At 40.5% G+C, this 72,089-nt stretch overlaps 3 protein-coding genes and 1 long non-coding RNA gene across 4 annotated transcripts in view; 1 reads left to right on the top strand and 3 right to left on the bottom strand.

Moving 5' to 3' along the window:
- Positions 1-2,404: 2,404 nt before the first annotated feature.
- Positions 2,405-18,713, bottom strand: LOC124282511 (arrestin domain-containing protein 3-like). Its single transcript, XM_046718523.1, has 7 exons — positions 18,555-18,713; positions 14,081-14,203; positions 11,226-11,233; positions 10,241-10,423; positions 6,994-7,176; positions 5,621-5,870; positions 2,405-2,790 (listed from the first exon to the last, which is right to left on the bottom strand). Exons 1-7 carry the CDS (start codon positions 18,670-18,672, stop codon positions 2,645-2,647), a joined length of 1,011 nt encoding a protein of 336 aa, XP_046574479.1. The 5' UTR covers positions 18,673-18,713; the 3' UTR covers positions 2,405-2,644.
- An 8,832-nt stretch (positions 18,714-27,545) lies between these two features.
- On the bottom strand, positions 27,546-28,537 carry LOC124282452 (solute carrier family 22 member 6-A-like). Its single transcript, XM_046718442.1, has 2 exons — positions 28,462-28,537; positions 27,546-27,800 (listed from the first exon to the last, which is right to left on the bottom strand). Exons 1-2 carry the CDS (start codon positions 28,507-28,509, stop codon positions 27,612-27,614), a joined length of 237 nt encoding a protein of 78 aa, XP_046574398.1. The 5' UTR covers positions 28,510-28,537; the 3' UTR covers positions 27,546-27,611.
- A 6,842-nt stretch (positions 28,538-35,379) lies between these two features.
- LOC124282512 (very long-chain acyl-CoA synthetase-like) lies at positions 35,380-53,674 on the top strand. Its single transcript, XM_046718524.1, has 11 exons — positions 35,380-35,392; positions 37,285-37,691; positions 40,024-40,134; positions 42,488-42,703; positions 43,156-43,314; positions 45,258-45,382; positions 48,627-48,818; positions 49,103-49,202; positions 50,790-50,979; positions 51,874-51,971; positions 53,232-53,674. The coding sequence occupies exons 2-11, from the start codon at positions 37,331-37,333 to the stop codon at positions 53,543-53,545; spliced, it is 1,866 nt and encodes a 621-aa protein (XP_046574480.1). The 5' UTR covers positions 35,380-35,392; positions 37,285-37,330; the 3' UTR covers positions 53,546-53,674.
- Positions 53,675-67,113: 13,439 nt separating this feature from the next.
- The window catches only part of LOC124282456, a 7,221-nt gene continuing 2,245 nt past the window's right edge, over positions 67,114-72,089 (bottom strand). Inside the window, exon 3 of the long non-coding RNA XR_006900159.1 lies at positions 67,114-67,124. This is a non-coding gene — a long non-coding RNA (uncharacterized LOC124282456). The remainder of the gene's footprint in view (positions 67,125-72,089) is intronic.

Genomic DNA, 72,089 nt, shown 5'->3' on the forward strand with positions numbered 1-72,089 from the left:
AGTCAGCCTGACAACCCGATCCTGTTAGTCGCCTCTTACGACAAGCATGGGTTACTGAAGATCAATTCTTATCCGGATCAAGTTGACTGAAGATCATCCTAACTTATACAGTGTGTTATATCTGCATCCTTTCACGATGAATACCTTGGACCTATCCGCCATCACGTGATCACACAACGAATAACTGTCCAAACAAATCACATTCAGATTCGCGATTGACATTTGACATGCACTTCCAGCATTAACAGCAGTCCCTTGACTCGATGCCATCTGTCGAACACCCACAGTCTGGCATTCTATCTCTATTCCTAACTCACTTTCAGACCCCCAAAAAAACAACAAGAACAAAAAGAAAACAAAAAACCCACAAAAAAAAAAAACAAAAGAAAACAAAAAACCCTAAATAATTCTAAATCATTGACCTGATGCCATATAGACTTGCATATTTATTCTCGATTTAAGTTGGGACTCCTTTTTATCATATTCTCCAGGGTTTGGTGGGCAAACTATTTTAAAAGAAACTTTGTGCGAAGTTAGTAATGAGATGGGAGTTGGTGACGCCACTTCCGAAGAGAACCTGTGGCAGTACTAGGCCCTGTGTTTATATTATGATATATAGATGACATGATATACTGGATAAGCGAGAATGGGCGTTATTTGGTATTTACGTCAGGCATGTTTGTGTCAAGTTATTAATTCACGTGACCCATTTTATCTCTAAATGCTCATTTAATGGAATGGAGATGATAACACAAGATAAAAAGTATTTATTAGTAATAGTAATAATACATTAATCAACCATGCTGCACCATACAAATGACAAGTTTACAGCACAGACGTATAGACAAAGGATTGGAAGCCTTAGGCGATGTGTATATACGTCTTTGATTACAGTAAGTAACAAGTAGTACTTACCTGTAGACAAAGCGCCATTTAAAATACGACGTACGTAATTCGACACTCATGCTTATATTGCACAATTTGATACCCAAGTTATACATTGGATAGAAACTGAAACGCGCACTAAGAATATGTGACATCGTATTTTTACAATGAGTTATACTTTGTATTTTAATACACCAAGATTACTCCAAAATGAATCGAACTCTCCATCAAGAAAGTCACCGAAACAGATTGCCTGTCCGAGCCCTTCTGTTATTCTGATATCAAGCATTGAGTCACTTATTTGACCTGTTATATTGTCTCACATGTATCGAATAATGTCTAGACATACACAAAACACATAGTGTTAACAGCTATGCATATGTAAAATCTATGCAATATAACACAGTACCTTTGGAACATATATGTGACCAATGTATGTAAAACGACGAGAATCGCATAAAATATAATGTCACCTTTACTTTCAGGCATATGATGCATGCAGAATGACATATTGCCTTGACAACCAGATATACTTTAGGTATGAATAACATTACAAATAGGGATATACTGCGCACACATTTGATAAGATTGTACATATATGGTATTAGTGTATTTTTATTGTTAAATCAACGATCCATTCATAAATATGGAGCCGGTAATATTCAAATATTGAGTTTCGACAAGTTAATAAAAGCTTTAACAACTTATATAACTATGCAGAATAAACAGTCAATATCTGCTAAATTGGCATTACAATTACAAGCCTAATTTCTGATTACTAGAATTTTGAGCTGTGAGAATGAAACATTTACACATATAAGCAGTTGGAGGAATATACATTCACAAGAAACTGTGTAAAGTAATATGGCGCTGACATTCAAAACCTTTTGCGTCTTCGGGTTTTGCAACATTTCAGATTTCAGAAGCCTTGATGACTATTAAAGGGTCGATTGTATGATTCCGAATATGTCAAGAGCAAGTGCATAGTAATCACTATCAATCATTGATGATACCGTGCTCTCGAATGGGTGAGTCAAATGCAGATAATAGTTACGTTTTTTGTGGTCTTATCAAACTGAACACCTTTCAGGTACATGAGATGAGTGTATTTGAGTTGTACCATTTTCCGTTAAAAAAGAATATAGTGCATTCTTCAAATGACACCGCCACAAAGTACTAGTGGCTTTACCAAAAAGTTCATCGTAACCTTCATCCAATAAAATACATGTACATACCTACCGAGACAGGGGTAACTATCGCATAGAACGCCATTAAGTAGTGCTAACTCAGCATTGGAAGTCTGCATATATGACTTCCCTTCTCACCACAAGAGGTGTATCCTTATCAAATAGATGTCAAGCTTGTTGATTAAATTAAAGGAGATGGACAGTGATCGATGTAGCCTTACGTGTAGGCGGATTGTATAAACCCATGTCCGTCTTCTGCAACAGACGTCTGCCATGATGGCTAAATGGATGAAGACGGGTTGTCGACCTGTCGTTGTAGATGTAGACAGCTTGTGAAAACCAGTGTCCGACCTCTGTTACTGACGTCTGCCATGATGACTAAATGGAAGAAGAAGACGGGTTGTCGACCTGTCGTAATGTATGTAGGCAGCTAGTGAAAACCAGTGTCCGACCTCTGTAACTGACGTCTGCCATGATGACTAAATGGAAGAAGACGGGTTGTCGATGTCTTGTATGTAGGCAGTTAGTGAAAACTAGGGCCTATCTTCTGTAACAGACGTCTGCCATGTTGTCTACACGGGGAGAGCACTGGGCTTGTGGCCCCAGTTATAGTACGTGTAGGCAGGAGCATATTCAGTATCACCCTTCACATACTTAGTGTCACCTTCCTCGGCGATGTTGACCTTGCCAAACACACACTCTGCATATGAAGGAGGGGCTGGAACATGAACCAGTATACTATATGAGTATTCTTCAAACATTTCATGACATAGATATTTACTAATTCTAAGTGACGTATATAGAGGATACTAAACGACCTAACGTGTAATACCATTTCTGCTGTAAACCATTATGGCGTCATACGTCTAGCGGTATTACATTAGTGTAATATTGCTGTAAAAATATTACACTGCAGTATCTTCCACGGGCGAGTAATAAATAGAGGATACTAAACGACCTTCCGTGTAATACCATGTTTATTAAACGGGTTAATGATTTGGTATCAAACGAGCCAAAGCGAGTTTGATACTTAATCTTTTCACGAATTCAATAAAAATGGTATTTCACAGAAGCGAGTTTAGTATTCTGTTTATTACTCTCCAACATAAATTGAAAAAAAAGAACTGCGGCGAAACTGCCTACAGTGTGATGACTCAGCTTTCCGCGAGTCAAGCAAGGTCTAACAGCATTGTTACAGAGATATTGCCGTAAACATATTACACTGCAGTATCTTCCACGGGCGAGTAATAAAACGTCTTATCACAACAACCAATCAACAATATCCTAGGCGTGGCGCCATATAACAAATATGGATTACAACTTGTTTGTTGTACGACCTTCGTCACCCGGGAGCAAAACACTTCATGCTGATGACAGGGGAAGAGGTAGCCCAGGATTATCGTTATGGACAATGAAGTGTTTGTACATGACATTTTATGCCTTTATGTTCTCCAATTTCTGAATGCCTATCTGGGACTTCATAATCTAAATCATCTACCCTAGCACTCCCACAGACGCCCATGCCTGTAAGTAATATAAGCCCTGTAGCGAGTATAATGACGTATATAGAAAGTCTGGGGAAATACTGCAATCACGGAGAGTCGTGGGCAACTTGTGACCAACTATACTAGCCACATAAAGAAACTGTGCACACAGAAAATTCCTTCAGAATTGGAATACAACACAGAAAAGACGAAATGATGTAGACACCTTATAAGCTGAAGTATTGGACCACAACAAAATGTCAGAAGAATCTGAACAATATCCGTAACGATGACGTCAGAAGTTCAAAGTCGAGTAGGGGGGGTCACACGACGAAGTCACAAGGTCAATAACGGGTATGACCACCAAGTGCCTGAAGCACAGAGGTGCATCGACGACGCATAGGGGCTACCAAATGAGCATTGAAGGCCTGAGGAATTGTCTGGGACGTGGTCACTGCCGTCTGGAACCTGTGTCTGAGATGAGTCACCCGAATCCATCTGCCCTGTCTTGGCGTTGTTACTCGGGGTCGCCCAGAACGTGGGTGGTCGGCGACGTCATAACTGTTTCGATAACGCCTGACCAATGCAGACATCGTGTTACGATGGCATTGGAAGTGTGCTGCCACTTGCTGTTGGCTCATTCCTGTTCGAACCATTCCAATGGTTTCATGACGTTGAACAGATGTTAATCTTGGCATGATGTGCATGTGACTTTTCATGTGAATTTGTGAACGTTTGAATGACCAAAGATCAAGCTTTGGACAGTGAGAGCCATTTCAGAGTTTCACACGTTGTGTGCAGCTGCACGGGCTGCACGTACAGTAACACATTGCATGTCCATAGGCCACCATCAATGACGTGACGTCGCCTTGCACGCGCATGAGCGTTTGATTGTCTCTATTACGTGCTATGTTCACACCTGTATTTATGTATAAAGACGAGTTGTGCCTATATTTATATTTTCTGTGTGCACAGGTTCTTTATGTGACCAGTATATATGAATCAATGCGTGAGGGACAATGCGTAATAAATACCATTTTGTCATAAAGGCTAAATTTGCATTAAATATGGAATGTGTTTGCGAGTAATTAGTCAATGTTATTATATGTGCCTCTTCTGACTATCATGCATATGGACACAAGCACGACACAAAAAGGACACAAGCATGACACAAAAATGACACAAGCACGACACAAAAATGACACAAGCACGACACAAAAATGACACAAGCACGACACAAAAATGACACAAGTACGACACAAAAAGGACAAAGCACGACACAGACACACAAAGGACACAAAATGGCACAACACGACACAAAGTACGACGCAAAAATGACACAAGCATGACACAAAAGGACACAAGCACGACACAAAAATGACACAAGTACGACACAAAAAGGACACAAGCACGACACAAAAAGGACACAAGCACGACACAAAGAGACCACAAGCACGACAAAAAGGCACAAGCACGACACAAATACGACGCAAAAATGACACAAGCATGACACAAAAGGACACAAGCACGACAAAAAGGACACAAGCACGACACAAAAAGGACACAAGCACGACACAAAAAGGACACAAGCACGACACAAAGAGACCACAAGCACGACACAAAAAGGACACAAGCACGACACAAGTACGAAGCAAAAATGACACAAGCACGAGACAAAAAGACACAAGTACGACACAAAAAGGACAAAGGCACGACACAAAAAGGACACAAGCACGACACAAAAAGGACACAAGTACGATACAAAAAGGACATAAGTACGACACAAAGAGGACACAAGCACGACACAAAAAGGAAGGGTTAATTCTGTATTCTCATGGTTAAAGCATCCGCTCGTCATGCTAAAGACCTGGATTCGACTACCAACAATGTGTGAAGCATATTTCTGGTGTCCCCACTCCCTAATATCGTTGGAATATTGCTAAAAGCTGTGTCAAACACATTTCTAAGAATGGAAAAACCTCTAACGCGTTTATGCGTATTTTACCACACAATCACATTATATTCCCTGTGTGGTAAATGCATAAAATCACAATGGCAACTTACGCAATGCTGATCGCTGTGGTGGGTTTACCGGTGATGCGTATCCCGCTCCTGAGGAAAATGTGTCTGTGGGTAGCGTTTCTCCCGGGGGATAGGCTGATGGTGTTGGGAAGGAAGATGAAGTCTCTCTGTACGCCGCAGGATGCATGATGGCAGGATGACTGTCGAAGACACTTTGCAAGGGGATGGTTCCAATTATGACCGGCAGATGGATGTTGAGATCAAATGTAAGTCCTGGAGGACGAACTGTCAGCTGGAACATAGTTTACAAGTTTGATGCCATGGCCACGTCACTCCAAAAACACGTATAAATATTGTTCTTGTTGCCCTTCTCTACGCTCGACAGTCAAGCAGTAAAATAAAGACTGGTCATCGCCGAGCCAGTATAATGTGCCTTAGCGGCTTTAATGGCAACATCTCAGTAGGCGAGCACTACAAAATGGTTTAAATCACAGCCACACACACGCACACATGTACGTCGCCATGAGTGTGAGTTTGAACGTTTAATTCCAGTTCACACTACATTGACCGTGTGATGCCAGTTGATACAGATAGCTCAGCTTTATGTTGGCGGTATGTAAATAATTGAGTCTGGACCAGACAGTCCAGTGATCAACACCATGAGAATCAATCTACGATGACATGTGTCAACCAAGTCAGCAAGCCTGACAACCCGATCCCGTTAGTCGCCTCTCACGACAAGCATGGGTTACTGAAGATCAATTATAAATCAGATCCTAGCGGGTATATGGGATATATCACCTAGGTGATTGCTACAAGGAAATTACAAGGGTTTTTGTTCCTTGAACCCACTGACATCTCCTTGCCTATTGAAGCTGGTAGACTGTACTTTGCCTACCCAAGGCATTGGCTATTTTGGTAGCGTTACAGCGTAGCGTTAGTAAAACGATCTCGCATGATACACATATTCTCACCATCGAGTTCTTTGCTGTTCAATACATCGATATTCATTCCCAAAATTTGAAAAATATTCGCCAAGCAAGTTCCATACTTTATTGTTATGTTATCTCACTATGAGAGTGATTCATTCAGCCATAAGCAATATCTCATCGCCTGTGTAAATTATTCGACCTTTAATAAATATATCACCATGATGATAACTCATTCAACCCCAATTAATATCTCAACACGAGTGCCAAGCATTCACTCCTGATAAATATCGCAGTACGAGAATAATTATTCTGGAAACGTTGGTAGGCCTGCGAACTTCTTAAGCCCATCCTTAACATATTGGCTACGATCAAAGGTAAGAATTCTTAGGGCTACGAACGTTTCGAGAATAAGGACCCTGATCACAGACCTAATCGAGATCTTACCGCGTGGATAAATCATTTAACCAATGATAAACATCTCACCATGAGAATGTACTTGACATCAATGATGGAGCAACACGCAAGATAAGATGGCGGCAGAGGTGGAATCACGAGTTTGTCTCCATTCCAGTAGTCATGCTCTCCCATAAGGATTGACCCATGTTTCAACTTGGCAACTTTGGTTTGTTTATGCTTTGTCTTGTGTTTTACTCGGAAAGTTGTCTCCTGAAAAGAAAAGTACAAAAACCAGTGAATTTGTTTTTTTGTTTGATAAATTCACTGCATCAGATTCGTAAATCATTCTTAACCTCCACCAGTCACTGAAATTGTTATAACATGGATACAATAACTGTCTGTGTCTTCTATATGAATGAGGACCAAAAACTTTATGACTGCCCTGTACTCAAGCTTATCCATTTCTTCCGTTTCACTAGGGGTACATGTGATTAGATGTCCACGTGACCGGAAACTAGCGACGTATGCATGCCAATATTACGTTTATGTGAATTATATAAACCATTCTTCAATATCGTACCATAAGTTTTATCATGCACATATCAGACGTATTTTAGGCCCCAAACCTTTTGATAGCACGTATGCACATCTGCGTGTATTTGGATACAGATACAGAAAGATGTGAAAGATACAGATGCTGTGTTATTGAGCGATCTGACATCGTTCGTCTCCGATATCATTATCTGCGAATCATCAAGCGAAAACGAAGAATAAACGAGGCAAGGGGAAAGAGTTATCGTTCACCATGTTGGCAGTGGTCGGGGTTTGCTCAAAGGCTATGACCTCGTCTTTCGAGCCAAGGCCGAGGATAACAAGGCCTGCCACACAGATATGAAAGGCAAGGTATTTCTTTAGAGGGTAAATATACAGTAGTCCCTGAGCTGCCAGCCAAGTCCCTTACTATCATGGACAATGCACCAATACACAGTGCGTTGTCTCCAGACAAGAAGGCCCCGACGTCTAACGTTCAGCCTTAAAGGACCTTAGGTGCCGTAGCTGCAACAGATGAATATGATCTTTCCCTCCAGGGCTTCTTTCAGATTGACGTCTAACGTTCTTTCCCTCCAGCCTTAAGAGGACATTAGGTGCCGTAGCTGCAACAGATGAATATGATCTTTCCCTCCAGGGCTTCTTTCAGATTGCGACCCCGACGTCTAACGTTCAGACGGTCCGTAATGTTCAGCCTTAAAGGACATTATAGTTTGGCATGAAATGCATGTGGACCCGTTTTTTTGTAAATATCTCTTCATCCAATGACCCAATCGATCTCAAACTGTGCAAGTGGATGTTTTGTCAGACAACCTAATCACATTGTAAATCACCAATTTTATGCATTTGTATTAAAGAATCTGTCTATGTCACTGTCAACAAAATAAACAGCGGAACGCAAACTGCTTGCAGAGGGAGGGAGCCAATGACCTGTAACAGCGGCAGTGTTGGGTCATAAAGGTCAACGTTCGTCAATATAGGTCAGCTATGCACGTGACAGGTATGAAGAGGTGTTCATTTCTAGCAAATAGCCGGCGAATGACATCTCTGATGACCCTGATGTCAAAAGAATCTAACTTTGGATGCCTACCTTTTTGTACACGGTTTTGTTTATTGGTTGCTGGTTTATTTTTCACAATTTTTAGCACGATGTTCTTTTTCATGCCAAGAGCAAAAGTAGTACGTTTCATGTAATCCGACACCTTATGAAACGGTTTGCTACGTTTGCTCTCTTTTAAAAAAAATTCAACACATTTCTAATTAAACGTTTAGCATCATCTGAATAAGCTTTCATGATGACAGCTAGAAGTAGTCAATGTGAATGATCCAAACGGTCTATCACTGTGCAGAGCACAGGTAACTATCATGAACTGCACGTGCATTTACCTTTATGACCCAACACTGCCGCTGTTACAGGTCATTGGCTCCCTCCCTCTGCAAGCAGTTTGCGTTCTGCTGTTTATTTTGTTGACAGTTACATAGACAGATTCTTTACTACAAATGCATAAAATCGGTGATTTACAATGTGATTAGGTTGTCTGACAAAACATCCACTTGCACAGTTTGAGATCGATTGGGTCATTGGATGAAGAGATATTTACAAGAAAAACGGGTCCACATGCATTTCATGCCAAACTATAGGTGCCGTAGCTGCAACAGATGAATATGATCTTTCCCTCCAGGGCTTCTTTCAGATTGCGACCCCGACGTCTAACGTTCAGCCTTAAAGGACATTAGGTGCCGTCGCTGCAACAGATGAATATGATCTTTCCCTCCAGGGCTTCTTTCAGATTGCGACCCCGACGTCTAACGTTCAGCCTTAAAGGACATTAGGTGCCGTAGCTGCAACAGATGAATATGATCTTTCCCTCCAGGGCTTCTTTCAGATTGCGACTACAACTATCATTAGACGACTTGTGTTGTCATTCCCTGTATCCTTGCGTGTTGGCGCTGCCCCTCCTATCTTTGTAAAACCCCATAAAATATTTCATCTTGGACACTCAACAACATCAAACAATTTTACCAGTAATTGGTAAACAAACAACACATGGATGATATCATTGGGTACATGGTTATACTTGTCGTGTACGGCATTGGTATTTAATAAACTATTATCTATTTTGAGTTATTTTGCAATTCATTTGATCTCATTTGGTGACAAACGGGAGAGCACCAGATTAATATGGCACGAAAATGTCAGAGAGTCTGACCACCTAATCCCAACATTCGGGCTTTATGATACCTGGAGGTATTGTGGATCTATTCCGTACAACAAGAACCCCATACGGGATTGGATAATGAAGTAGCCATTATGCTGAATAAATCATAGTTCATTAATTTACACACAAGAGCAGGCATTGTACATACATACATACAAATACTTGTCAATGGAATCAAAAACCCAAAGTCTTGGATCATATTTGGTCTCTACACTACGGTGTTCCGACCAGCCAGAAATTATGTACGAACAATATCTTCCAAACAAAGTTTCTATATATGATTTTGTTTCTCACATTTGATTTTAATTTTGATTAAAAAACACAGACACTCTCATGATGCCTTGACTTTTGATCAGGAAGAAGGATCAGTTTTCTGTTTGAACCGACTAATTTATTGAATAAACATTGCATTAGACGTCTGCCGTCATTTACAAAAAGCGACACTTCAGATTTTTGTCTCGTTCACATTTACATATTTTAAATTGAAATTATACCACTCCTCTTTTCAAGGAGACAGTTTCCATCAATGAAATTGCATCCCCCAGTATTTATAGATTTCAACTCACCATAGTAAGAGTGACCGATGATGACTCTATTTGGCCATCTGACATGTTGTCTATTTCAGCCTTTAGAATAATGGCCTCCCCTGGGACATACCCCTGTCGGTCGATGGTGAAGTTGGCATTGATTGGCCCAGATTCACAGCACAGGCAGCCGACGGTCTTCGAGTTGGTCTCCGTTACAGGCATCTACAAGAATTCAATCGGTTCTCTAGGTTCCAGTACACTAGGGTGGGGAGTGCCTAGTCTAGAGGGAATAGCTTAGCGGATTTAACCTAGGAGATATAACGGTGAATAACCCAGCAAATATAACGTTGAATAAACTAGCAGATATAACGGTGAATAGCCTAGCAGACACAACGGTGAATAACCCAGCAAATATAACGTTGAATAAACTAGCAGATATAACGGTGAATAGCCTAGCAGATATAACGGTGAATAAACTAACAGATATAACGGTGAATAAACTAGCAGATATAACGGTGAATAAACTAGCAGATATAACGGTGAATAGCCTAGCAGATATAACGGTGAATAAACTAGCAGATATAACGGTGAATAAACTAGCACATATAACGGTGAATAGCCTAGCAGACATGACGACAAATAGCCGAGCAGACATAGCGACGAATATCCTAGCGGATATAACGGTGAATAGCCTAGCAGACACAACGGTGAATAGCCTAGCAGGAATAATGGTGAATTTCTCAGTAGAAATAACGGTGAATAACCAGATAAAACTGGATGATACTGATTAAGATTTGAATTCCTGTACATCCATCATGTAATTCAAAATGGACATCTTGTTCCATATGTGGTCCTGTATCGTGCTTATTATAGCAGTGGTATTGAAGGCCCAAGTCATATCAAGTACGAGCCACAGAGTAGAGCTGTGGTTTGTGAATAGCTTAGTGAATAGTGAATAGTTATGGGGCTGGGAAGCCAGCCATATTGTTAGAGACCTATGCAGCAATAACGCCATACAGTCTACGTCAGCACCTTCAAGTGCCAATGAAAACTTTATTGTAAGAAGACAGAAAACTCACTATGAGTAAGTGAGTGAGTATGGTTTTACACCGCTTTTAGCAATATTCCAGCTATATCACGGCGGGGGACATCAGATATGGGTTTCACACATTGTGCCCATGTGGGGAATCGAACCCGGGTCTTCAGCGTGACGATTGAACGCTCAACCACTAGGCTACCCCACCGCCCAAGAACTGACTCTGAAAACATTTGGTTTTACATAGAAAGGAAAACATGATGTTACTTGATCCAACTGGAGAACCATCTCCCACTAATTTAAACACGTTTGATTGATATCTCCAGAAAGGAAACTTAACCCAAAATATCAAAATAGAACTATGAGCAAAGTAATCCGTAAACTGTCTTATTGTGATACACATTTGAGATTCAGTTAGATTATACCCGGACGAAGGATTAAGTCACTGTCAGATAAGTATCAGATCACTGTCAAATATGTATAAAAAAAACTGTGAAATAAGTATCAAGTCACTGTCAAATAAGTATCAAGTCACTGTCAAATAAGTATCAAGTCACTGTCAAATAAGTATCAAGTCACTGTCAAATAAGTATCAAGTCACTGTCAAATAAGTATCAAGTCACTGTCAAATAAGTATCAAGCAATTGTCAAATAAGAATCAAGTCACTGTCAAATAAGTATCAAGTCACTGTCAAATAAGTATCAAGCCACTGTCAAATAAGTATCAAGCCACTGTCAAATAAGTATCAAGTCACTGTCAAATAAGTATCAAGCCACTGTCAAATAAGTATCAAGCCACTGTCAAATAAGTATCAAATCACTGTGAAATAAATATCAAGCCACTGTAAAATAAGTATCAAGCCAGTCAAACAAGTATCAAGTCACTGTCAAATAAGTATAAAGCCACTGTCAAATAAGTATCAAGTCACTGTCAAATAAGTATCAAATCACTGTGAAATAAATATCAAGCCACTGTAAAATAAGTATCAAGCCAGTCAAACAAGTATCAAGTCACTGTCAAATAAGTATAAAGCCACTGTCAAATAAATATCAAGTCACTGTCAAATAAGTCGCTATATGCTTTTGCTGTGTGAAAACGAACGCGGAAGAACCAATCACTCAATAAACTCATAATCCAAAAAGAAACGATACCAAATATTTTTTCATTATTTTTAAATTAATGATACTTTTGGAGAAAAACATATTTCTGTGTATCCCACGTTCCTAACCAAACGTATTCGATCGAAAAACCGGTAACATTTATTCACTTAAGAAGCAATCGCACGAATACTCAAAATGACGTTAAGTCGTGTAGCACGAAATGCACGTGCAGATGAACTGTATAAAACCGCTGGTCCGACACGTTGTGCCCACAGCAGTAAAAAGCACACAAAAGAAATTGCACGTTTGACAGCGATCGAGAGAGAAAGAGCCGTTGGAATGGTCCGACAGGGAGCATCACACGCCGCTGTAGCAAGAACGTTTGGATGCGCGCGCATAACCGTTACCAGGTTAATGCGACGGTTGCGTCAAACAGGCCGAACAACAGACAGGCCGAGAAGCGGGAGACCCCGGGTGACCACGCCTATTCAAGACAACCACATCCGGTTACTTCACCTACGTAACCGCTTCGTTCCTGCGACGTTAACGGCGGCGAGGGGATTGGGACACCGGATCAGTCGACAAACCGTCTACAGGAGACTGCAGGCACATGGTATCCGTGCACGTCGCCCCTACCGCGGAGTCTACCTGGCACGTCAAAACAGAGTCAACCGATTGATATGGGCCAGGCGTGTTCGGCGGTGGCAACGTCGAAACTGGGCACGTGTCTTGTTTTAGGACGAAAGCCGGTTTTGCCTTTACAAGAACGAAGGTCGGCAGCGAGTATACCGAAGAGTTCCTGAACGTTTGGCGCCGAACTGCATCCAGCAAGTCCATGCATTTGGAGGCGGAGGTGTAATGGTGTGGGGAAGTATCTGCGGTGATGTGAAAACGAGGCTCGTCATTATTCGGGGGAACCTGAATGTACAGCGTTACCAGGATGAGGTTTTACGACCAGTCGTGCAGCCATTCGCCCAACAGCATCCAGGAGGAATCGTGTTCCAGCACGATAACGCTAGGCCTCATACGGCAAGATTGACCCAGAACTTCCTTGCCAACGCCAACATACAGGTTTTGCCATGGCCAGCGTGTTCACCGGATTTGAATCCCATTGAGCACATATGGGATCACCTCAATCGGAAAATCAGAAAACGCCCTGCGCCCCCAGCCAACCTCCAACAATTGGAACATTGTCTCCAGGATGAGTGGCAGCGAATCACCCCTAACGTCATCCGACGTTTGACGTCATCAGCTCGGAGGCGTGTCATGGCATGTATCGCAGCTGCTGGAGGACATACCCGGTACTAAAGTGGCGTTAAGACTGTTTTCAGAGACTACCCTCACTAGCCTCCTCCACTGTGCTAAAATGAATTTTCAATTTTGGGCACCACACTTCGTTTGTGTTAAAGCCCTGTGTTAATGATTGTAAATCTTTTGTTTTGTTTTATTCAGTGATCTTTGAAACATGGTATCGTTTTTGTACACATGCCGTAAAAACATTTATCTAATGAAGAGATATCAATTTAAAATGTCTATGTTGTTTTGTTTTTGCTTCAAATTCAGTGATCTTTATGGAGAAACACGTGGTATCGTTTCTTTGTGGACACTAGTTTATGTCAAGTCAAATGTTTTTTAACTATTATTTAGGACATTGATGGCAATATAAGATGGTAAATTTGTCATGACTCGTTACATCATATTATACAGAACTGTGCAGGTAGGCAAGGTGCATGTGTCCTTACCTCTCCCATCAAGTAAGATATCATCTTTAAAGTATTTCTCCTTCGCTGAATAATCCTTTTCATTGTCGCCCGAGCCTTCTGTCCATTCCACCTTTGCCTTGCCTTCAAACCGCAGTCGTATTCCTGAAATTTTAAGCCGCTTTTAGCAACATTCCAGCAATATCGATATCACTGCAGGAGACACCAGAAATGGGCTTTACACATTGTACCCATGTGGGGCATCGAACCAGGGTCTTCGGAGTGACAAGCAAACGCTTTAACCACTAGGCTACCCCACCGACCCTCGTTAAACAGAGCAGAACCGGTTATGGCACCTAATGAACAATATTATTGTTCAACATTAGCATCTATTCAAAATTGTGTCAGTACAAGATATTTAAATATCACCATATGGTACTCACATGTATCCAAATCTGTGATACTATGGAAAATATAATCATAAGATTTCAGGCGATGGATGATTCAAGAATTTGAATGACAGAAGCAGTTTGTCTCTCGGGACAGAATGTCATGCGATGAAAACATCACGCGGAACAATATGGTTTTCAAAGAAAAAGAAGATTTGTACGAAATGACCTAACACACACACACACACACACACACACACACACACACACACACACACACACACACACACACGCGCACACACACACACACACACACACACACACTAAATAGAACATGGGTCGTTTCTTGTAAGCATGTTTATCTCGTCTTATTATTTGTTTATTATTATTATCAAATTGCGAGGTCACGTGATTGAACTTTGAAACTTAAAACACTCAGGTGCAAACCGGAAACGTCCACTCGACTGAAAGGTGTAGTCCATTGAAAGTAAACATATAAACTCGATGGCACTACCAGTGAAAATGCAAAGTTTGCCTTACAACAAAATCTGCCCATTATTGAAATGTTAAGTCGATTGAATATACAGTGTTATCTAGAAAGTGGTCAAATGTAACACATGTATAATTTGGGATAACAGTAAAAAAATACAGATTTTAGTACTTTTGATGGTTTAGCCCCATCCGGGATTCGAACCAACAATCTTAAAGCCAGGCACCTAATCGCCAGCACATAAAGTCAGCTATTCAACCCACTCGATTGCCGAAAGGATGAGAACATCAACTCGATGGTGCGACAAGTGAAAATGCCACATTAACTCTATTGGCCGATGTTTGGAAGAAGCCACTGCGCCACGGGTGAATATGTCAACTCGACCACGCATTACAGTACAGATTTTAGTACCTTTGTTGGGTTGAGTCCCATACGGGATTCGAACCCACGCTCTCAGTGTCAGGCACATTATAACTCTGTCGGACCATGTTTGGAAGAGTTCACCGGGTTAATATGTCAACTCGTCTGTCTGAGTTTGGTTTTACGCCGCTTGTAGCAATATTCGCTCGTCACGCCGAAGACCCGGGTTCGATTCCCCACATGGGCAAATGTGTGAAGCCCATTTCTGGTGTCCCCCGCCGTGATATTGCCGGAATATTGCTAAAAGCGGCGTAAAACCAAACTCACTCACTCATCTGTAGCAGCCACTTCGACAGCCACCAAACAAATAAAATAAACGGTCGATAACAGTAGAAAAGTTTTGACCCCTCCCAAGCTTCACAGCTTCACAAAATACATGTACAACCGGAATCATTTGAATACATAAAAATAGTTATAGAACATTTTGGGAACTGGGGGTATAGCAAGTCCACGGTATTTTGTACCATGCACTCGTGCGAGATTGTGGTGTGAAAAACAGAGACGTATAAAGCTATGTTTACCAGTCTAACCTGAACCAATAGTCATGACGGTGTAGCAGATTATATGTTGTTCTCTGCCTGTAGACCCGTGAAGATCCGGGTTAGAACTGGCCTTCAGTAACCCATGCTTGTCGTAAGAGGCGACTAACGGGATCGGGTGACACATGTCATCGTATCCCAATTGTGTAGATCGATGCTCATGCTGTTGATCACTGGATTGTCTGATTGAGACTCGATTATTTACAGACCGCCGCCATGTAGCTGGAATACTGCTGACTACGGCGTAAAACCAACTCAATCACTTACTCACTCTTGTCTGCAGTTGAATGTCAGCCAACTAACATTTTTAACCCTTATACCCATAACAGCCCCTTTTTTGTCCAGCTTCACCTGGACCTCCGCCTTTTATTTTGTAGATACTTCCAACACTTTATGTAAAGGTCTTGCATCTGGCTTTATTTGAAACCTGTGAGATGCTACCTGTCTTCTGTTTTGTGTGTTGTCCTGTACTGTAAGCTTCATGTCTCACCTGCCCTCCTCCTGCATTCTGCATTAACTCTTTAGATAATGGAGGGAGGTTAATTCATTTCAGGTGAGAAACATTACAATATCATGTCATGAAAAGAAACATACTTATATAAAGGATATCGCTTACTTATCATAATAGTAAAATATACTTAGTTCCAAAAGAAACGCGACAAGTCCATTTGAAATGAGAACTGTTATCTCACATACGTGCTTCCAGCCACTATATGCTTTACACAGAACGCACCAAAGAAAGATAAAAGGCAACAGCAATGGCAGTGGATTTAAGATTTGATGAATTTTTTATTGTGTCCAACCTGAAGAGTCTGCATTAGACACGTTTAGAAGCTTCAGTTGATATTTGATGTTATCAGTACCTGGTATGACCACCATTATTGTTTATCACATGAGTACACCGTCTTCCCATGGACATGAACAAACGTCAAATGAAAGAACCGGGAATGTTGTACTCATTCAACACTGATTTCTCCAACTGCCGCCGATTTTGTCTTTGACGAAGGCTTCGGTCCAACTCGTCCCAGAGATGCTCCACTGGATTCAAATCAGGACTAAGAGGTGGCCAAACCATTGTCTGGATGTGGTGACAGGCCAGGAATTGTCCTGTGATAATGGCCGAGTTGGCGCGGGCATTATCGTGTTGGAACTGCAACTGTGGTCTGGGTCTAAAGAACGGGACGACAACAGGCCTTACGACTTCGTCAATGTAGCGTCGTGCAGTTACGCCCCTTCCACGACCTTGACCGTTGTCTTGGAAAATTACAGGTGGTACATGCCTTCCCCAGCTTATTCCACCCCACATCATAAGGGATGGCCCACCCCAGCGGTCACTTTCCAGAACACATGGGTGTCTGAAACGTTCATTTCGTCGACGCCATACTCTCACTCTCCCATCTGCAATGTGGACACAGATACAACCCTCATCTGAGAAAACAACGTTCTGCCACTGTGCATATCTCCAATGCGCAGACGACGGTGCCCTGGCGTCAAAATCGGTCCAACATAGGGTCTCCTACAGTGTGCTCTCAAACGTCGACGCACAGTGTTTCCTGAAATTGGTCTGTTGTGAATCCCAACTGTCTGACGGGCTGTAACAGTAGCTGGAAGAAAACGGTTGCGAAGATGTGACGTTACGATGTAACGGTCTTGCCTGTGTGACGTCACTCGTGGCCTGCATCTCTAGGTCGATCTCTCACTGAATTCGTTTGATTTGGCGTACATTCAGTCGGTAAATTGTCGTCCGATGTACTCCCATATGTTGTGCAACGTTGACAACACTGGAACTAGCATCAATCATCCCAAGAGTACGTAGCCGTGCTTCATTGCTCAGACGTGGCATATTGTTCTCTGAACCATTCAGAAAAGGAACACAACAGAAACTGCCCTCGCATCTTTTAAAGGGTTCTTTCTCTCATTTTTCTTGAAGAAAGCGTCGTATCAATAAATTCAAGTGCACAACGCGTCAGGGCATGCGTTTATGCGATGCGTTTCTGTTGTTTTCCCCCGTAAAAATGTTCAATAATTAGATACAGTTTTCACGTCTAATCTGACGTTAAAAGTCTTGTTTCAGAAGTTTAATTTCGAAATTGGTTTAAAATAACATTTAACATGCACAATCGTTCTGATTGTAAAGTTGATAAGACAATTATGGAAATTTCAAAAACAAACATGAATGTCGCGTTTCTTTTGGAACTAAGTATATATTTAATTACAATGCTATTTAATGTATTCCCTAAATATTTACTAGCTTCACACGTTTTGCAACATTGATTGAGAAGATGACTCTTAACCACGTGCTACAGCTGTATGGTACAAATATAGATATAAACTGTTTATTTTTGGCTAATAATTACATTACATATACATGTTTATTTATTACAGCTTCCCTCTCATCTCTGACACTGGAATAAAATCATGTTCATCAAGAACTGCCTTGCCTTGACTAGCAGTCCCGTGGCTGGACAATCACCCACCACGCCCAGCTACAAAATGCACCCGCCCCCCTTCCCACTCCCCATATTAACGTTCATATTAAATTCCATATGCAGGATAGATTTGCACAACCATATTACTTCGCAGATGAAGCATAACATTTTGTCAAGACAACACAGCACTGAGAGGGTTAACGTGATTCGAAGATTGGCCTCGTTAATGATGCCAATGACGCTGCTTACCTCTCATTTTCATTGTGTCGTTCAGGTCCACGGTGACATGACCTTGGAGAGTCTGGCCTGGGTAGTATATATTCTGTGTTTGGCTGAACACGATCACAAAGCTGTTCAACTTCCCCATTATGGCTACAATATAGACGGGTATCTGTCAGCAAGAAGGAAGCGTAATCTGCCACCAATGAGCCAATGGTCATGCGCAATACATGCCAACAGAGGCGGTGTCCTCCAACCCAATCACACAAACAGAACACATGGCCATGTGCTGTGCAGAATAGCAGCTGAATACGCTCTCTTCTACCCAGAGTTCTGTGCGACCAGCACAGTACCTGCTCCACGGGCGGCCTACTTGCGGCCTATTTGCTTACGTTTTTCATCTGTTTCATTTTTTGACAAGTCTTCGTATCTGGATAAACAAATGTGATGTAACGCTCAACTTAAGTTAAGAACTTAAACCTGAAACGTGAAAAACTGTTTGCGTTGTTATCCTGTGTTTACATGTGTTGTACAGCTCCAAGTGCGGTCACCGAGACATAATGGAGAACTAGCGTTAGGGAAACCATATATATATGTATATATATATGTATAAACATGTATTTATATCTTGTCATACACCCCACGTTCGCAAGTGTCGTAGCATATATATATATATATATATATTGTGTATGTATGTGTGTGTGTGTGTGTCTGTATATATATATATATCACAACATACATCCCTATATATATATATAAGTTTGCAATACTGTATAGTGTGCACCGAAAGGTTTACACTAGGGATGTACGTTCTGATTTCAGAATAAGCTCGTTTACATGAAGGAGAGAAAAGTCCAGTCACGCGATATGCAAAGTTGACCAGGACTGTGATGTTACGTCATGACTGCGCCTGGGTTTCCTACATACAAACACCATCGGGCACTATAGCAATCGTCACCACTCGCATCTGTTTGTGACCTACGAGGCAGAGGATGGCCACAATGGACAGTGCTCTGAGTACTCCGATGCACACCACATAGACAACTCAGTCCTCTCATAGGCATACAGCCAACTCGCTGTCGTATCCATTATTGATTTCAATGTGGGCTTCTCTGACGGGTGCCTGACTGACTGCGTATTATGCTACTGAATAACACTGGAGGAAATATTCTGCCGAGGAATGCTCTGAATATTTGTGCTGTCTAACATGTTTCATTTCATCTCAATTCCCTTGTCATTAGTTTCATCAGTTTTTGTGATATTTTCTGTGTTTCTATTAGCCTGCTATGATAAACGCGTGCACACATTCACATTCTATCATGTTGATATGCTGTACAAGGAGAGACAAGTATAAACCTTTACATGCTATGACTTTACTGCACCGTTAGTGCATGCAACTTGACAATTGTAAGAGCAATCCTTTCACTATAGCCTTATAAATCTTCAACACACAATACCCGTGAAGGTCCGGGTTAGAATGACCTTCAGTAACCCATGCTTGTCATCAGAGGCGACTAACGGGATCGGGTGGTCAGGCTCGCTGGTTTGGTTGACACATGTCATCGGTTCCCAATTGCACAGATCGATGTTCATGCTGTTGATCACTGGATTGTCTGGTCTAGACTCGATTATTTACAGACCGCCGCCATATAGCTGGAATATTGCTGAGTGCGGCGTAAAACTCACTCAGTCACTCAACACACAAAGTTCTTTGTTCTTTGAGGGGCATTTTATAGTCTGTTTGCAGTGAAAACGTACCGATGAATATCACTTTAAACCAAAAAGTAAAACAAATAAAGTGAAATTAAGACTGCAAATCCTCATGATTTTACCTTGCCAATTGAACATATAAATCTCAGAATTTTATTCAACTCAGGATACAAGTTGTTTAACGATGACAGTTTCACATCGCTAGTATCGGTTTGTATTACAAGGGGTATGCACATCAAATGAAACACCGGGTTGTTCTAAGTAAACGCTCTTCACGTACCAGCGTGCATTTGTTTCACTGTTCCAACTACTGCGCTTACCCCATTGTGGCTACCTAATCGTCGTCTTTCCGACAGAACCGTCAGAAATCGCTTAAGAACTGTAGGCCTGAGGTCCAGAAGAGTAATCAAACGCACTCTACTAGCAGATCACCATCAGAGGCACCATTGGCATGGTGTCTGGCTCGACGTGCGAGGACATGGCGAAAAATTCACTGGTCAGGTGAAAGTCGTTTTCTGCTGCATGTCACAGATGGACGAGCAAGGGTTTGGAGGCTCAGAAATACGGCCTAAACACCAAGGAACATCAGACCAACTGTCCCATATGGAGGAAGTTCCGTTATGATATGTGGGTGTCACTCCCATGATTGCAAGTTGGACCTGGTTACCATACGAGGCAACCTTACAGGTGAACTGTACATCCGAAAGGTCCCGGTTCCAGTTGTTGTCGCCCATTTTTTACCTCAGTTCATGGCTGACAATGCCAGACCCCATTATTCAAGGGCAGTGGGTGCTTACCTCCAGAACAACGCAGTTACAACACTGCCTTGGCTTGCAATGAGTCCAGATCGGAATCCGTTGGAGCGACATGCACGTGTAAAACACCATCGTCGCTTCACTACAAACTCTAAGGACATACGTGTGGAAAACACTACAATCACTTCACTATATGCTATAAGGACATACTTGTGTAATCACGACTTACAATCACTTACTACACCCTCTAGGGGCATACGTGCGTAAAACACAAATACAATCACTTTACTACACCCCTAAGATCATACGAGTATAAAACACTACAATCACTTTACTACACCCTTTAATATCATACGTGTGTAAAACACTACAAATCACTTTACTACACCCTTAAGATCATACGTGTGTACAACACTACAATCACTTTACTACACCCTCTAGGGGCATACGTGTGTAAAACACAAATACAATCACTTTACTACACCCTCTAGGGGCATACGTGTGTAAAACACAAAGACAATCACTTTACTACACCCTTTCTAGCGACAAACACGTGTAAAACGCAATTTACAATAACTTCACTACACATTCTGAGACCAAACACGTGTAAAACAGTATTTATAACCACTTTACTACATATTCTGACGATATACATGTGTAAACCACGACAATCACTTTACTATACGCAGTAATCACATATTTTTATATGTTTACAATGAATTAAAATGAATAGATACTGACCCAGGCTTAGGAAACATTTTCTGATTGAAATGTGGTATTGAGCCTTTCAGTCCCTGGTTTGTCGACATACACGTGTAAACACTACTTACAATCGCTTAAAAACAAAGTATAATGAGATACACGTGTAAAACATGTGTAATATAGTGTTAAGCCCATTTCTGGTGTCCCCCGCCGTGATATTGCTGGAATATTGCTAAAAGCGGCGTAAAACTAAACTCAGTCAGTCAGTCAGTCAGTGTAATATAGAACCTTGCAGTCCCTGTTTATCGACATACACGTGTACACACTACTTACAATCGCTTAAAAACAAACTATGAGGAGATACACGTGTAGAACATGTGTAATATAGAACCTTTCAGTCCCTGTTTATCGACATACACGTGTAAACACTACTTACAATCACTTTACAACACACTATGAGGAGATACACGTGTAGAACATGTGTAATATAGAACCTTTCAGTCTCTGTTTATCGACATACACGTGTAAACACTACTTACAATCACTTTACAACACACTATGAGGAGATACACGTATAGAACATGTGTAATATAGAACCTTTCAGTCTCTGTTTATCGACATACACGTGTAAACACTACTTACAATCACTTTACAACACACTATGAGGAGATACACGTATAGAACATGTGTAATATAGAACCTTTCAGTCTCTGTTTATCGACATACACGTGTAAACACTACTTACAATCACTTTACAACATACTATAATGAGATTCACGTGTAATATAGAACCTTTCAGTCTCTGTTTATCGACATACACGTGTAAACACTACTTACAATCACTTTACAACGACATGAGGAGATACACGTGTAGAACATGTGTAATATAGAACCTTTCAGTCCCTGTTTATCGACATACACGTGTAAAACACTTTACAATCACTTTACAACACACTATGAGATACACGTGTAGAACATGTGTAATATAGAACCTTTCAGTCCCTGTTTATCGACATACACGTGTAAACACTACTTACAATCACTTTACAACACACTATGAGGAGATACACGTGTTGTAATATAGAACCTTTCAGTCTCTGTTTATCGACATACACGTGTAAACACTACTTACAATCACTTTACAACATACTTTAATGAGATTCACGTGTAATATAGAACCTTTCAGTCTCTGTTTATCGACATACACGTGTAAACACTACTTACAATCACTTTACAACATACTTTAATGAGATACACGTGTAGAACATGTGTAATATAGAACCTTTCAGTCTCTGTTTATCGACATACACGTGTAAACACTACTTACAATCACTTTACAACATACTTTAATGAGATTCACGTGTAATATAGAACCTTTCAGTCTCTGTTTATCGACATACACGTGTAAACACTACTTACAATCACTTTACAACATACTTTAATGACATACACGTATAGAACATGTGTAATATAGAACCTTTCAGTCCCTGTTTATCGACATACACGTGTAAACACTACTTACAATCACTTTACAACATACTTTAATGAAATTCACGTGTAACATAGAACCTTTCCGTCCCTGTTTTGTCCCCGTAAAGCTGATCATCTTATCATATTACAGTACTTACAGTTAGCACAGTGTGTGTGTGAGGAAACAGTGGTAGAGGTGTCAACATAGTCTATCATTATGGATTTCTAGTTTTAAGGAACAACCTGAAAATGGGTTGAATGGTGGCAGAGATGCATGTGATTGAGCCATATTATGCAATGCACTAGACCCGCAATGAACGCAGTGATTGTAATTTCGTTTTGCTAGCTCATGTGCCGCGTGGGATGTTCCTGTCGGGGCATCATGTTTTGGAGAGGGTCGATTGTCCGTTGATTCTGGCGATTCTATGGCTGGAAAGTGTTGACTGACTTTCTATACAAATAATATTGTTATATTAAATTAAAGCAGAATGCTTTCATGGGTGAATGTTTTCAGTTACGTTCGAAAGGAACGCATCTGCATGCAGATATGTCACTGTTTGAGTCATCACCGTCCACACTGAAAGTATTCTGTTGATGAGGTGCATGTATTATAAGCCTGTGATAGCGCATACATAGAAGTACAATAGTTATAATCAATATACTACGAGGGAGACCGGATTATAATATGCCACCAACCTAGGCTGGTCGGAGGAGGCAAGTTAATGGTTTATGCGACCAGGCTCAGCTCCATGATTCATATATGTCACAATACCCAGCTTGTCTAAATCGTTGCTCATTATATTAATCGCTGGATTGTCTTTTCCACAATCTATTCTTACAAGCTTCCATCATACAGAAGGAATCTTGCTAAGTTTGTCGTCAAACAACGATCGTGAATAAGGAAAAGATGTGAAAAGAGGAGCGAGTGAGTGAATTTAGTTTTACGCCGCCTTTAGCAATATTCCAGCGGGGGACACCAGAAATGGGCTTCACACATTATGCCCATGTGGGGAATCGAACCCGGGTCTTCGGCGTGAAGAGCGAACGCTTTAACCACTAGGCTACCCCATCGCCCCGAACAAAAGAGAAGCTCTTTGAGAGTGAAGAGGTATCTTCGTTCTGTTAGTTTTACGCCGCTTTTAGCAATATTCCAGCAATATCACGTCGGGGGATACCAGAAATGAGGAATCGAATCCGGGTCTCAGTTCCGATGAAGATACATGTTAATCAATAATATTGACATAGTTCGTGCAAAATGCATGTAGGGTTCTTAGATCATCCAAAAGGAACATATCTGTAGGTACGGGATAAACGCGTGAAGAGTCCAGTATGCTTGTTATAAGGGTTATATCTATCAGTCTATTACCAAATCATCTGAAGTCAGTGAGTTTGGTTTAGCAATATTCCAGAAAGAGTATTACAGTAGAGTTCAGAAATGGGCTTTACAAATTCGCAGTTTAACAGCGTTTAAACTGGACTGATTTCATAGTATGGTGAACTATGATTTTTGCCGACAGTTTAATACAGCTCTAGGTTTTCATACAAAGTGTAACACTATTATTCGTTGCCCTATCAAACAAGGTTTCTATAATACACGGATCTTAACGTGTGAGCGTGTTCCTGCATTACACACAATGCACAAAGTGTCGCGTAATCTTGTAGTTCCAACCATTATGCTCCTTTAAAACAATTGGAAAAAATTTCGTGTTCATGGTGGCAGAGAAACTGGTAGTGTCATACAGGATTCCTTTCTGGTGACTTTATCCTGTGTTTCGGCTGATCTGAGGAAACTGGAATGTAACAAAGGGTTTACTGATAACTTCAGAACTGCGTAATTGTAATAGTGATATCTTTGTTGTGTAAATGATGTGATCCTTAAACACTTGAGTCAGTTTACCGAATGACTGAGTGTCACGTTTCACGTTGCTAGTTCAGTGCACATTCTATCATTATAGGAGGCTTGATCATCTAGATTCTGTTTGAAGCTTTCCCAGAAAGGTTCTTGCAACGAGTTTTGAGTATGAGTGAAACATGGGTTCACCATATCAAAGCAACATGTCCCTGATGCTCAGTCACTGCGCCCTTTGGATGACAGCATGCTGGGACAGACGAGGCTTATTCCAAATCTGTCCTTATTTGAAGTTAGTATACTGAACCAAATTAAAAACTTGACACTTGTTAAAATGAATACCTGACTGGAATTAGTATAGTGGTAGTTAAATAGATATGCATCATACTGGTATAATCCAGGCAACAATACACACTATGGGAAGTTGATTGCGGGATCATTTTATCAGAAACGTAACGCATGACCTTAAATGATCCCACACGCGAACTTAACACAGATAAAACTGTTAGCAACAGAAGAAGTCAATCACGAGTGTGACCTCCTAGGTTCCACTACACTAAATCAGAATCACATGCTCCCTGAGCGAGAGACGTATGTAAACAACTGTGTGTCACAATACCCAGCTTGTCTAAATTAGGGTGACAGCTGTGATTGGATGAAATAGTGTGAGATGTTTATGCTTTTTAAAAGCACATCCATCCAGTAATTAAAACTGACCACAATTTTGAGTATTTAGTGCTGTCATTTTTATCACCATCACTTATTCTTATTGTGTGTACAGATATTTTCCAGCAGGTAACATTTGGTGCGGAACTGGAGTTTATGTGTTCCGCTTCCTGTGCTGGGAATTGAGCCGGGCAAGTTGGGCAGAAATTGTGTTTTATTGTAGTTTGAAGGCCTGACTGTACCCATGTGTACCTGGAATGGCTGTTGATAACCTGGATAATTTTAAAAAATAAAAGGTTACTATAGAAGTCCATGGGAAAACATTTGGTGTTGTGTAACCCCTAGGGCGGCCTTGACAGCAACACAACGTCTTCCTCATCGACTAGAGAAATTGTCGGAACACTCTAAAAGTAATTCCTTGTCACTGCTGCTTGCTTAAGTTCTTGCAAGCTCTGGGCATGATTAATCAGATGTCGCATTCACATGTGTTCCGTCGGGTCCAAGTTGTGGCCTAAGATGTTGCACGTCAAAGTCATGTCTTGTATTCGTATGAAGGCCACTGGCCCAAATACAGAGAAAATGCATACTCACATATTACATTAATACATGACTTCGTACATACATTACATTAAATTGTTCCAGTATTCATGTTTTGTTCATTTCATTACTTTGAGATGGACATATACATACTTTTCTCACATCGATATCGTTCGAAGACAGAAGCATACTAAATTTATACATAATCGGATTATAACAATACAGTTGAGACTGATATATGAGCGGCAAATCGTGAATCAAACTCTCGAACTTATATCTGACCCAACTCGATAACTACTTAAATTCGGAATATAACCTCCTCCTTTCATGGCCGCCACTACAAAGTCCAATTGTGAAAACTAAGAGAGTACCATATCTCTTTTAAACAAATGTGAAGATACTTAAATTCATGAATTTATGCAAATATGTTACGCATGTGTATCTCTCTGATGTGTCAACAGCTATGTTAATGTAACACAAATTCCTGAAAAGGCAATAAATTACTATTCTATTCTTATCGGAATTACATATTACGATAAAAAGATTAATTCCCAGATTTCAAAGAGGATATAAACGTAAACTTAAATCTAACGCCAGCCATCTTTCTCAGACGCGGACCCAGAGTTGGGTGCGTGCGTGCGCACCCCACTTCTCCCCTTAAACATTTTCCCCTGAGGAGCATTTCCCCCTCACCTTTGGACTTTAAGTGATTATTGTTTCACTTTTTTTCACGCTTTATGGCCAAATCTTTCACGTCAGTCGCCAACACGCCATTGTCGTGTGTATGATACAACAGGAAACTAAAAAGAATCACCCACTCGCAATTATGACAAATAGTGTTTCTAAAATTGGTGAGTATACAATATTGCCTTTTAGACGCAGCATCGAATCTACAGTTGCAGTCCAACTATACGACCAGTTCTTGGTACTGCCCTTGATATAGAGAGTCAGGTAAGGTAAAAACCACCCCTACCATTTTTTGTAAATATGAGTGAGTTTAGTTTTACGCCGCTTATTAGCGATATTCCAGCAATATCGCGGCGGGGGACACCGGAAATGGGCTTCACGCATTGTACGTATGTGAGAATCGAACCCGGGACTTCAGCGTGACGAGCGAACGCTTTTACCCCGCCGTCCCTTGTAAATATGAAGCTAGGAAATCAAACCATCGACCTCCCACAGAAATATCCACGAATTATGCTGAAATACATTGACAGCAAAATATATTATCATAGATGGCCGGCGTTCCACAAAGCTTACAAAGTCAAACACTCGCTGAAGTGTTCGTGGGGCTGTGTGTTAAATAAAAAGCAAAACTTCAGAATATAACTTTATAATATCAATTCAGTGATATTTATTTACATTTTTCTTGTCTAAAATTACCAGTTTCTATTACTTTCAAGTGTAATTTTCGGGTATGTTGTTTTTCCCTGGAGTTTCTCTTTGTTTCCTGATCCACTGTTTCATCTCCTGGATTGTCTGTGGCAGTTCCTGGTTGTTAGTTTCCCGTAGGAAGCGAACCAGGAGAGTCACCACGACACAGAATGTGCCGAACACAGAGCCAGGGACCCACGGCAGGTAGCGGTACTGTTACACAAGAATCCTCATCATGTATTACATTAAAGTCAGGGAACTATAATTTTTATACCTTATATGGGAAATTACGCGGCAAGATAACCAACATTACCAACTGTTAATCCGGGACACGCCGAATATAAATTCCATTTGTAATTCTCAAACCTTGTTAAGATATCTTCATTTGGAAATATAAGTTAAACCGCTGGTCATTATTACGTTAGAATATGTTTTAAACAAATATGGAAAGGTTTAATTCTTCAAAAGAGTCAGCGTTGTACGTTTGATTAGAATTTGCCCTCGCCAACCCATGCTAATCTATGCTACTGTGGGCACTAGATAGATCGGTTGTGAACCTGGAGCGTGGAATGCTGCCCAGAATAGAAAACGCTGGTCTGGTACATAATTTCTACATGTCACCGCCATAGCTGGAATAATGCCTGTTGCGGCATCGTGCAACAAGCCAGGAGACACAACGCAAATGGCAAAACATGAATTGTCATTGGCCACTAATTTGCTGTATGAATGATATATTTTAATGCTATCTATGTTCCTCGAATTATTCAAGCCTGGTGCAGCTTCTCGTCAACCCACAGTCTTAATATGTGTGAAGTTCCGAATGAAGTAATGCGATATACCTCAGTTCTAGCACACTCTGTACAACCAGACTCACCACAGTCCGTGTAAATGGGGCAAACAGTCCACCAATCCTCGCAGACATTGATGCCAGACCAATTCCAACATTTCTGAAACACATTGGCATTGAGGATACAAGTTTACACATTGTGCTTTTGGTCTGTATATAATTGTATATTTGCACTAATATATAATGGATATTAATGCATGTAGCACACACACACACAATAATTCTCATCTTAATTCAGGATTCAAGGTGGTTACAAGGCCACACTAACCGTATTACTACGCATATATCACTGAAGACACATACTAGAGGGGGTGGGGGTCTAAGGGGTGGTGGTGGTGGTGTGTGTGTGTGTGTGTGTGTGGTGGTGGTGGTAGCCTATTGGTTAAAACGTTTGTCTCGAGTTCGATTCCTCACATAGGTACAATGTGTCAAGCCCATTTCTGGTGTCGCCGGGTGATAGAGCTGGAATATTGCTGAAAGCGGCGTAAAACCAAACTGACACACTGTAGGTGTTGCGTACGCTAAGGTGTAAAGGGATGTTTGTTTCGGTTGAGTTTTATGAATGTGTTCTTGTAAATGGCGTAAAAGTAAACTCACTCACTGACATACTAAAATGTGCATGAGGGATTTGTGCTAACATGTTATGTGCGTTTTAATGATCTTGCCAACATGCCAGGCACGTGACTTGCGATCTGTAATTGACCGAGTCTGGACCAGAATATTCGGTGATTGATGTCATGGGCATTAATCCACCCGGTTACCATGGCATGCAATCAACAATATCACCCAGCCTAACTCCCCTACCCATTTAGTCCTCCAGATTTCCTTCAGTTTTCAAATATAAGTTAAGAAAATATAAGTAAATGTTTATTCGCCCTGTGTGAGGTATACGTACGTTCTTGGACGGCAGGGTCGATGGGGTAGCCTAGTGGTTAAAGCGTTGGCTCGTCACGCCGAAGACCCGGGTTCGAATCCCCACATGGGTACAATGTGTGAAGCCCATTTCTGGTGCCCCCCGCCGTGATGTTGCTGGAATATTGCTAAAAGCGGCGTAAAACCAAACTCAGTCAGTCAGTCAGTCTTGGACGACATTGTTTTGTCGCGATCACTATAGTCGGCAGCTACCTTTACTTGGGTAAACGTGTATTGTGCTGAACAGTAACAGAGCCCGTTAAACACAATAACATGATTTCATTCGAGCATGTAAGAAACCTCCCAATGAAATGTAAAGATAAAATGCGAATTATTTTAAATGTCGCAATTCGTTGCGCTTACGATTTTTGTTCTGTGTAACATTATCAAAGCACATGTCATGGATTATATAGCCGTATTGGCTTACCATTATGTTTGTTGGGAAGATTTTCAGGGTATACAACCATATGATATTATATGAAGTCGCTATTGCAAATTTTCCTATCAAAGAAAATGCTGTCACCGCTACAGTGAAGGAAGGCACTGCACCTGAAACATCAGTAGGGAGGATACAGAATACTACGGTTATAACGAACTCAAAGGGACCATTAAGTTTAGTTCGTTATAACCGTAGTTCGTTCAAAACATGGTCAAAATACGTAGGAAATATATAGAAGTGATCAGGGCCCTGTTCCCCAAAGCGATCGTTAGCGCTAAGATGATCGTAACTCCCATACTCGCTTTGAGGAACGGGCCCTGCGCCTTTAACACAGTTCGTCATATCCGTCAGTTCGTTAAAACGGAGTTTACTGTATATGAAACGCATAATGAGTGGATCATACCTGTTCTGTTATCTTTCCTCACACTTTAATGTCGTTTTCTGATTGGCTCAGCGCTCTTCTATTATTTTCAATGTACCCCGCTATCAAGCGAGTAACATTATCTATGTACCCCGCTGGGAATGCCGAACTCATTTGGTACTTCGTAGTAGTAATTCTGTATCTCGAATAACATTGAATCACGTATGATGTGCGGAAATTACCAATGATTTGCGAATGCCAATTCGATGGAAGGGAGATAACTCTAAATTTGTTTTTCTTGTCTTGTCGCCTTTCACTCCATACTATGATCCGTGCTTCAAACAGTTCATAATTACAATTGAGGTGTTGGGTGAGATAAATACCTTGTTCACTGGTCCCTCGGGACCCATGAATTGATGTATCCTCGATAAACAAACATCGAGGGTACATCAGCCCATGTCCCCCTCGAGGACAGTGAACAACTTATAGGTGGTGTAGGTGTGGCTAGATGGGGAGGCGGAGGCCACTGTTTGGATAGGCTTGTAGTTTGTACACAGTGTACAAGATGTAATGTTAAAGTCATGGTTTATAAGTACAGGTGGTGTAGGTGTGGCTAGATGGGGAGGTGGAGGCCACAGTTTAGATAGGCTTGTAGTTTGTATACAGTGTACAAGATGTAATGTTAAAGTCATGGTTAGTACAGGTGGTGTAGGTGTGGCTAGATGGGGAGGTGGAGGCCACAGTTTAGATATGCTTGTAGTTTGTATACAGTGTACAAGATGTAATGTTAAAGTCATGGTTAGTACAGGTGGTGTAGGTGTGGCTAGATGGGGAGGTGGAGGCCACAGTTTGGATAGGCTTGTAGTTTGTACACAGTGTAATAGATGTAATGTTAAAGTCATGGTTAGTACAGGTGGTGTAGGTGTGGCTAGATGGGGAGGTGGAGGCCACTGTTTGGATAGGCTTGTAGTTTGTATACAGTGTATAAGATGTAATGTTAAAGTCATGGTTAGTACAGGTGGTGTAGGTGTGGCTAGATGGGGAGGTGGAGCCCATAGTTTAGATAGGCTTGTAGTTTGTACACAGTGTAATACATGTAATGTTAAGGTCATGGTAAGTACAGGTGTTGTAGGTGTGGCTAGATGGGGAGGTGGAGGCCACTGTTTGGATAGGCTTGTAGTTTGTATACAGTGTACAAGATGTAATGTTTTAAAGTCCTGGTTAGTACAGGTGGTGTAGGTGTGGCTAGATGGGGAGGTGGAGGCCAATGTTTAGATAGGCTTGTAGTTTGTATACAGTGTACAAGATGTAATGTTAAAGTCATGGTTAGTACAGGTGGAATAGGTGTGTCTAGATGGGGAGGTGGAGGCAACTATTTGGATAGGCTTGTAGTTTGTATACAGTGTACAAGATGTAATGTTAAAGTCATGGTTAGTACAGGTGGTGTAGGTGTGGCTAGATGGGGAGGTGGAGGCCACTGTTTAGATAGGCTTGTAGTTTGTATACAGTGTACAAGATGTAATGTTAAAGTCATGGTTAGTAGTACAGGTGGTGTAGGTGTGGCTAGATGGGGAGGTGGAGGCCACAGTTTGGATAGGCTTGTAGTTTGTATACAGTGTACAAGATGTAATGTTAAAGTCATGGTTAGTACAGGTGGTGTAGGTGTGGCTAGATGGGGAGGTGGAGGCCACTGTTTGGATAGGCTTGTAGTTTGTATACAGTGTACAAGATGTAATGTTAAAGTCATGGTTAGTACAGGTGGTGTAGGTGTGGCTAGATGGGGAGGTGGAGGCCAATGTTTAGATAGGCTTGTAGTTTGTATACAGTGTACAAGATGTAATGTTAAAGTCATGGTTAGTACAGGTGGTGTAGGTGTGGCTAGATGGGGAGGTGGAGGCCACAGTTTAGATAGGCTTGTAGTTTGTATACAGTGTACAAGATGTAATGTTAAAGTCATGGTTAGTACAGGTGGTGTAGGTGTGGCTAGATGGGGAGGTGGAGGCCATAGTTTAGATAGGCTTGTAGTTTGTATACAGTGTACAAGATGTAATGTTAAAGTCATGGTTAGTACAGGTGGTGTAGGTGTGGCTAGATGGGGAGGTGGAGGCCACAGTTTAGATAGGCTTGTAGTTTGTATACAGTGTACAGGATGTAATGTTAAAGTCATGGTTAGTACAGGTGGTGTAGGTGTGGCTAGATGGGGAGGTGGAGGCCACAGTTTAGATAGGCTTGTAGTTTGTATACAGTGTACAAGATGTAATGTTAAAGTCATGGTTAGTACAGGTGGTGTAGGTGTAGCTAGATGGGGAGGTGGAGGCCACAGTTTAGATAGGCTTGTATTTTGTATACAGTGTACAAGATGTAATGTTAAAGTCATGGTTAGTACAGGTGGTGTAGGTGTGGCTAGATGGGGAGGTGGAGGCCACAGTTTGGATAGGCTTGTAGTTTGTATACAGTGTACAAGATGTAATGTTAAAGTCATGGTTAGTACAGGTGGTGTAGGTGTGGCTAGATGGGGAGGTGGAGGCCACTGTTTAGATAGGCTTGTAGTTTGTATACAGTGTACAAGATGTAATGTTAAAGTCATGGTTAGTACAGGTGGTGTAGGTGTGGCTAGATGGGGAGGTGGAGGCCACAGTTTAGATAGGCTTGTAGTTTGTATACAGTGTACAAGATGTAATGTTAAAGTCATGGTTAGTACAGGTGGTGTAGGTGTAGCTAGACGGGGAGGCGGAGGCCACAGTTTGGATAGGCTTGTAGTTTGTATACAGTGTACAGTGTACACTTTTCTGTATTCCTATAAGTCACACACACTAACTCAACAGTTTTACAGATATATCAGCGCCCATGAAAGTATATATTTCTAAACGTTTCACGGATTATTTTTCAAGTTTTTTTTGGTACAATTGTAATGCTACAAGGGGATAAAAGATTTCCTTGTTCCGTTTGACCTATGACAAGGCACATTGAAACGTCTTCTGGATGGCAAAAGTGAATATTCAGAGTTAAACACATGTGATGAATCTGAAATGATTTTCCGAGCATGTGATAAATTATCATTTATGGACGCATGATGGGCTAAAGGCGTGCCGGTAATTTTCGAACTTATATTCACAATCTTGATAAGTTTGTTTTGGTTTTGAAGACTGAGAGAACCGTACGACAAGACCGTGCCAAAAGACAAGACACTTTGTACAAAGGATGTGTAGAAAAGTTTAAACAATTTCACATCAACATCAACAGATCGTAATGTTCTCATAACATATAGTCTACTGAAACCTCTGTCACTCCCAGCACATATCACAATACACAATTAATGCCATAAATCTTTAATGCAGGTATCATGATCAACCAACACAAGAACTCAGAAATAGAGCATATTGTACCTGACATAAACAACCAATAAACAATGATTTTGGCACAGTTGCTAAACGATATTAGGGACCATTCATAATTTATGGCTAGGTGTGTGTGTGTGTGTGTGTGTGTGTGTGTGTGTGTGTGTGTGTGTGTGTGTGTGTGTGTGTGTGTGTGTGTGTGTGTGTGTGTGTGTGTGTGTGTGTGTGTGTGTGTGTGATGATGATGATGATGATGATTTTAAGGGGGGTCACCCATTTGTTCCGGGGAGCTAGGGGGGTCATCAATTTTGTACACACGTACTTGGGGGTCGGCAATTTTGTACATAAAAATATCTTTCAATTTATGCTAGAAATTATGGGAAGGGTAGGGGGGGTCATTGATTTTGTACATGACATGCAGGGGGGTCACTTATTTTGTACATAAATTTTAGGGGTGGTCATTGACATTGTACATGCTTCTCCATAAAAATCATCATCATCCCCCCTAGCCATAAATTATGAACGGTCCCTTAGCTCTGACACCTTGCAAAAAGACAACTTGCGACACACGCGAGATGTGTCGCAAGGGAGATAACTCATGAGGTTTGTGTGCTGGGTGACTCCAGTCTCTGTGGCCATTTTTGTACAGAGCTTCAGTATTGCTATTCCTATTCTGTTTATCACCAATAATAGTATTAAACCCACACACAACACCTGAGTAAACAAAGGAGGAGTTTATTACACAGCAGTGACAGGATGATATATTACATAATCAGTCAATAATAGTATGGTTTACAATATATTATTAGAACATGTTAACAATACATATCAGCTATCAAAGTACATAAACATCACAAGAGGATTCGTTACACACGACACATACTTCATTAACCACGATACATATTCCAATGTACACAACAATAGTTCAGTACTCTAAACACCACCCCAGTGGGTGTTCATACAATGTACCTTCTATAACAGTCCAAAACGAAATACAATGATTAAGATACCCGACACTCTATACACTCTCTATACACTCACAAAACAGCGTAGTGTTAATCAGTATTAAATAAACAATCCTAAACAGTAATACATAAATACATGAAACATATCATAAAGGATGCCTCGTTCCACATAAACTAGTCTGTCTCACAGTCCCTGAACCACATTATTTTCCCTACTGCCAAGCCCTAAATAAAGCAAGTCTAGATTTCCTCAGGTTCTGAATCTCTGGTCTCCCTGGGGCTCCTTTTCAATTAAAATGGGCTTGTTTGTTACTATCAAAATTATATATATTCAGAGACTAAGCATTAGTCTACACATAAACCTGAAGGTAGTGCCAAGGGTGGTAACATATCGTTAAGGTATTTACAATAGATTAAAGTTAACATAGAACAGCAATGGTAACGATTTGTCAAAGTAGAAGAAAGTAAAGTTTCTTACCTAAGTGAATTTACTAGACAGCCACCCCCTGATTTCTGACTGTCATCCGTAGTATATACTTATTCTAGCTATCGCAGATAATCGTATTATACAGATAAAACTTACGATAACGTTGTTATTATGAACTTGAGATTATGTCATTTAGTTGGACCAAAGCATCGATGGCCAGTCGCGAGTATGCCATGTAGGTATATGTGGCACGGGATTTGACCATATGATATAAACATACAATACCGATAAACGTACTGCACCTTGGTTCTGTTAGCTTAAGAGATACTGGTCCCGGATTGTGTCCGATGCTCGTTATCAATGTGACCCTTGTCAGGATTAAGATTGAGGAACGTGGTCAGTTAGGGTTATTCCCAATAGGTGCCGGACAAGTGGGAAGACCCCAGTGACACGCGTCCGTCCGCCTCGAGAAGTTGTGGTATTCTAAAGGTACTCCACAGGGATTTTGCGAAGCAGGTAAGATACTTGTCATGTCAAAGAGTGGAATGTCGTACTTTTAGTGTGGTATTTTACATGCACACATAGCATATAGTGCTAACTGAAGACGTGCCCATATATATATATTTCTCATCAAAACATCGTGAATCACTGAGTGTGCATTATTCGGGGCATTGACTTATCACTGTACTGAGAAGGTCAGTCTGAAGCTCTTGATTTTGCTTGAAGTACTATACTAGATGTAGGCTAGCCTACTTCACAAAGTTTACTTTGTGATCATAACTGTTATTGTCGTGAGCGTTGTCATCAGCTGGTCAGGTACCGTCGATCAAAGCTACAGACACTTGCCAAAAGTATTCGTCACTTTGTATTTTGCGTCGCGGTCTTTGAAAATTAAGTCAGTTTATGGTTCTCATCGCGCACTGCATTCCACGCAACATAAACATCTGCCATAGTGTATATTATGCACGTGACTATCACGTGATAAGCTCAAATTGTCGTCTGCTCTCGCATTTCCGGTGTTTTTGCTGTTTGACAAGATAGGTTGCAAAAATTATGAACTCGACACTGACACCAAACATTTGATTGTCAGAATAAATCAGATACCTTTCGGTATGGACTTAAAGTAACAAATTATCAAAAACTGCAAATTCAACTTATAAAGTTGAAAAATAACGCGATGACAAAAAACCCGCGAAATCGGAGTTCAAACGATTCACTAATTATACCCCAGCGCTGGGGTGAAAAGTCGTTTCAACAGCTGTGCTGCGCTGCGCCATAGCGCATGCGCAGTGATCAGGTTCGCGCGGCTTGAACAGGGAAGGTGACTCGTAAAAACACAGCAAGTGATGCGTGCAAGGATTATCGCTGTGGTCGAAGTTTTTCTTGTGATTACAAGCGTCTTGGGTCTGCATTCATAAAAATACACTGCTCCCATACTTGGTTGCAGATTTGCAAACCAAGTTTTCAAGAAAGTGTAGCATTAGAAATACTAATTTCCTTGTTAAAAATTGATCAGCTTGAAAACTGATATGTTTTAATACATGTCTCAGGAAACATAGAAAAATATGTGGATTATGATAAGCAGTCTCTGTCACAGACAAAAAACGCAATGTCTGTTTTATGGACACCTATGTATCTGCCTGCCTGTCTGCTAATGACAATATGCAATACACAACTTCAATCATTGACCACATGCAATTTGAACTTAACACCTATCAGGCTATATACCATAAACAAAATACATTGATTTATGGATGGTGCAATAAGAGAAGTTGTTATCCATACAGAATCTTCCTTTCTTATTACTCACCATACTTCTAAAATGCCAATCAAACAGATCATCTCTATATACACACAATGGGCCCTCAGCGTATCGGCAAACGAACCAGCCAACGAAAGCCTTCGTTACACTTAAGTGCACACCCACCCGCTCTGACTGGGTTCGGTCTCCCGGGTGCTTCGTTTCGAGGGAAGTAAACCCAAGTACAAAATATTGCACTTTTGATTCGCGATTGTACGCTTATAATTTTGTTTATTTGTTTTTTCACAATCTGTAATGTATATTATATGTCATGAACAAGTGATAATTGTGTTTTAATTATGTTTGTTTTTTTCGGTTGCATGTGACCTTTAAATTGCCAGGTTGTTGGGGATTCCTAGTACTACTGTTCACAGTGTTGTTGAAAACTTTTGTGTGACTGCATGGAAGTGTGGAAAATCTTTCTTTTTCCAGGTGAGGTGTCAGTGGGGTAGCCCAGTGGTTAAAGCGTTCGCTCGTCACGCCGAAGGCCCGGGTTCGATTCCCCACATGGGTACAATGTGTGAAAACCATTTCTGTTGTCACCCATCGTGATATTGCTGGAATATTGCTAAAAGCGGCATAAAACCCAACTCACTCACTCTTCTAGGTGACCTGTTATGTGAGAGCAGACGTGAACTGATACAGTTGGCAACATGTTGGACAAGGTTGTGTACGGTGTTGCTGGAGCAGCAGGGGCGTCTGTTGTGGCCTGGAAAACCATGTTTCCTTGGATACATCATGACCTCAAGATCATCAAGGTCGGGAAGCGCGTCAAAACTGAAATGGACAAAGATTTTGAAAGTGGAGAGTTCCTGATAGACAGATTTGAGAAACATGTCTACAATCAACCAAGGAAGCCGTTTATTATTTTTGAAGGCAATGTTTTCACTTATGAATACATTGACCAGCAAGCCAATAGAGTAACAAATGTTGTGAGGACATGGGGGCTGTCGGTGGGGGACACAGTGGCCATGATGATCTACAATGAGCCAGCTTTTGTGTGGACATTTCTCGGTGAGATATTTTTTAGATTTTTCCTGTATTCTTTTGTGTTACTAATGTCTTGTACAGTGTTTAATTTCAAAAGGTATGATATGAACATTTACAATGTATGTATATCAAACTTTATGACGGAACATCTTGCTATGTTCATTATTTAGACTAATGTTTTTCAAGTATGTTCAGTGATAAAATATGCAAGTAATAGAGCATTTTGTTCATTTGCAATGTCAAATCATATTTGTCGTCTTATGTAAAAGTGAACATTTTTCTCATGGCTGAACTGTTGAGGAAAATATCAGACAGTCTAAGTATCGTGCTTTACCAGAAAAGCCACTTCCCAAACGGGAAGAGATGTGGGTTGAGTTTACTTTCCATTAATACAGCTGCCAGAGTAATCATTTACCGGAAATGTAGTTTCATGGTGAATAGTGTGTGAAGTTATTGTGGCACTTCTTTCAATTCTTGTACAAGTCTACCGCCAGCCACTGTTTGGTATCCATCCATAGCTATGACCAGGGACTACCACGTAACCTTGAAGTACCCATGGGGGTTAGTGAGTGTTAAGAGATCAGTTTTGTTCAAAAAGGTTAGGATTTTAGAAAAAACATTTAACTTTAGGTTTTGAGAAAAGCAAATGATATCATTCAGCACCTGTAACCACATTCTGTAGCATGGATTTCTGAATCTGAACTAGTCATTTGCTGCTTGTAGTGCTTTTAAATTGTGGAAATAAGCCAACCTTGATATTATTCTGTGATCAGGTTTAGCTGACACACAAAAGCCTCTCCGAATGAAAAAGACTAGGGACATTAAACCAGTTCGGGGTAAAGTATCTTGAAATATTTGGGCTTATGACCTGCTACAGCATCAGTGTCATGATAAGAGCATGCTAGTGTCTTCTGATATCAATTATATCAACACGAGTTGATAAAGTTACAAATATCGAGCTTGCCGAGGATATTTTACTTTATCAACATGATATCAGAAGCGAGGGTGAGATTCTATTTATCATCCAAAATCACTCTTCATTAATTTTCAATGAAAAATGTACATCTCTGAACATGTTACTGCCATTAGACTTGCAGTGCAGCGATGTCATAGCATTGTGACGTCATCAAGTACATGACGTCATAGCATTGTCAGGGCATTGTACAAAATCTACTTTCAAAACGATATCTCCTAGGAGATATCGTTTGATCTCACACAAGCGATATCTCCTGTGGAACACAGTTTTGGATGATAAACATTATTGTCTCTAGCAGCTAACATACAGATTATAGTTGGAAGTGAAATTAACACTAGTAAAGTTTCTGAGGACATATTCCTTGTACCTCACATGTTATTCTCTAAATGTCTTATATAGTATATACATTATTGTAACTTTCAGTTGACAATGTAACTGTATATTGATAAAACATACACGAATAACGGAAGTTTTGATTTGAATGTAGCTATTCTTTAGGTGTAAATTTACCCAACCATGGTGTTGCATCTGAAAACAGCATCTAATCATAATGAAATTTTGTATCATGCATGGGAGCCTGTCATGCATATTCACACAGAAGTCAGGTATGTGCTCCAAGAGCTGGACCCACAAACTATGATGCAGTTGAGCTGAGATAATATGCCTAAATATCCCAATATCCCATGGCACAGACAAAATGTATTCTAAGTTGAATGAATGTTGTGTAAAAAAGGGTTATGTCTAAACTGTTGTAAAATACCTTGCTATGAGACCCTGGCCTAGTAGACCTAAACACCTACACAAGATCATCACATTCTGGAAAGTGTGAGAAGCAATAGATTCACATCTGTCCATTAGCATTAGAACATTCTGTGCAATAACAGGAAGGTGAATTCCATGAGAACCCTGTGAATTCTGCTGTTACAAACTGTCTCTGTGTGACCCACCAGAAAGCAGGGTCGTTGGTCCTGTGATGGTTTTGACACTGAAAGCCTATAATTTGTAGCAAGATTGAGGTAATCATTAGAGGTAAATCCACATTTGCCATCTTTTCAAAATAAGCCTACTTTATTAGTATTTTTGTTGTCAATGATGACAGGATATTATTGGAAAGTGATAGATGATAAAAACATGAGAGTTTTTATGATAGGATGAGGTTTCCGCAATGCATCAGCCATTCCATACAGTCAGACATGCACATGCCCATTTTGGAAATAGAAGCTTTGATTGAATAGGTCTTCAACTGAACAAGCATTCATGTAAATAATATGTTAAGAATTTATCATTAATAATGTGTATAAAAAAATATATGTTTTGAATGATTACACTACCATAACAGAAGTGTGGTAACCTTGGTGACTTCCATATATTATGTTACAGGTCTCCAGAAAATGGGAATAGCAACAGCTCTGATCAACTTTAACCTGTGTCAGAAACAGCTGAGTCATTCTGTCAATGTCAGCGGAGCTAAGGCATTCATCGCTGGACAAGGTCATTTGATATTTTCAAGTATTTCCTGATTATGCTATATGTTTCTGTTTTTTCAAGGTTTTAACATTTGTTGCCCAATAATGGCTGCTTTCGTCATCTTGTTCAAGGGGTGTCAAGGTTGTCACTTGCAGCAACTAGAGTGAGTGAGTTTTCCGAGTTTTACTTATGGGAGACCTCGCTTAACAAGTGGGTCGGTGGGGTAGCCTAGTGTTTAAAGCGTTTTCTTGTCACTCCGAAGATTCAGGTTCGGTTCCCCACATGGGTGCGATGTGAGAAGCCTATTTCCGATGTCCCCCATCATGATATTACTGGAATATTGCTAAAAGCGGCGTACAAATAAACTAGATCACTCACTCACTCCCTTGCAAACCAAGTGCAAATACCCTGGACCGACAAAGCTGTGTTTCAAAAGAGGTATCACCATTGCCATTCCTCTTACAAAAGAATTACTGCCACTCTTGTGCTTTAAGTCAACAACCATTTCAAATGGACCTTCTGAACAAGACAAAATATATTAGACAAAATATCATGGATGTCAAATTCTTCTTTATTGTATACACTACATTTCTGGGCTTTTCTTTGCCCCTTCGTCTGGTGAATGACGAAGGGGCAAGGAAAAGCCCAGAAACGTTGTGTGGTAGATTATATTTCATATGAAAAAAAATATTTTGTGATCATGACTGTCACAGTTAGAAAGGTTTTTGAAGGGAAGTGTTCATACATTGCCTGCTGTATTTGAAGTACAGTAGATATCATAACTTGTTTGAATCAGGAATGAGCAGGATTATTTGAATAGACAGCATTTTATAACATATTTGTCTGTTGAACCTTACCAAAACCAAAGTTACTATTAATATTCTCTAGATGATCTTTAAAGGTCACATGCAATGTAAAACACAACTTTGCAGATTCTGATACCTTTCGGTATGGACTTACCGAAACAAATCATCAAAAATGCAAATTCAACTTATAAAGTTGAAAAATAATGCGATGAAAAAAACCGCGCGAAATCGGAGTTCAAACGATTCACTAATTTTCTCCCAGCGCTTGGGGGGAAAAGTGGTTTCAACAGCTGGGCTGCGCTGCGCTGGGATGCGCTCATAGCACATGCGCAGTGAAATAGGTTCGCGCAGCTTGTAAGCGGCTTGTCCGGTGAATACTCGGTGAAGGCTTTGGTGTGAGCTATTTTTCTAATGTTTTGTTGATATTTCACAGGCGCGAGCTTTTTATATGTTATGACAGTAAATAAACTGTTTATATAATTTCATTTGTCTATTTCACTGCACGTTCTTCTTACCGAGTCACTTTCTCAGTTCGATACTTAAAAGCAATGCCACTATTTAGCGTTGACAGAATTTCTAACTGTGATATAGATATGTCGTTGTCACAGACAAAACTCAATGTCTGTTTTATTGACACCTATATGTCTGCCTGCCTGTCTGCTAATGACAATATTCAATACACAACTGCGATCACTGACCACATGTAATTTGAACTTAACACCTATCAGGCTAAACACCATAAACAAAACGCATTGATTTATGGCCCGAGTTCGGTCTCTGTCACATTATGAAATTACACAGACAGGCAGGTGTGATACTTGTACACATGACATGTTATGATGTCTGTTGATTGCAAAATGTTATACACAAAAAATGAGCATGTATTTACAAAACCCAACATCTCTATATATACACACACAATGAGCCCTGAGGGCATCTGCAAATGAACCAGCCGTTACACTTGAGTGCACACCCACCCGCTCTGACTGGGTTCGGTATCCCGGCTGCTTCGTTTCTTGGGAAGTAAACCCAAGTACAAAATATTGCACTTTTGATTTGCGATTGTACGCTTATAATTTTGTTTATATGTTTTTTCATAAACAGCAATGTATATTATATGTCATGAATAAGTGATAATTGTGTTTTAATTATGTTTGATATTTTGGTTGCATGTGACCTTTAAAGAGGGATTTTGTCAATAGCCTGCCATTCCAATCTACCTCTAAACATTGTATTTTTTGCAGTGTGTAATACTGAAACTCTCGTCTTTGAAAAATGTTCTTTCTTTTTTTAGGGTACATGGCCAATCATCTCTGGCTCCTAAATTCCTTATGTAGAGTTATGTCCCTTGGTCATGCCAGAAACCCATGATTATGTTTCCAGGTGTTTCATCACCATACCTGAGGTCATTGATTTTACCATAATGGTCACGGCAGCACTGAATAGTTATAACTGGAATATAATGGATAAAACTGCTGTTAAAAACGCTAAAATCTAACTCACTTCATTTCTTGCAGCTTATTGAAATTGTTTCTTGAGTCATAAACACAATGTTATCTAAATTCCTGTAGGAGCGGAACTCTTTGATGCAGTCCATGCTGAGGAAGGAAAGTTTGGTGGCATGCCAATATATATCCAAGGATGTTCAGCCAATCAGGTGTCTACTGGCTACATCTCATTCGATGATCTTATGGCAGCATCGTCTCCAGCTGGAGTTGACGCCAGCGTCCGTGCAGGTTTAACACCAATGACCCCAGCTTGTTATATTTACACATCTGGCACTACAGGTACTACAGTCATGCCTTCAGAGTTTGTTTATGAATAGAGATGGATTCTCTATTGACAGGAGAGGGTCTGAATAATGTAATGTCCTGTTTGTTATGTTTTTGTCTTGTCACGGTAGATGTTTTATAAAATGAGATTTACCCGCGATATATCTCCAGCATGCCACACATCTGACAATCTGCCACTGATTTGAGTGCTATGCGGGTTAGTAAGGTAAAATCTAAATGTAATCTTATCATACACATTTGGCACCTATTTCTCACTGGAGGGAAATAAGCATCGGCCTCGGCCTTGCAATTGTCAGCTGCACCAGCAATGACATCGTGTACACCGTACTTGCTCTTTATCACAGATCAGGACTGGTGGGGACAATCAAAGCTGGTATGTCGAAGATGCAATTCATTTCTTATCCAAATTAAGCTTTTTTGCTTTTATGCTTTTATGCTTAATTCAGGGCTGTCCAAACCAGTGTTTATGAGGCAAATCAGTCTCATGAGAGTCAGTGGAGGTATCTTGTTTGTGGACCTAACGCAGGATGACGTGTTGTACATGACGTTGCCGCTGTACCACAGCGCAGGCGGTGGGCTGGGTCTCTACGGGTCTATACGTGCTGGTATGATGTCTTATCTATAAGGGCTCTCCTGATGTGTTTTATCAGTTCTAGAATGCAACAACTCAGTATTTTCTTTGCACATTAAAGTGCAAATAATCTATTGTAAAATATACACAAAAACTTCTCAGTTGAAAATCGAAATATTCTCCCTTAGTATTTAACTGATGAAGTAGCTTTGAAACTAGCTTTTTATCCTTTTTATCATCATTTTTCCCTTGGATAAGACATGCTTGCTCATACAATGTTTAACTTGAAAGTTTATGAAACTAAAGTTTGTATCCAAAGTTCTGAGAGCTTCCTTGATACTTGCAGTGACGTCATATGTGAATCGAACTGATCCCTTCATGAATTCAATTTGTCATTTGAGATCATTAGAATGGAATATTCATAAAAGTTTAAAAGGAGAGTTGTTACTTTAATTAGGGTGTTATTTATCAAAGTGAGATATGCAAAATAGAATATAACTAATCCAGGTAGGATAATAGTCAACTCTCTTATATGTTTAATTTGACAGTAAAGTTGTCACTAGTCTTTGTCGTGGTAAACATATGTTATATTTGGGATTACACTTTCTTAGTGAAGTACAGATTCTTTTGTTGGGTTGAGTCCCATCGGGGATTCGAACCCACACCCTCAGAGTCAGGCACCTAATCGCCAGCACACAAAACCAGCCGCCTAACCCGCTCAGCCCCCGCGACTTCCACAAAAATGGAAGTCGGACAACTGGTAGTCTAGACTTCGGACTTTGTGTAACCCTCTGATAAGTGTTAATTGTTGGAATTGATGACCCTAATTTGATTTCAGTGAGTAAATATTTCAGGGACGCGTTTGAAATATGAATGTAACATGTTTGTTAGGAATTCTTGAAATAGCAGTTGTGCCGTTTCAAGCGTGTTATCATTATCATGAGGATTTTGTCTGTGCAATCCATTTTCTACGTATTTTTACCCTGGTATGTGTATATATAGAGGATACTAAACGACTTTCCGTGTAATACCATTTTATTAAACGAAAGCGAGTTTGATGCTAAATCTTTCACGAGTTTAATAAAAATGCTATTTCACGGAAGCGAGTTTAGTATTCTGTTTTTTACTCTCGAACATAAACTGATAGAAACTGCCTACGAAGTGTGATGACTCTCAGCTTTCTACGAGGCCAAGCAAGGTCTCATACCATTCTGACAGAGGTATTAGCATTGTGACGTCATAACTGTAACAATGACGTCATACGTCTAGCGGTATTACACTAGTGTAATATTGCCGTAAAAATATTACACTGCAGTATCTTCCACGGGCGAGTAATAAAGATTGATATTTCATAGAAAGAAGTGCTAAACGTTTTCTATTAGAATATTAACATTTAAAAATCCGTATTGAATCAGTATTGCTATTTAAAATTATTGTATCCTTTTCTACTAATTGCATAAATGCTCTGGGTCAGTTATCTTTCGTTTCTAGTGTCCCCCGCCGTGCTGGAATATTGCTAAAAGCGACTTAAAACCAATCTCACTCACTCACTCACTCACTCACTGACTCACTGACTGGCTCACCGCAGCCAGCTTGTATCTCTGTGGAGGAGGCTTTGCACTGCATGCATCTTTCTTGTGTCTCTTTGTAGTGTATGTGACATATGGATGAACAATTAAACAATTACTTTACATGCTAGCTGAGAAAAACAGACTGAAGGATCTGCGATTGTCAGCTGTCATGTTGCTATGAGATATTAATCAGTTGGCTTCAAATGTGTCACTCTAAATATGTTTGTTTTATTGCATTCCCAATTTATGTTTTTTTATCTGCTGTTCTTTGAGAAACAACGTAAATATTCACGGATTTGAATGATCTAAAGAAACGCATATGGGTAGAAATTGTGCAGTAAGTAAATGCAAGGTAAATCAAACACATCAACAAAGATTTAAAGAATATGATTGTCCAACTTTTTAGGTGCAACTATGGTTCTGCGAAGGAAATTTTCAGCATCTCACTTCTGGGAGGACTGCTGTCGCTACAGGGTCACCATTATACAGTATATTGGTGAAATGTTCCGGTACCTACTTTCACGGCCAGAGGTGAGTTTACAGGGTGTTGTCTTACAGTATATTGGTGAACTGTTCCGGTACCTTCTTTCACGGCCAGAGGTGAGTTTACAGGGTGTTGTATTCCAGTATATTGGTGAACTGTTCCGGTACCTTCTTTCACGGCCAGAGGTGAGTTCACAGGGTGTCGTCCTTCAGTATATTGATGATCTGTTCTGGTACCTTCTTTCACGGCCAGAGGTGAGTTTACAGGGTGTTGTCCTACAGTATATTGGTGATCTGTTCTGGTACCTTCTTTCACGGCCAGAGGTGAGTTTACAGGGTGTTGTCCCACAGCATATTGGTTAACTGTTCCGGTACCTTCTTTCACGGCCAGAGGTGAGTTTACAGGGTGTTGTCCTACAGTATATTGGTGAATTGTTCTTGTACCTCCTTTCACGGCCAGAGGTGAGTTTACAGGATGTTGTCTTACAGTATATTGGTGAATTGTTCTGGTACCTCCTTTCACGGCCAGAGGTGAGTTTACAGGGTATTGTCCTACAGTATATTTGTGATCTGTTCCGGTACCTTCTTTTACGACCAGAGGTGAGTTTACAGGGTGTTGTCCTACAGTATATTGGTGAACTGTTCTGGCACCTTCTTTCACGGCCAGAGGTGAGCTTACAGGGTGTTGTCCTTCAGTATATTAGTGATCTGTTCTGGTACCTTCTTTCACGGCCAGAGGTGAGTTTACAGGATGTTGTCTTTCAGTATATTGGTGAACTGTTCCGGTACCTTCTTTCACGGCCAGAGGTGAGTTTACAGGGTGTTGTCCTTCAGTGTATTGGTGAACTGTTCCAGTACCTTCTTTCGCGGCCAGAGTCGAGTTTACAGGGTGTTGTCCTACAGTATATTGGTGAACTGTTCCGGTACCTTCTTTCACGGCCAGAGGTGAGTTTACAGGGTATTGTCCTACAGTATATTGGTGATCTGTTCCGGTACCTTCTTTCACGGCCAGAGGTGAGTTTACAGGATGTTGTCCTACAGTATATTGGTGAATTGTTCTGGTACCTTCTTTCATGGCCAGAGGTGAGTTTACAGGGTGTTGTCCTTCAGTATATTGCTGAACTGTTCCAGTACCTTCTTTCGCGGCCAGAGGTGAGTTTACAGGGTCACCATAATACAGTATATTGGTGATCTGTTCTGGTACCTTCTTTCACGGCCAGAGGTGAGTTTACAGGGTGTTGTCCTACAGTATATTGGTGATCTGTTCTGGTACCTTCTTTCACGGCCAGAGGTGAGTTTACAGGGTGTTGTCCTACAGTATATTGGTGAATTGTTCTGGTACCTCCTTTCACGGCCAGAGGTGAGTTTACAGGGTATTGTCCTACAGTATATTGGTGATCTGTTCTGGTACCTTCTTTCACGGCCAGAGGTGAGTTTACAGGGTGTTGTCCTACAGTATATTGGTGAACTGTTCCGGTACCTTCTTTCACGGCCAGAGGTGAGTTTACAGGGTGTTGTCCTACAGTATATTGGTGAACTGTTCTGGTACCTTCTTTCACGGCCAGAGGTGAGTTTACAGGGTGTTGTCCTTCAGTATATTAGTGATCTGTTCTGGTACCTTCTTTCACGGCCAGAGGTGAGTTTACAGGATGTTGTCCTACAGTATATTGGTGAACTGTTCTGGTACCTTCTTTCACGGCCAGAGGTGAGTTTACAGGGTGTTGTCCTACAGTATATTGGTGATCTGTTCTGGTACCTTCTTTCACGACCAGAGGTGAGTTTACAGGGTATTGTCCTACAGTATATTGGTGATCTGTTCCGGTACCTTCTTTCACGACCAGAGGTGAGTTTACAGGGTGTTGTCCTACAGTATATTGGTGAATTGTTCTGGTACCTTCTTTCACGGCCAGAGGTGAGTTTACAGGATGTTGTCCTACAGTATATTGGTGAATTGTTCTGGTACCTTCTTTCATGGCCAGAGGTGAGTTTACAGGATGTTGTCCTACAGTATATTGGTGAATTGTTCTGGTACCTTCTTTCACGGCCAGAGGTGAGTTTACAGGATGTTGTCCTACAGTATATTGGTGAATTATTCTGGTACCTTCTTTCACGGCCAGAGGTGAGTTTACAGGGTGTTGTCCTACAGTATATTGGTGAACTGTTCTGGTACCTTCTTTCACGGCCAGAGGTGAGTTTACAGGGTGTTGTCCCACAGCATATTGGTGAACTGTTCCGGTACCTTCTTTCACGGCCAGAGGTGAGTTTACAGGGTGTTGTCCTACAGTATATTTATGATCTGTTCTGGTACCTTCTTTCACGGCCAGAGGTGGGTTTACAGCGTGTTGTCCTACAGTATATTGATGATCTGTTCTGGTACCTTCTTTCACGGCCAGAGGTGAGTTTACAGGGTGTTGTCCTACAGTATATTTATGATCTGTTCCGGTACCTTCTTTCACGACCAGAGGTGAGTTTACAGGGTGTTGTCCTACAGTATATTGGTGATCTGTTCCGGTACCTTCTTTCACGACCAGAGGTGAGTTTACAGGATGTTGTCCTACAGTATATTGGTGAACTGTTCCGGTACCTTCTTTCACGGCCAGAGGTGAGTTTACAGGATGTTGTCCTACAGTATATTGGTGAACTGTTCTGGTACCTTCTTTCACGGCCAGAGGTGAGTTTACAGGGTGTTGTCCTACAGTATATTGGTGAACTGTTCTGGTACCTTCTTTCACGGCCAGAGGTGAGTTTACAGGGTGTTGTCCTTCAGTATATTGGTGAACTGTTCTGGTACCTTCTTTCACGGCCAGAGGTGAGTTTACAGGGTGTTGTCCTTCAGTATATTGGTGAACTGTTCCGGTACCTTCTTTCACGGCCAGAGGTGAGTTTACAGGGTGTTGTCCTACAGTATATTGGTGAACTGTTCCGGTACCTTCTTTCACGGCCAGAGGTGAGTTTACAGGGTGTTGTCCTACAGTATATTTGTGAACTGTTCTGGTACCTTCTTTCACGGCCAGAGGTGAGTTTACAGCGTGTTGTCCTTCAGTATATTGGTGAACTGTTCTGGTATCTTCTTTCACGGCCAGAGGTGAATTTACAGGGTGTTGTCCTTCAGCGTACTGGTGATCTGTTCTAGTTCCTTCATGTATACCTGCCAACATGCTCTTGTTTTGGCTACAGACTCTCTCTCCTAACTGTGAACAACTGATTGACCTCGTCCAATATTCAGAAATAGGACAGATGACTCTGGACTCATTGACTACTTCACTTTATGGTAGTACTGTTTTCCTTTCAGAGCCCTGAAGAGAAGAGTCATCAAATTCGAGCAGCATTTGGCAATGGTCTGCGTAGAGACATTTGGGAGCAGGTGCAGGCGAGATTCAGAATACCCCAAATAACTGAGTTCTTCGGGGCAACAGAAGGAAACACAATGTTGTTCAACCTCAGTAACAAACCTGGGGCTATTGGAAGACTCTCTCCATTGTTGGTGAGTTCAGTATGTGGACAGGTTTGATGGTCACAGTCCCACTTTCATAAATAACCTTAGAGTGAAGACAAGTGAACTACTAACGATGGAAACTGACAGCAGCATAACGCAACATACAGTCAATGTCCTTGACCATTTGTTTTTTACGATGATTGAAACATTATCCTGAAGAGGCAAACTTTTATGGCAGTGACTATGATTCTTGTAGTCATTAAATGATTATACAAATAATGTTGTTTCAAATTTTCATTTATCCTAATTATTTATTGATATTATTTCAACAGCAGAGGTTGAGTGCAAATTACCAAACCTTGGTCAAATATGACACTGCAACGGCGGAACCAATCAGAGACAGCAACGGACATTGTATAGAAGTTAAACCAGGTTAGCTTTACTTCCACATTCAATATACCGATATATGTCTATCCATGTCTTTTTGTTGGCATTCTGGTAATGGCATAAAAATGACCCTGAGAGACAAAGGAATCAGTTTTTTCCTTAGATTATAGGTTTCTGTTTGTATTATTTGCCATTTCCTACAAACAGCAGTGTTAAAATCCTGTGAGTGATAGGGTCTTTTTTCATTTCACCCAATTGTAAAATAATTGTGTTTATGCCTTTCTATTTGTATTTCTGCCTTCATTTGTTATCAGTCTTGTGAACTTGGTGGCAGTGGTCGTGAAAATAACTAACAAAAAATGAATATACTTAGAGTTCTTTGATGTTATGAAAAACATCAATCATTTTGAGTTAGCAGACACTGGGTGGCTGACACGTGCATGGATGCAAATGATAACAAAGACAAGGGGTTATTTCAGTACAAAAGGTATTACGAATATATGTGGATTTGCACAGTGTGTATACGTTTGTTCATGTTTATGACAGAGAAAGTTGGTTGTTATACTACCCATCAAAAGTTTAGACTCACTCAAAGCACTCAATATATGTTATGTATATGTATATGGTTACATCGAAGATGATTTCTCCCCTAATTTTGGGAAGCAAACTGCAAACTTATGCAGATGAATAGCATGAGGATCATGCATCAGATTGCTGAAAAGCATGTGCAAATATCGTACATGTGAACAGCTGCGTTTTGGTGTAAGGTTTTGTTAAGAATTCGCCAATTTTCACTGAGTTTCATCATTTATTGAACTCATGACCATAATCTTTTCAACTTTACGAACTTGTTTTACAAAACATCAGTTCATGTGTAAAAAAGTACATTTAAACAGTATGGAATATTTTGCAAAATCTAGTTTAGAACAGCTGACTAAAGTAAGTGGCTACATTTACACTACTTCCGCTTGGCCACCAACATGGCTGATGTCAACACTACTGACGTGATGGAAATGTTAATTTACAAAACATGTATTAATGCTCACAAAATACAATTTTGTGTCTGTTTAGAATGGTTTACACAACATGTAGGTTTGAAGTTTGAAGCACTTCCTAAAGAATTGTTGTCACACCTTCGATACTTTTATGTGGAACTTCGAGAGATAAGGGTCAGTCGAAACCGCAAATTTATGCCACTCATACTCCCTCAGTACATGTCAAAAATTGAACCACCAGAATTCTGCTTTCTGCCAGCTTCCCCACAACATTGTCACTGCTGGTAATCCATGTTTGTACACTTTCAAACCGCTTGGCCACAGTCCTGTCCCAAAAATGTCGAAGAAATGCCTAGTCCTAAATAAGTCATCAATAATAACTTCTCCCTATTCAAGAATAAAACAACAGCCCTGAAGACTACCAAATGAAAACTGTCTCACTGTGCAGTAATGCAACACAAACACCCCTCACACTCTCAGCTAATACAATTATATATCTAGCCAGTCAGTTTCCATTAAATCACTTGCAATTCCTTTATTGAGACTGACTACTGAAAACAAAATATATTCTTTTGATGAGAATGCCAACTGTGGTGATTTGAATATTTTTATTGAGTACTTTGTGTGTTTTATGTAGGAGAGAAGGGCCTGTTCATTTCGGCCTTTGCTCCAGTCAACTTCTATAAGGCATCACAGGAAGCCAATGAAAAGAAGCGTATCCGTAATGTTTTCAAGAAAGGCGACGCTTACTTCAACTTTGGTGACCTCTTCTACCTCGACCGAGACTACTTTGTGTACTTTGTTGATAGAATTGGTGACACTTTCAGGTTGGTAGCCAAATGTGATGAAATTAAGTTGAAGCATTTTCTTAAATATCAGATTGTTTCACCAGATGCAATACCTCTTTACATTGTAGGGGTCATGGCAGGTCAACTTTCGAATCAACCAATCACCATCAAGGCTTCTAACATTTACAATATTTAATCAAGGAAATTTGAATTTGAAAAAATAATAATAAGCAATGATATTGTTATGATATTTTGTACATACTGTTGTTTGTGAGTTTGTGACATTGACCAACTGAAAGGGTTTCCAGGATGGTATTTGTAGGGTGGTTTCTTTGGCAGAGATTGAAATGTTCAAAATCAAGGTGTTAAAGAATTTAAGCCATCTTGTTTTTGAAAGCTGCACCCACAGATCCATTATTTTGATTAGCTGGTAAATGTTTGTGGGCTTTCTATGGAGGTGGGGCAGTGGGGTAGCCCAGTGGTTAATGCACTCACTCATCACGCAGAAGACACAGGTTCGCTTCCCCACATGGGTACAATGTGTGAAGCCCATTTGTGGTGTCCCTCGCAGTGATATTGCTGGATTATTGCTTAAAGTGCTGTAAAACTAAGTCACTCGCTCATTTCTATGGAGGTGTTGCCAAATCTTGATGCAGACAACAGTTATGACACTGGAAGTTCTGATTCTTTAACGAGATTGTGTTTGATTTTTATAATAAACCCAAAAACATTTAACTAGTTTTAATTTAGTTACTGCAACATTTATCAGAGCATAAGATATCCTCTTTTCATCACTGGCTTGATGGCTTGTCCTGCAGCTATTACCATTCAGAATATTCAGTGTCTCAGAATAAATCTAAAAAGGTTTGTTGTCGTTCTCACTATTGTGTTATTACATCGACTAACAGTGTCAACTCTGCTGTTGGTTTCTAGATGGAAGGGTGAGAACGTATCAACAACGGAGGTGGCCAACATTTTGACTTCCCTGGATTTCATCCATGATGCCAATGTCTATGGCGTCACTATTCCAGGTGGGTGTTTTCATGTCGGTGGAAGACTTTTTGCTGTAAATTGGTGGGAAATCTGAGGTTGTTTTCCCAGTTAGCATGCTTGTATCATTTGTCCAATATGTAGTGTACCAGTTCTCTTTATTATAAGTCTGTCATCTGGATTCCAAGTATACCATAGTTGTAAAATAACACTCTTACCATTCGAGGTCAGACGCTTGGTGCATCCTGTCTGATGAAGACTTTTATTAAAAGTGAGTGAGTGTAGTGCCATTTTTAGCAATATTCCTGCAATATCACAACTGAGGACACTAGAGTCAGAACAAAGTATCAATATGCTAAGGTATGAAGATAAATAGAAAAATCCATTGTGTCCATTTTTATATGTATCGTTCTATCATTTTGTACCTTTCTGTGTATTACTTGTATCACTCTCACTCAAAAACGTCCCAATTAGCTATGATCACGAGTGTGTCTTCACACTGAAAGTACACTGTCGTCCATTGTTTTCTTGTATTATTGTTCATCTGCATGAGACTTGCCGTAGGCTCCTGCACTTTCATGAAGACCAGATCAGTTACGGTAGCATAACTCCCAGCATTATGATCTGACCTATCCTCCATCAGAGGTCTCGCTGACTTAGTTGACAAATGTCATCGTATCCCCATTGTGTAGATTGACGCTCATACTGTTGATCACTGGATTGTCTGGTCCAGACTCGATTATTTATATTATATACAGGCTGCCGCCATATAGGAATATTGCTGAGTGCAGCGTTAAACAACAAACAAACTACACCAAACCATCAGGGGTCAGAAGACCTGTACTAGCTGACCTGACCTGACCTGACCTGTCGAGATGAATGACTTGTTGAGCCAATCAAATGTTACCTTTGTAAAATAATGCAGTTGTGTACCATCTCAGTTCCGCTATTTTGATCCTAACAATTGAAACTCACAATGACACATATATTTCATTGTATTCCCTTTTGTACGTACATGCCATGGTGCCAAGTACTGCAACTTTTAAATGTTTAGATTCATAAGAACCATTTATTTTTTGAAAATTAGATATCTGCTATTCTGCTCAAATAATTCACTTGCTTGTACTAAAGTTTTTGACTGTTTTCACGAAACTGAACTTTCACACACAGTCATATATTGAGGAAAATGTGATTTAAAAAACAAATCTGTGTATTGTTATTGTTTTCTTCACAAAATGATGTTGATGTATGTCAGTTAGTTTTGTTATCAGCTGATTAGTTGAGCATCTTGTGTATTTCAGGGCAAGATGGTCGAGCCGGCATGGCAGCCTTGACACTGTACGATGATAAACCCTTGACCCCCGAGCTCCTGCGAAAATTCTGGAAACACTGTGAGGAAAATCTAGCTACATATGCCCGTCCAATGTTTCTGCGTCTTCAAAAGGAGGCTACGCTGACAGCTACATTCAAACAGAGGAAGGTTGAGCTGGTCAAGGAGGGATTTGACATCAACCTAGTGGACGATCCTCTCTATTTTGCTGACCAGGTCACTAAGTCCTACATTCCCATCAAACAGGACACATACTCCAGAATCTTGACCACATCCAAGTTGTAGCTGTGGCAGGGGTAGCCAGTCCTAATTGTAGGTGTCAGCACCTGTACCATGAACCACTGTTGCCTTGTAACTGACCAGGGGAACCTTATATCCCCAGTGTTATAACGTGAATGAACTCCAGGTGTAAAATGGCATGTAGATTGGTCTTCATGTCTGTCATAAGATGACTAACAGGATCTGGTGGTCAGACTGACAGCTGATGCATATCATCTTATCCCAGATCGATGCTCATGATGTCCATCACTTGGATTGTCTGGACCAGATTTCATTATTTTCTGTCCACTGTTATATCGGTGGAATATTGTCGAGGGTGGGGTTACACAACAAATATGATGTCCCAGTATTCCGGAGTGATGCATGAGACTTAATGTACTGAGGACGTCATAACAAAACGACAGATAGTGCGTGTGGGTCATTTTTCAGTGTCAATACATTTATGTGTTTTTAGGCTTGTGATGGTTTTGAATGGAATTTCTATGCATTTGATACTCACCCTCAAATCTAAAAACACATTGTATATGTTTTAGTTTCAGATGACAAGGTTATAATTTGTTCCTGTTCATTCAGCTTTTACTTCAGTGTTCATTTATTTGACATTATCATATCGGCTGTGTTAGTGTACACATTAATTGCTTGTTGTAATTTGGAATAAACCAGCATGCAGTGTTTGAAGTTATGCAGGAAAGCCTATGGGTACTCACATACGATTAAAAGTACAAACTAAGGCATGTTCCAGATTTAAAGACCACAAGACCAGCGAAGCAAACCTCTGTGACCAAAGGATCCCGATTTTTGAAACATTGCCTGGCTCCCATAGTCTGGTGCCAGTGTGGGTAAAACCGGTCCATAATCCCTACTTAAATTACTGACTGTAAAAGTGCATCTAAGAACGACCACAGTGGAAACCTTATTGTCAGTTATCTCCCTTGCTTATGGAAGACGTATCATAATGGCTTCCACCACATTCTGGCAAGGCCGCCACCCATGGCTCCTTAGTTTGCTTCACTATTTTTCCACAAAGGTTTCCTTATTTAGCTTTGGAAAAACTAAGAAAAATAAAAAGGGTAGGGTGCTGCACCCTGCTAAAAATGCCTTGGGGAAACTCTAAAAACTTACACATTTTGACCGAGCTTTTAGGTATCTGTTCAACTAGAACCTTATTATCAGTTATCTCCCTTGCTTATGGAGATGTATCATAATGGCTTCCACATTCTGGCCACGCTACACCAAATGGTTCCTTAGTTTGCACAAAGGTTTGCTTGGAAAACTTCTACATTTTGACCAATATCCAAATAAGAGATACCAATATCGTGTGTCCGATGCACATACCTGACCAGTGTTGTCTTAGAAATGTCCATGTTGTCTGTTTAGTGACTGCTTTTTATATTCAGATTTTCATTTTTTCCAGCCCTCATTTGACTTTTTGTCAGGTTATATTTGAAATTGTTGTTTCATTAGTTTTATCGATGTGTTTTTGTATCTGAAATCAACATCTTTGCTTGATCTTGTATCATCACTGTTACAGTGTTGCCATATATTTTGACTATTGGGTAACAAAAATTAACATAGTCTTTGCTACTGTCCTTCGCAGAACAGCTATTATGTTATAGCTGCACTGTTTTTAGCCTTTGACAACTGTGCTTCAAGAAACTAGTACATTATTCACCTTGAACTTGGAACATGTCAGTACTGATTCCTGGATAAACATGCCGTCCTGAGTTAATACTGTCAGTGGTCGATATATTCTCATAGACAAATAACACCAGAAGCAAGGTGCAATACTTCATGTAAAAACATAATCCAAGTAGTTGTTTGAAACGATGCTTTTTTAAAAATTGATTAAAATGACTATAATTAAATGTGCTTAAGGTTTAAAAAAGAGTCTTTGCAAGAGAATTTGATGATGACATTGTCCATATTTTATCATATTCCAGATGGAGATCTTTTACATAAGTTGGATCACAATAAGTCCATATTCAAGAATATGAACCTATCTTATACCCTGGAAAAAAATTACACAATCTCATCAAACCTTTGTAGAGTGGTCTGCTGAACCATACTAACACTTTGAACAGTGAAAACATGTCATGTCATTGTAGAACGTGTTAATTTTCAGTTGCCCTATTTAACCGTGAAAAATATTAGTAGTTCTAGCTAGTTTAACTCTTAACCAAATGCCAAACATACTTACCTGTCTTCCATTGCCCATTTGATAGAAATAGACTGTAGCTTGTGTTATACATAGAATATACATTTTCAGATGGTGCTGTTTGTATAACTAATAATCGAAGGATATAAGTATGATTACAGCATTTGATACCTGACCAAACGGGAATTGATTATCAGAAATCAGGGATATTTTTGTTTTAAGCTAGATGACTGATTTTAGAGCTGTGATACCTGTATAATATGTGAATTAATTCTACTCATTCAAAATGAAGTCCATTTTTGCAAATGATGGTGTTGTGTTTGCTGAAACATTTTCAACATGTAACTGTTTTCACGAGTTGGTTAATGTTTTTTATTACCCATATCAGGTTGGGATCTAAAATAAGCTAAACTGAAAACAGCAGTTCTGCGTGTAAAGCGACTTTATTGGCTGGAATCAGCCAATCAACGTACACCTAAAGGTGTAACCTCCCTAGGGACTTACAGGAAAAACACTACCCTGTGCCCTTCTTCCTATATGGGTAGTAAAGGAGTAAGAACATACCCCGAGTCGTTGTGTAACTAAAAAAAACTCAATTATGCCATCCATAAATTCTTGCCTTTATGTTGGAAGGATGAAATGCGAAGTTTGAAAGTGTTCATCTGAACCCAGATCAATACGGAAATCAATCATAGAGGAAAATAGATGTTGTGTAAGTCTTGGGTAAGTCATTTTGTCCAAGAAAGGGATAAATCCCAGGTCATACTTTCAGAACATGTTTGTGATGTGCTACCAGATTTTGAAATCTCTCATCTTGCATCTGCTTCAGTTATGAATGACAACAAAAGACAGGTAAACTTGAGAAATCAGAATTTATCCCTGTGAAACAAATTTCGTTTTAGAAGTATGAATGAAACAAAACAAAAAAGAGGTAAAAGTAAACTAAATCTAAACATTTATAATCCTATAATACCTTTATAATCTTTGACAGTTAGTGTTTTCAGTTCATATGCACACACTTTAAACAATTCAACAGCCGAATGAAACAGTGGCCTCCACCTCCCCATCTAGCCACACCTACACCACCTGTACTAACCATGACTTTAACATTACATCTTGTAGACTGTATACAAACTACAAGCCTATCCAAACAATGGCTTCCACCTCCCCATCTAGCCACACTTACACCACCTGTTCTACTTATATTTATATTGCATAGGTGTTGGATAGAAAAGACATCTGGTGTCCAACAGAAATTGGTATATAAACTTTAGTTAAATGAAGCATAAGCATTATTTCATAACAGGGATTGTATTCCATCCAGTCAGTTTCAGACAATATATTAGGTGTTAAATAACCTTACAATGTTGTATAACTAAGTTTTGCAGTATCAAAGTAGGACAAAGGTTCAGATATAAGACGCATCCATTCAGACCGAAGTATAGAAAACTGAAAAGATGTTATTAAAACAGATACTGACAGATATTCAGACATACATTCAGACAAACATTGTAAATCTTCCATACTTATAGCCTGATCCTCTTACAAACCTTCAGCTCCACCTCATTATCCTTATCTCTCTTTCTCTTCCTATCCACCATCTTGTTCAGGGATCCAGGTCTCCTGCTGGGAACTGGAAGTGACACTCCTTGGTGGCACAGGCTGGTCAGACTGCAGGACACATTGCACTCACTCAGGTTGGTGAAGCTGCTCACTGAGCTGACAGGAAGAGACATGCAGCTTGAGGTCAGAAGTGGTCAATCCTGAAAAAGGTCATAGGTGTTACAGAACCAGATGTCTTTGTAAACTGTGGCTGAGAGGTTCATGTCATCTGGCAAACCTGACGTATCTGATTCCAGAGATCTGCTAGGTATGAAGCCATAGTTCAAGCTGCTTGTGCTGGAAGATGGGGAGGGAAGAAGATCATCGAAAATTTCTTCAGAATTCTGGAAAAGGGTAGAAGAGCTGAGGAAGGGATCAGTAAGACTGGTGGAGCTCAGGCTGGAGCTGGTGCTGGCTGGGAGAGACTCATCACTGGGGCTGACAGACCAGATATCTGGAGTGACTGATAGAAATGTTGATGTTCGATCATTGGTGTCAAAGAATGAATTAAATCTGGGACATTCTGGAGAAAGGAAGGAGTCCTGGTTTTCTAGATACTTGCTGATGGGGCTGTCTGGTCTGTTACAATCAAACATCGTTGATCTAGGTGTGGGGATAGTGGGGGTGATGGGCCTAGTGTTGTTGGAGGGGATGGCTGCATCGGTCCAAGTTGTGTGGGGGTATAGACAGGTACAGCGAGGCTGAAAGTCATCCAGGCTAACCCAACTCTCGTTGGGACTCAGCATCTTGTAGTTCTGAAGTGTGTTAGGGATTAATGTGTAAATGTTATGCATACTTTACACATGATATTTGTTATCATATATTTTCTTTTAAAGAAACATCAGATGAATGCTATTGTCAGTTTTACAGGCGTACAGTGCCTAATACTAATGCCTAGTTTACTTCAGTTACCTTCACAGTTTAGCTCTCTTGGAACAACTCAAGATACTCCAGACTCAAGTCTCACAAGAGAAATCTGTAAAATATAATACATGGACGTATGAATTCCCTCACTCAGTCAGTGAATAGACCAGATGAACAAATTATAACCTAAATAAAGCCCAATGCTCAAAACCAACATTCACCTGGATGCACTGTGTTTGTGTATCATTATAACATGCATAATGTACACAGGAAACGCAACTCTAAACATTTGATTCTACCAACAACAACTGTTTCCACAACAGCAACATTAAACATTAAACCTAAATATCGCCTGTACTGCCTGGCAATTAAACTTACTATAAACCTTTTGAAAAGGGACTCACAACTGGTGAGAGTTGGTGTAAGTCTAAAACTACACCAACAAGGCTCTTATTAAATGGTTTTGAGACGCCCTTTATGCGCAGAGAGTAAACTGGACCCTGGACCATAAATAGTTATAAATTTATGATATTAACTTATGCCATGGCATGTGATATAAAGATGTATTTAAATGATCAAATTTGAACTCGAATATAGACTTTTATTAAACAGTCTCCAAACAAAAAGACCCCGTGACCATTCCAAGCTGCCCCAAACAGTCATATTCTGTGTACATCAATCTAAGGTCCTATGTAACTGGAAGCCCAAAGCACGTTATTTTTCTTTCATTATACAATTGGCAAAACGAACTTTTTCTGAATTCTGTTTTGGTCACAGATTCTGTGACGTAGATTCAAACACCCGGGTGTAGCGATACGTTCATAACTTGCGCTGTTTATTGGCCTATCCATTTCCGTACTTGTCGTACCCTACTTATCTGTGGACGTTTACAGTACATGGATATGTCGTCGTTACACCGTATAGTCCTGTTGGATCTGGAAAGGCGGATATTTTGGGGGTTGTCAAGGATGACCTCTCATGTTTAAATTGCTAACAAAAGTTCATCTGAGAATATTTCAGCAACAACAAGCTCTATCTGTACAGGAAAGAAGTTTAACTACCTTACTGCAGTAGGCAGAAGCAAAGGAGCTCAAATATGTCGAAGAAACTGTCAAAACAGCAGAACTGTGATAGCAGAGATACGCTTCGGTAAACGAAGATTCGTAATGGCCGGGCTTAAATTTGGCAACCGTTATCTTAGCATCCCCGGTAATCATGTTTATTGTAAAAAAGAATTGTTTGTCGACACGTACGTTGTTTGCCGTTATTAGACTAACGCTTAGTCTCTGAATATACATATCATATATTGCCTTGAGCATTTGATTCACTGCGCAATCACTGCTTCCTGATTATCTAGCGTGCAAGAGGATTAATTAGTGTATTGGATTGGACTGCCCACGCCCATGCAGGTTCAGACAGTGTTAATTACAGATAAAATTGCTTGTTGGGACCGGAAAGTCGTGCCGGAATACGGAATAGACAGGTGCTGGATTAGACAATGTTTTAATGATCATCATATCGTTATACTAGGGCGGGACCAAAATTTTATGCCGGTTTTGGCAGTATGCCGGATTAGACAGGTGCCGGTGTTGGCAGGTTTCACTGTATATGATTTCGATAGAAACAATCAAACCCATTTAAACTGAAAAGGAGCCCTAGTGAGATGGGAGAATTTGACCTTGAAACAGAGGAAATCTATATTTGCTTCATTGAGTCATTTAGCATTGCAGGGAGGAATGGGCAGTTGGGAAAATAATGTGGTCCAGGTACTGTGAGACAGACAAGGACGTGCCGTATAATTCTGGCTCTATGGGTGCCTGGCGTTGTCATTCTGATAAAGGGCACCACGTGGCAGTTGTAGAAATGGCTGGACAGTTGGACTAACGATGTCATCCAGGTAACGCTGAGTTGGCACATTTCCGTTATCGATGATCGCGGGTCTCCAGTCTACACTGTAACACCCCTTCCACCCACAGACCCTCGTGTCTTTGTGAAGATTAAAGATTAACAAAACAATTTTTTGAGATGACCCCCGACTCGAAATGCCTCACAGTACAATACATTATGACATTATGTATTGTACTGTACATACATTATGACATTATGTATTGTACTGTACATACATTATGACATTATGTATTGTACTGTGAGGCATTTCGAGTTGGGGGTCATCAGAAATTTAATACATATTTTTTCAAAATAATTAATCCTAGCAAAGACACGAGGGCCTGTGCTTCCACCATACGGCATGATCTCCTACACAAACGATGTCTAGTTCTTTATGTTCTACACAGCTATATTGTTAAGGGCGTTTTGTCAGTTTCACTGTGAATGTTTGAAGGCAGTATAATGCTGATTAAACCATGACTGTTTTGTTTCAGTTCGTAGTCTAACCAACCCAGAAATTAGTTAGACTACGACCGGGACTACTTTTTAAATGTTTGCTTTCATGTTCGAATCTGACCAGCTTTACTTCACATCAGCGTTTGCCAATTACAATCATCTAACCAAAACTAGGCGCAGATTGTTGAAAAGGTCTTATGGAACAATAGAAAAAATAACAGCATTGCATAATTGTTCCATAAGACCTTTTCAACAATCTGCGCCTAGTTTTTTGGATGATGATTGTAATTGGCAAACGCTGATGTGAAGTAAGGCTGGTCAGATTCGAACATGAAAGCAACATTTAAACAGTAGTCCCGGTCGTAGTCTTATATCTGGGTTGGTTAGACTACGAACTGAAACAAAACAGTCATGGTTTAATGGAACAATAAAAAAAATAAAAGCAATGCATACTACAGAATGTATTTATTCACAGAACATACTCAAAGTTTCATTTTGCGACCGTAACGTTGACAGAGATGTTGATACCATCGGTACTGGTCTTTTGTAAAGCCCTAGATTTCTCGCATGAACTGGATGACATGGATGCCGTTTCACTTCGTCGCTTTCTTGGTTTCCCTTGCACTATCCTGCTCATAGTCGCCTCTTGTTCAATACAGACACGCTTGTAGTTGCGAATGGCGTTACTCCTGTGACCGGTTGTTTTAGCAATCAACTGCTCATCTACACCTGAGCGAAACAGCCGCGTCGCACACGTTGCTCTCAACGAATGATTTGTGTAGAAACCTGAAAAGACAAATGTTAACCCAATCAAAACAAGTCAAGAGATGAATTGATGCTATATTTATGTAAAACACGCTTCGTCAGTTACATGTAACTAAATTACTGGTAAAGAAACACCTGGTTCAAGGAAGAAATGTATAAATGTTCTCATTGTGTTTTTTTGACACTGTAAAGTTGGTAATATATTTTGAGTAATGCAGTTTTTTTAGATAAATGAATTTGAAAATCTTACCACTGAATCCGGCTGCAGCGCACAATCTGGACACAGTTTTACTCAGTGTGTGTTCTCCTACTGGCGACACTGAATACCATCGATCAGTCCTGGGTTTACTCAGTGGACGTTAGTATAAAGCTGTAGGAGCATCAGCAGGACGAAGACCGAGGTACTTCCGGTACAGATGGACGATGCATTTATCAGATTCATCACTAGCATAGGCAGTAACACTTTTGGGTGCAACATGGTAGTCCTTCAAACCACGTTGATTACATTTACTGACCTTTTCATGGTAGCGTATGAACTCACCCTGGTCATTTTCTCCAATTTCAATTTGATCAACTGTCAAAATTCTGTGTTCAACGCCACTGCGTAAAGCAAAGTTGAGGCCAGTTAAGTATAGCATGGTATCAAGCAGCGTCTGAGGAGATGAATCGCCAAGAATACCTTTATCCCACAGTACTTGCTCCTGATTTACAGTAATGACATCTGCCTGTCTTGGATGCATTCCAAGGCCTTCGCTTGCCCTCACTTTCATGACATTGTCCAGTGTGGTTTGCAGTTCTGTGTTAACCGGGTCTGATAAGAACTGCACATTTCTACCCAAATTCACCAACCTCATGTGGATAAGCAAAACCAACTGTCGTAAAGTTTTTGGGGAATAGTTTTCGCCGTTCTCCTTTCTCACTTCCATAATAAATCTACACAGACAATAATTAAGTTCGTCATCATTCAGATCCTTTAGATCATGCGGAATCAAACTAAGTCGATTCCCGGATGTATCACCATTTAGTATCCTTCCATTCCTCGAAATTCGCCAAGATTCAAACAGACGACATGCCCATTCTATAGACTTCTGTGTTTTCTGTGGCACTATCTTCTTGCTCATTTCCGTAACTTCCCGATCAGATAAGGGTTCACCGAAGCGTGTATTAGTTGATTTCCTTGCATTTTGCCTTTCCATCTCTTGTGAAACTGCATATATCATGTCATCATCGCTCGAAGACAAAACAAGAAATTCACTTTTCTGTTTTTTTTTAACAACTCACTCTCAATCTGTTGAGAAGCTACATACATGGCATCATCTTCACTTGACGGTATGTCACAATGTTTATCTGCAGTCTGCATATTCCCGGCAACGCTGTCATCGTTGTCGCTAATATCACTGTATAGGGTAGCATAATTTGTCGGAGAAACTGCATTACTATTGTAATAGGCGCCCTCTAGTAGGCAACCCAGTGACAGGAGTTCAATGTGGAATGTACCTCGGTGTTTCCCCGTTCATAGTTTTATTATAGACTTTGCGTTGTGTACTTTTATTAAATGATGGAAAGCTTTAAAAAACCAGCGGAACAGTGTACAGTCTTCTTCGGTTCAGTGGCAGTTGTCAACTCTTGCAGCAAAATATGACACAAGGCAGAAATGTAGATAATACTAATTTATTCTGTTAAATAAAAATAAGGAAAACAAGCAAAACAAATGATAACAAAAACTGAACAAAATATCTCTCTTTCACTCGCTAAAAGAAACCTATTCCCTACACTAATTCCTAAGTTCTACATGACCTACTTAATTCCTAACACTAGTTTCTCCCCCAACCCACACTACCTACATGTTAAACCCCGAGAAAATAAACTATGTCATAATCTATGTTTTCTTACCTCACCCGACTACAGTATGAAACTACTTCTACAATAAGAGTCTTAAAAAAACCATAAACCAAAGCTAACGAGCCGTAGGGAACATCCCCCATATAGGCAGTGGACTTACTTGCTCGGAACACCGATACGCAAGACAACGATATCGGTGGCATCAGGCTCTTATATACCCCGTGAGCTAACCTCCGAAAGGTCACGACGAAGTGTTATGAACAACAGTAAACAACTTCTGCGCAGCACTGCGCACCTTCCGCTTCCGCTCCCAACACGGCGGACAGCGAAGGGATACGATAGATACCCAGCTACCTTACATGACCGACGAAGGAAATTCCAACGGAATTTTACTGCCAAACATGAGTAATAAGTAGAATAAATGACTACAAGATAACGACGTCAATACAGTACTTGCAAAAATAGGCAGAAACGTAATTATAAGGAACCCAACCTATTTTTTTGCATTAGCAAACCACCCAATCTGCCGATAAATAAATATAAACAACTCATAACACTATAACACTATTCTATTCCACCCAACAACCAATTTCTAAAGTATAAATTATCCGAACTCCTACATTCCTCCCCCCTTAGATTAAAATTATTTTCCCAAAATTATTTTATCCCCAGGTTTCTGAACCAAAAAAAAAATAACAACTTTTTCTTGCAGGTACTGCTGTTCATTCCCGTGGTGATGACATGGCTTCCATTAGTTCTATTTCCTCGTCCTGACGTTCCTCCAGAGACCGGCGGCATGATGGGAGGGAATGTCGTCGTTCCTTCTCCAGTTCCCTGAGGCGGATCTTTCCTGGTGACAGCGGAGCTGGTGGAGGAGTAGAATCGCGGTCGAAGTGTGTGACCTCTGCAGAAAATGCTGCGGAAGGACAGCCAGCAGGCGCAGTGGCACGAGGCAGCAGCACACGGCCTGGATTTACAAACTGCGCATTCCATTCCCATCTTCGGAAAGACCCCTCGATCCTCCTCTAGCTCGTTCAACTCCTGTGGTGCTACAGTTAGATCTAATACATCCATTCTGAAAGCCAATTATAAAATGAAAACTGAATATAAATGCAACTGAAGGCAAACAAAGAAATGAAGCAAAATAAAATGCAAGCGAGGGAATTTTTTATTTTTTTTCAAATGCCTTCCCTACGGTGATATTCCCCATGCCCTTTTGCCAAGACTCACTTATTGAAGAGTATTTCAATACAACCTGATATATCTAAAAAACGCCACTAAAAACTTGCAAACCACACTTCTCTGGACTCATGGAGAATATGGACATCTTGGTTTCACAGGTCTACCCACTCTTGTCCTCACAGGAGACTTTCGCAATAGAAGAACTATCAACACAACTCCCCTCCCCCATTGAAAAAGGCTCAGAATCGTCCTCAGATTCTGATGCTACCTGATTTGACACCTCACAGCTGGTATCCACAGAACTATCTAACCAGTTGTGTGGTATAGGACTACACTGAAACGGCTTAAGATGATCTACGTGAACACTAATAACTGGAGCCCCAGCATTTTTCTGAACCTGGTAGGTAAGATCCGATATTTTACCAACAAAGAGATATGGACCATCCCATCCCAAACCTAACTTTTGGTTTGCTTTCGGTGGATACCACCTCCATACAAACTCTCCAATCTCAAAGCATCTAACTTTCAAACTCAGATCATAATTTCTTTTCTGAGTCGAAGCAGCAACTCCCAACTGATCTGAAGCAACCTGAAAGACCTGTTGCATAATTTCCTGTAACCATTTGACATATGCAACTGGACAATCTGGACCCTGTTCCCCTGATGGACTTTATACCATGACATCAATGGGAACCCTAATCTCCCGTCCTAACATCATCAAGTTTGGAGTACAATGTGTGCTCTTATGTTCACTACAACGGTATGCCATGAGAAGATAAGGAAGATGATCATCCCAATCCAAAGGTTCTTGATGCACATAAATGGACAACATCTGCTTGAGTGTTCTATTAAATCTCTCCACCATACCATCCGACTGTGGTCGATAAGGAGTGGTTCTAGTCTTTTGTATTCCCAACAAACTACAGATTTCAGCAAACAAGTTGGACTCAAATTCTCTTCCCTGATCTGTATGCAACTGCAGTGGGCAACCAAAACGACAAAAGACTTCAGAAACCAATTTATCTGCAACAGTGGCTGCTGTATGGTTTGGAATTGCAAACGCCTCCTTCCACTTTGTGAAATAATCCCCAACCACCATGATATACTCATTTTCATGACGACTGGACTGATCGGTAGAGGACCGACAATATCGATTGCCAAACATTCCAAAGGTGAGCTCACTTTAAACTGCGACTTACACCTAGCGCAATATGAACAAGACTTGCACCAACGTTTAATGCCCTTAGACATGTTAGGCCAAAAAAACCTGTACTTGATAGCTTTGAGTGTTTTGTCCCGTCCAAAATGACCTGCTGACTTATTAGTATGTAGCTGTTGAAATATGCTATCTAGCACAGTGGCAGGAGCAACTAATTGTAGTCGGGGACCAAAAAAATCACACTCCTTTTTCCTGTACAAGAGCCCGTTTTGAACAATCAAATTATGCCACTGTCCCCAAAGATTTTTAGCCTCAGCCGAATAGTCCATTATCTCTCCTCTGGATGGTGAAACAGAGCTGTTTTTCAATAACTTCAAAATAGGTCCTATCCCTAAATCAGCTTCTTGTCCTTCCAAAAGTTCATCCCTAGTCCAGACTGGTAACCAGTTTGGAACACTACAAGATGTATCAGCATGAGATGGCAGCAGGATAGACCCCTCTGACTCATCTGACAACTGGTCCCTATCACTAACAGAAAGTGGAGCAACTCTGCTTGAAACAACAACTCTGGAACCGTCAACCTCATGGGATCCCTGTGTTTCGACACAATCGGAACATTCCTGAAACCCACATTTTCGGACTGGTCTACGAGACAAACCATCAGCATTGCCATGCTTAGTGCCTGCACGATATTGGGTCCGGAAACTATACGTTTCAATAACACTTAACCACCTCGCCAAAATTCCCTCTGGATCCTTAAAGTTCTTCAACCAGATAAGTGGAGCATGATCGGTTCGGACCAAGAACTGCCTACCATACAAGTAGTGTCGGAATGTTTTCAGAAACGTAACTACTGCTAGCAATTCCCTCTTTGTAGTGCAATAATTCCTCTGTGCTGGACTGGCATATGCTAAGACTTTTTCTGTCCCGTCGTGCATTTGCGAGAGAACAGCTCCCATACCATATGCACTGGCATCTGTATCCAGGATAAATAAGCCTTCTTCCCTTGGAAATGACAAAACTGGCGCTTCTATAAGACACTGCTTTAACCGGCTAAATGCTCTATCACACTCCTCTGTCCACAAGAAAGCAACACCTTTCCGAGTGAGCCGATTCAAAGGAAAAGCTATTTGGGAAAAACCTGATATGAAGTGCCTGTAGTACCCTACAAGTCCGAGAAAACTACGAACCTCAGTACGATTTCCAGGAATTGGCCAAGGTTTAATGGAACTGCTTTTATCAGGATTACATCTGATCCCTTCTTCTGACACAATGTGCCCCAGATAAGCTACCTCTGTTTGAAAGAGTGTACACTTTTTAGGTTTCAACTTCAGGTTTGCCTGTCGTAACTGAGTAAAAAACATCTTTAGATTTGCTAAGGCATCATTGAAATCTGACCCAAAGATGATGACGTCATCGAGGTAACACAGGCATTTCTTCCACCTAAGTTTCCCAAGAACCTTGTCCAAGAGCCTTTCAAATGTAGCTGGTGCATTAGTTAAGCCAAACCGCATAACGTTGAACTTGTACAGCCCTATATGCTTGCCAAATCCAGAGTACTAAACCACTTGGAACCCCCTAAAGTCTCTAGAGTTTCATCAATACGAGGTAAAGGATATGCATCCTTTGTACTGACAGAGTTCAACCTTCTAAAGTCCACACAGAACCTACAACTGCCGTCCTTCTTAGTCACTAAGCAAACTGGAGCTGACCACGGACTATCACTAGGCTCTATGACACCATGTTCGAACATTTTGTCAATTTCATCCTCTATCACCTGTTTTCTACTCAAAGGCACTCTTCTAGCAGGAAGCTTAATGGGAACTGTTTCAGGAGTGTCTATCCTATGAGTTTCCACACTGGTTTGCCCCAACTTCCCGTCCTCACCAACAAAAATGTCCTCAAACTCAGAAACTAAATGGGTCAAAGCCTGTCTCTGTTCAACCGAAAGAGTATCTGAACTTTTATCAATCAAGGGCTGCAAGTGAGGAGGAAACTCCTGCTTGACTGTTTCAGGTTCTTGATCTTGACACTCAACCACCTGTCTAATAGCACTGATGTTACCAACTAATGATGAGCTGTTTAATGATACTCCCTTGTTACTGAGGTTTAAAACTGAAACCACAACCTTATCACCCTTAGGTCTGACTAAACTCCTAGCCACAAAAAGACCTCTACTACGCAACTGGTTATTTGGCTCAATCAAACCATGTTCATATGAAAAGGGACCTACCATTTTACATTCAATAAACCTTTCTGCACCTTCAGGAACAACAACTTTGTCCTGCACAAGAATACGAGAACAGCTGTATGTTTTCTGCCTGTAAAGCTTGAGCTTACCCTGTGAAGTACTAAGCACCTTCTTTCTGATCTTGATTTCACAATCATATGTCTCAAAGAAATCCATACCAATGATACTACTCAAATGCCCTAGGTCTGCAACCATAAACTCTTGCACAAACTGTGCTCTACCAACAGTAAACTCAAATGTTGCACAACCATACACATTAACAGGAGTACCATTCGCTGTGAAAATGTCTCTATCAACAACACTCAAAGTGGAATCATTGGGACCCAACTTCTGGAAATCCTGATATGACAGTACTGAAACAGGAGAACCTGTATCTACAAGTACTGTACATATGCCTGACCCAAGCTCAGCGTCCAGAAAAAGACATGATTTATCACTAGTACTAACACGCAATACCACTGGCTCTCGCTTAGTAGAACGTATGTCTCCAACATGTGATAACATCTTCCCTGCAGTGTACCTTTCAGTCGGCCTAACATTTTGCTTGACATTGGCTGAAATCTTGGCCTCGATCCCAGCCTGACTTAGTTTCCCCCATTTGGTTTTGATGCAGCAGGTCCAGGTAAGTCTAACTTAGCTAGATATGGACATTTATCTCTCATATGTCCAGGATCCTGACAAACAGAACACCTAAGTTTCCTGGGCCTCTGCAATGATTTTGCAAATGCTTCTAAACGCTGATCTATCAACTTGACAACAGTATCCACAGTCAAACCCTCATCCGACACTGGTTCAGAAACCCTGGCAATCCGTTCACCCATTTCAGGTTTCCTGCTTTTATGTCCCTCAACTGCCTCAAACTCTACACCATGAGCAATAGCTTCCTCTAATGTTTGGGGATGTACAAATGCAATGTGTTTTTTCATACTGAAATTCGACAACCCCGTCAAAAACTGGTCTATGACATGTGGCTCAAGCGAAACAAAGGTGGCATCTGGATACGCCAAAAGTGCCAATCTCCGCAGCTGGTAACCATATGCATAGTCAGACACCGACTCATCCTTGCCCTGTCTACGGCCCCTAAACTCAGACCGAAAAGCTACACCTCTTTCTCTAGGATTGAACCTCTGAGTTAGTACACCTTTGATTGCACTGTAATCACTCAACTGTAATAGCGTAAGGCTGCTGAGAAGTTTTTGAGCAGTTCCTCGTCAACACATGGTTAAGTGTAGTGCTTTTTCTCCGCTAGACCACCCATTCCATGCAGCAACTTGTTCAAAATGAACAAGAAAATCCGGCCATTCACAACTTTTACCATCAAAAGTATCTGGAATCACTTCACGACGGGTAGGTTTCGCCACGAATGGTTGCACAAAAGAGCTATCACAATCACTATGATAAACCCTATCACCTGTCCAGTTAATATCCATCAAAGAGGTATTTCGCGTTAGACCAGGAACCAACCCTGCTACTGAAGGTGCCCTCTGATTGTATCTACAGAATTCATTCTGCCTGTCAAAGGGTCTATCTGTAAATGGAACACCAAAATGTACAGAACGTCTATCCTGTCTATCACTTCTACCATAAGCAGACCCTTGCTGAAAATTCAGCATTGCTTCATTAACAGATGATGTAATACCCCTTATCTCACTATTACCAGCTTGTGTACTAACACTTGGGAGTGGATGAGATGAACCAATGTTTTCAACTGAACGACAAACATTAGGTGTAGAGGTTGCAAATCCCGCTTCACCTAAATCTGACAAGTCGATAAGAGCATGATCCAGATTATCTGGAGGGGACTCAACCTGATCTTGTTCCATGGAATATGAATCACGCGTCTCCTCTGATGCCATAATGTCTGACAACGGATGTTGCAAAACCAAGAACTTTTCAATTCTACCTTCTAAATATACTCCATAAATATACTCTATAACCAATCAGTTTCAACAGGATACACCTGTATGATGAAACTAACCTTAATTCACATAGTAAAGCTACAAAATATAATACTTTATTTATTTGGGAATTTTTGTTTGTTTTATTGTTGTAGTTGTTTTGTTTTTGAGACAAATGAGATTACATATTCTGCCAAGAATCAATTAAGTTTTACCTAGAAAAAGACAAAACAAATCCTGGTCACGGCACCAAATCTGTAATAGGCGCCCTCTAGTAGGCAACCCAGTGACAGGAATTCAATGTAGAATGTACCTCGGTGTTTCCCCGTTCATAGTTTTATTATAGACTTTGCGTTGTGTACTTTTATTAAATGATGGAAAGCTTTAAAAACCAGCGGAACAGTGTACAGTCTTCTTCGGTTCAGTGGCAGTTGTCAACTCTTGCAGCAAAATATGACACAAGGCAGAAATGTAGATAATACTAATGTATTCTGTTAAATAAAAATAAGGAAAACAAGCAAAACAAATGATAACAAAAACTGAACAAAATATCTCTTTCACTCGCTAAAAGAAACCTATTCCCTACACTAATTCCTAAGTTCTACATGACCTACTTAATTCCTAACACTAGTTTCTCCCCCAACCCACACTACCTACATGTTAAACCCCGAGAAAATAAACTATGTCATAATCTATGTTTTCTTACCTCACCCGACTACAGTATGAAACTACTTCTACAATAAGAGTCTTAAAAAAACCATAAACCAAACCTAACGAGCCGTAGGGAACATCCCCCGTATAGGCAGTTGACTTACTTGCTCGGAACACCGATACGCAAGACAACGATATCGGTCGCATCAGGCTCTTATATACCCCGTGAGCTAACCTCCGAAAGGTCACGACGAAGTGTTATGATTGGCTACGCAACAGTAAACAACTTCACCGCGGCACTGCGCACCTTCCGCTTCCGCTCCCAACACGGCGGACAGCGAAGGGATACGACAGATACCCAGCTACCTTACATGACCGACGAAGGAAATTCCAACGGAATTTTACTGCCAAACGTGAGTAATAAGTAGAATAAATGACTACAAGATAACGACGTCAATACAGTACTTGCAAAAATAGGCAGAAACGTAATTATAAGGAACCCAACCTATTTGTTTGCATTAGCAAACCACGTATATAAAAACCACCCAATCTGCCGATAAATAAATATAAACAACTCATAACACTATAACACTATTCTATTCCACCCTACAACCTATTTCTAAAGTATAAATTATCCGAACTCCTACACTATGAACATTTGAGCTCAAATATATTTGTGAGCACGGAATAAAATCTTCTTCAGACATTCTGGACCCATTTGTTGCTGACACTGGCAATGGCGGTGAATGTGAAAGCATGTTTCTTGATGAACGTTTGCGCATGCGGGAAAATCATTCATTAATAACTCTGATACAGGGCAAACTAAAATTCAATCATTCGCCTCTAACCGAGAATAACATAATAATTACTACAATTACTCTGCGCATTCAGGGGCACATTACATTGTCAAACAGCCCTTATCGTGTTCAGACATATCAGATGGCACGTGCTGTAAGTGACATGTGAATGCACGTGCAATACGAAATTTTCATGGACCTTAAGTGTAAAAATAAAACTTTTACTACGCGAGAACGCAACTAAATATAGTGCATTGAATTTATCATTGTTTTGATAACGTTTAATGTACATGTAGCCATTTTATTATGTGTCATGGTTTAAGTCGGTTAGACCACTCGGACCTTAGTGAAGCAATGAGAATCGGTTCTCATACACCTGCTACGCGCCTCGCGATCTAACTAACCACTTCAACGATTACACGCCAGGTCCTCGTGATCTAACCTATACGTAATCTACGAGTGTTGCTATCAGAGGATATCCTAAAATTAAACTGGCATTCTTTTTGACTCGGTCCCCAGCTGTAAAAAGAGACTTATGAGTAACGGCAGACGACATGAGATCTTCATGAAGTTAATCAGTAGATTAGGTTAGATGCAGGCGAGAGTCATATCATGGAATAGAAGTGTGGGGTGACAGTGGTGGTGTCCAGACAATTCTCCACACAGGCAAGTCTCCACACATTAAAAAGTATAAATAACAACAGCAGTGATATTGACTTTTTTATTCTATATACTGAACATCACTGAAAACGCACCAGTCTAAAATTGTCCATATTGTCATCAAGATGGATTTCAGTATGACAATGATCAATGAATATAACTAACATGAAGTCGAAGGGCATGTCCAGTTGAAAAAATGCTTTAGAAACAAATTCCTGTCCACAGTATGACTCTTAATTCCAAAATACATCAACATGCAGCCACGCCATGAAAAAAAGCGCAAAATTTCATTCTGAAATCATACTGACTGTGACATTAAAAGCAGGTGTATGAGAACCGATTCTCATTGCTTCACTAACGATTGTGAAACGAGGACAGAGA

This window comes from Haliotis rubra, unplaced genomic scaffold, assembly GCF_003918875.1.
Source record: "Haliotis rubra isolate DU_JTF1 unplaced genomic scaffold, ASM391887v1 Scf3, whole genome shotgun sequence".
Lineage (NCBI taxonomy): Eukaryota > Metazoa > Mollusca > Gastropoda > Lepetellida > Haliotidae > Haliotis > Haliotis rubra.

Coding starts and splice junctions, on each gene's coding strand:
- LOC124282512 (XM_046718524.1), top strand. CDS start 37,331: ATGTTGGACAAGGTTGTGTACGGTGTTGCTGGAGCAGCAGGGGCGTCT. Junction 37,692..40,023: donor TTTTGTGTGGACATTTCTCG/GTGAGATATTTT, acceptor ATTATGTTACAG/GTCTCCAGAAAATGGGAATA. Junction 43,315..45,257: donor CTACGGGTCTATACGTGCTG/GTATGATGTCTT, acceptor CCAACTTTTTAG/GTGCAACTATGGTTCTGCGA.
- LOC124282452 (XM_046718442.1), bottom strand. CDS start 28,509: ATGTCTGCGAGGATTGGTGGACTGTTTGCCCCATTTACACGGACTGTG. Junction 27,801..28,461: donor CCCCATTTACACGGACTGTG/GTGAGTCTGGTT, acceptor CTTGTGTAACAG/TACCGCTACCTGCCGTGGGT.
- LOC124282511 (XM_046718523.1), bottom strand. CDS start 18,672: ATGGGGAAGTTGAACAGCTTTGTGATCGTGTTCAGCCAAACACAGAAT. Junction 14,204..18,554: donor CGACACAATGAAAATGAGAG/GTAAGCAGCGTC, acceptor TTAAAATTTCAG/GAATACGACTGCGGTTTGAA. Junction 2,791..5,620: donor ACCACAGCGATCAGCATTGC/GTAAGTTGCCAT, acceptor TTCATGTTCCAG/CCCCTCCTTCATATGCAGAG.